The 72089-nt window shown below is 33.2% G+C and overlaps 1 protein-coding gene and 1 pseudogene across 3 annotated transcripts; one reads left to right on the top strand and one right to left on the bottom strand.

Annotated features, from left to right (window-relative positions):
- Positions 1–30909: 30909 nt before the first annotated feature.
- Positions 30910–31674, bottom strand: LOC120124907 (annotated as a pseudogene).
- A 2300-nt stretch (positions 31675–33974) lies between these two features.
- On the top strand, positions 33975–55663 carry LOC120125180 (protein ARABIDILLO 1-like). Of its 3 annotated transcripts, XM_039143674.1 has the most exons (13): positions 33975–33996; positions 34098–34141; positions 34641–36013; positions 36266–36424; positions 36500–36580; positions 36659–36790; positions 45717–45844; positions 46074–46161; positions 46899–46993; positions 47444–47507; positions 53633–53808; positions 54049–54246; positions 55528–55663. In XM_039143674.1, the coding sequence occupies exons 3-13, from the start codon at positions 34661–34663 to the stop codon at positions 55643–55645; spliced, it is 2592 nt and encodes an 863-aa protein (XP_038999605.1). In that variant the 5' UTR covers positions 33975–33996; positions 34098–34141; positions 34641–34660; the 3' UTR covers positions 55646–55663. The 3 variants fall into 3 exon arrangements, with proteins under 3 accessions (XP_038999605.1, XP_038999604.1, XP_038999606.1); XM_039143673.1 differs by lacking the exon at positions 33975–33996 and having other exon boundaries at positions 34013–34141; XM_039143675.1 differs by lacking the exons at positions 33975–33996; positions 34098–34141 and adding an exon at positions 34169–34316.
- The last annotated feature ends 16426 nt before the right edge of the window (positions 55664–72089 follow it).

Raw genomic sequence — 72089 nt, 5'->3', positions numbered from 1 at the left:
CATTTCAACCCCTAAACCCACGTCGACCATGACCCTTTGCCGTCGACAAAGCTCCACCTGATCTCACTTCTACCGACGATCAATACCCCTATAAAATCATGACCGATCAATGGTCAATTGATGTTTTGTACCCGTGAACCTTAGGATTAAAATCGTGATCCCACGCGATTCTAATGGTCAATCGATGATAACTACAATGGCATATGACTAAGAGGATGTCAATGATTACGTTAGCGACGATGTTCGTGGCTAAAAATGCAGAGGCAATGGGTTAGGGATTTAGGATTTTTTTTTTTGAATTTGGGTTTTTTGTAATTTAAGAGAAATTAGAGTTTTTTTTTAAATGATAATATTTTTAATTTTAAAAATTCAAAATTACTAGAATGTGACATGTGTCACTTAACAGAGAAAACTAATGGCAATTACGGTCCGGACACCTAAAGTGGTAACGTTTGTAATGTTAGACACCTAAATCTCTCAAAAAAAATAGTTTAGGCATCTATTCATAAAAAATGTATAATTTGTAAACTTATTTTATAATTAAGCCTTTTTAACTATAAAATAATTTGAGTATTGTAAACACACATTTTCGTATTAAATTAAATTTGAATTATTGAGTTATCTTTTAGCTATAAATAAATAAATACATTTAAGGGTTTTATATATAGGGTTTAGTAAGTATTACATTGTATTAATATATATATGAGTAAGTTTAGAATGGTTGTAAGTGATAGAATTCAACGAACAAGCATGAATAGTAACTATCAAAGATATAAAGCTACGAACATCAAAGGATATAGGGATTTTGACTAGAGGATGAAATTCCTTGACTTTAGAAGATAATACTCTGATTTTATTACTGTATCTCTTTAAAGCCCATCACATTTACATATTTATATGGCCTGATTAAGGCTAACCAACCCAACTAATCTGAACCCTATTGCTAACCACCACAGCAACCTACCAGCCTGGTTTAATAGCTTACGTGTATACTCTATCATTCTCCTCGTTTTCCTTTTTCACCCTTTCAAGACATCTGTCAAGATTCACAACTCCAAGTCTGTCTCGCATATGAGGAAACACTGCAGAAGGCAAGGGTTTGGTGAGCAGATCAGCGACTTGTTCAGAAGAAGGAAGAAAATTGACAAGAAGCTTTCCTGCAAGAACTTTTTCTCGAACAAAGTGCATATCAATCTCTACATGCTTAATTCGAGTATGATGTGTAGGATTAACAGACATAGACACGGTGGAAGTGTTATCACACCACACAATACGTTTCCTGTGTACAATAATGCCAATTTCAGCTAGCAGCTGCTCAACCCAGATCAACTCAGCAACAGAATTAGCAAAACTCATGTATTTGGCCTCTGAGGTGGATCGAGAAACTACGGACTGTCTCTTAGAACACCATGTAATTAAATTTCCACCCAAATAAACACAATAACCAGTTTTAGACCTGCGATCATCAACAGAAGCAGCTCAGTCTACGTCTGTATAACAAACAAGAGAGAAACCATTTGAAAAGTCTGTTTCCTCTTGGATCTGCTACTTCTCTTCAAGGACTTACACTTCTCAGAATATAACGGAACTCTAAATTGGAACAAATATTTGAAGTAGAAGATGTAACGGAAGTGAAAAACTAAGGAGATAAAGTTTGATAAATTGGAATGGATAAAACTTGAAGGACTGCCATGCCTCATTGACTTTTGTCCCAAGGGATATCATTTCGAATTTCCGGGTTTGGGGGATTTGAAAATAAAATATTATCCTAAGATGACTACTGGTTTCTTCGTTGATTCAAAGCAATTTGTTCATTCCAAATCAGAGGTATACACCCTACAATCCTTCATCCTATTTAACTCCATTTTTTTATATAATAAATGGCATAATATGGAAACTCTTAACTTATATAACATAAGGTTGATGTGGAAGGTAACAAGCTGCTCATAAGCAAACTAAAAATGGGGAGGACAAATATCAGCATTTATGTAAATGGCTACAGATATGTTTTCTCTTGTGCCTTCACGAAAATGACATGAGACATCAATATTTTTGTTGTACATTTCACTTTTCATAATGGTTTATCAAGGTAACGGAAGGGTCTGCCTCAAAGACGACTCCACATAACATTCGTAACAAGTACATATGTTGGAAAAGAGGCTGGTTTCGGACACTACGACATTATCTGGAAGAATAGATGATTTCAGGGCAATTTGCAAAGGCATGTTTACTCATAAATCAGAATGTTGAGGCTGTCAATTAAACACAGGTAAAAAAAGTGTGGCAATTTCTTTCTTAAAATCTTTACTTTGTTTTCATATATCATATAAACAAATTAGGTGTTCTGTTGCGTGTGCTTATCTTTTGCATTAAAAACAGGTGGGTTGATAACGGCGTTTTTTTACTGGTGAAGAAGCTTGCTTTATGGAGGTGTGAAGCAAGAGGATGTCCCTTTCTTCCAATTGGTAATTTAGCTAATTAAAGTTATGTTGCAGCTTTTATTGTGTGTTTTATGTGCAATAAGTACAACAAGAAGATTATTTTCTTTCCAAACACATGGAATTTCAGAAATTCTGATCATCAGAAGATGAGTTTTGGTAGCATAAATCTTCTCGAGATTCTGCTAGAAAAAAAATGCCATGTATCAGCAGGTTTGTGCCAAACTTTTGTTGTTTTGAAAACAATCTTTTGTGCTCTTTCCTTGCAAGCTGTGTGCAGCTAATAAATGCATATTTGAAAATAATAGAAAAGGAAATTGAATATCATCATCATAGAGAAACTTGATACGTGGCTTGTTTCAACCAAGTTATGCTTTAATCCTCCTTCCAGAATGAGGCAAACGTAAAATTTTATGTTAAGGAAATTTCTATAATTTTAAGAAAATTTGAACTTATATAATTCTAGAGGGATGAAAACAAATTATCGATAATTTTTTTTTAAATATATGATAATTTAAAATTTTTAAGAGGGAGAGCAGCATTCATCATTGCCTTTAGAATCTAATTCCTGCAAAACACATTCATGTTTAAAACAAGAAACAATTACTCAAGTCCGTTAGAACCATGTTACAACTAGTGGTGTTTAAATTTGTAATCTCTTATAACAATAACGATTCCTTTAACTATTAAGTTAAGTTGGTTCGTGAATATATATATATGTGTGCGCCATTACTTGGCGTCAATTAAATGCCAAAGCCTATACTTTTAATTGTTGGTGACTTGGCGAAAGCCCCTAGGGACGTTAAAAGCTGATATTACTTATAAAACTGACTAAAATCGGTAGAGTCAAAACTGTGTGTGACCTAAGCGGTAGTGATTCGAAATTGACTCGAGTCTAAATTGGTGTTTAGTTGAATCTGAGTTGAACCTGAAAATTATAGATTTAGACCCGACCTGTACTCGATTTGAGAATGACCTGAACTCGAATTGAATCGATAATATGATAATCGAACCCGGCATGTATCCGACTTAAATGAACTCGGACCCGAGATTAACCTGGTAAATAACTGATATTACCCAACTTGTTATCAACCTGACCTGTTATGAACATGACCTATAATTGACTCAACTTGTAAATGATCCGACTTTTTATTGAACAGACACAATATTTACCTGACTTATAAGTTACAATTGATGAAGTTATGAGATTTTGAATTTATAATAAACTATGATAATTAATATTATTATATTTTAATAGATAAAATAATTTATTAGTTATGATAATTAAATTAATAAATTTACTTTTTATATTACTTATAATTCTTATATTATAAATCTTAATAATAATAAATTATTTAATTTCATTAAATAATTTATTTATTGAGCATGATTTTATTAGATTATAAAAAATTAATTTAAATATTTATAAGTTTAATTTATTTTGTATGTAATAATTAATTAATAATTTAAATATAATTTAACTTAAAATTTTAAAATATATATAAAAGATGAATTTATTTGGGATTGAAAATTTAAAACTTTAAAAGAAAGATTATTTTTTTGAGGGAAAATTGATTAAAAGAAATATTGTTTTTTTTAGGAAAAATGATTTGTTTTTGAAATTTAGAAGTGGTAATTGGTGGGATTTGTAATACCCAAAAAGTTAGATAATGACCAAAATGCAAATTTTGAAAGTTTGATGGTCAAAGTACAAAATCGGGAAAAGTTTAAGGAATTAAGTGGTATTTTCCCAAAAATAAGTTTATTCCATAAATAGATTTATTTAGTGACCAAATTATAAATTTGGTAAAGTTTGGTGACCAAAGTATAAACTTTGAAAAGTTCAGGGACCAAAATATAATTTTAAAAAGTTACATATGGGTCACGAAAATAAGTAAATAAAAATATTATTTTCGAATTTTTAAAATGTTGGGAAATAATATTTAATGGTTTAATTTCATGTTCAATTTGGACTGTTTGATTAAAGTGATTGAATTGTAATTGTTGGAAATTGCAAGGGCAAAACGGTAAAGTGGAAAACTAATTTGTTCATCTTTGACTATTGAAAGATGATAAGGCTGATATTTATCTGATTTTGAAGATGATAAGGATATGTATATTGGTTTAATGGTGATTATGAAGTTTTATTAAGGGTAAATTGGTATTTTCCAAGTTAATGAATTAAATATTATTTTAAAAGATGATAATCATGATATCAATCTAAAATATTATGCTAAATGTTCATATTCTCCAGCAGCAAGAACGTGAGTTCTTTCAAGGTAAGGAAAAAAAATTATTTTCAATTTTTGAGCTAATTCATTTGGAATTGGAGTTATGTCGTGAAATAGGAAAGTGATCTAAGCGAAAAATGCTATCATTTGGCATGTAACATCCTCAATACTGGGTTAGTGATCAAATTTTAAAGTTTTAGAATTTGGTGACTAGAGTAGAACCATGGATTAGTTTAATGATTTATTTGGAAATAAATCATAAAAGTTGTTAGTAATTATAAGATGAATTGAAGAGCAAAAGGGTCATTTGACAAGGAAGATTTTTATTTTCCTTATAAGATAAGGAAATCACGTGGGAAGAGAGAAAAGGTTCCAGAGTTCTCTTCTCTTCTTCCTTCTTCATACGTGAAGGCTTGACTCAAAGGTGAGTTTCTTTGTTTGTTGATTAATTATTGATTTTAAGGTAGGGATATGATCATTTTATAATAATCAACTTAAGGAAAGCTTAATTTGTTCTAAAACAACAAGATGAAAGATATAGAAAATATTAAAGAAAATGAGTTTTTAGATGAATTTCTGGAAAAGAGTTAATAAGTGAAATTTGAGAAGGAATTTGACTTGTCATCACTAAGAATAAGAGATATATGAAGTTAGAAATGATTAATAACAAAGTTGAAAGTTTAGTAAGATTCTTAAATTTCAAGAATCATGATGAGATATGGAGGATAAAGATGGTTTACATGGATATAAGTTGGTTTAAGTAATGGTAGTTGAATTTAATGACATAACAGGGGCTTAAAAATAGAAGAATTGAATAAAGAATTGATGATTTTCGGGCTTAAAATGCAAATTTTGGGCAAGGTGTATCGATGCACATTCAATGTGCATCGATGCACTCTTTAAAGAAGAAACATCGAATGCAATTAGTGCATCGATGCATAAGGAGTGCATCGATGCAACCACTTAAAATACAAACATCGAATGGGATTTATGCACCGATGCATAGATAGTGCATCGATGCACCCGTCAAGGGATGCATCGATACATGGTGTAGTGCATCGATGCATACCTTCATTAAAAGATGAAAATAGTTTTTCTTTTAGCCTAAGAAGTGATAGTTTAGAAGATATCAATTGGATACTGATATGTATCAATATACGATTATATAGATATCGAGCACGAACAAGTTCCAGAATGATTATCAAGTTAAGATTCGATCGAAAGCAAAGTTTGGATAGGTCGTCAGAGTAAGATGCGCAAGAAAGAGAAAGAGCTTGGTAGTGTTATCGGTGATTAGGTGAGTACATGATAGTAAGTATATGTTATGTTAGGGAATTTAGACTTGCGATGAGTCTGATTCCGATATTAAATTACATGAGTACAAAGATACAAGCATGTTGTATAGGATGTTTATGAGTAGATGGATATACATATATGCATTTAGAAGTTAACTGCATCTGTATATATGATTTATATGAATGTATATTGTGTGATAAATTTGATAGCCATGATTTATGTGATAATAAGATGTAGGATTCTGTGATGATAATAGATATGAATATAAGTTTATATGAAATAATATCATGTGATATGAAGGTGGTATATGAATATAAATAATTAATTAACATGATATACATGACCATGTGAAAGCAAGAATATGTATATGTGAACATGTGTTATGAGATAAGAATCATAACTATGAGCTATATGAAAAAGAATACAAGTAAAAGTGAAAAGTTATGTGATAACTGAATATGAATTACATGGAAATATGTTATGTGAAAATGAACTATGTGCCTACGTGAATATGTAAAAAGATGAATAATATTGCCCATGTTATATAATAAGAGAGCTATATGTATAGTTGGCATGCAAAGAGTCGAGGGTCTACGTGGTCCTTCGGGACATAGTGGTCCTTCGGGACATAGTGGTCCTTCGGGACATAGTGGTCCTTCGGGATATAAAGGTCCTTCGGGAAACAGTGGTCCTTCGGGACATAGTGGTCTTACGGGACAAATTCTATGCGCCCCTAGTGGGATTTATACGAGCTGTGGTGACAGCATTGTGCATAACCTATATGGACTAACATACCTTAAGTTCTTAGTAGTGTGCATGGGCTAACCAAAAAGGATAACAGTAAAATGTGAGTTGTAATGAGAAATGTGTTACATGTTTTATATGAGGATATATGTGAATGTGTGTATGTGTTACAAGAAAGAATGTGTGTTGTGGGTTATGGCATTTGTTATGTGATGTACATGAATATATGTTAATATATATATATGAATGAATATCAATGACTCATATAATGATGTAAGAACATGTTATAAGATATAGAATATGAAAATAAGAGATCATATGAATAAGAGATAGAAATGATAATCATATAAGAGTATGAGGAAATATAAATGATGACATGCATGTGTGTATGTAATTGTTACATGAAAAAGTATGTATACAAGTATGACGTTGTATTACATGATATGTACATGCATTTGATAATTTATATATGGATTTATATGTCTCGCTAAGTCTATGACTTAGCGTGTGAGTGTTTCACACGTAGGTTCCGGAAATCAGGAAGAGAAGCTAAGAGGAGCAAGACATGTTAGTTTCTCCTTATTAAGGTCAGATCAGAACATAAATGAATAACATGTATTTTTTCGTATATAATCTAGTTGGCATGTAGTTAAAAGATTTGTATTAGATACGCTCTGATCAATTTTGTAAAACCATATGTTTTATACCATAGAAAGTAAATGGTTTTACTAGAAATATCAAACTGAATCTTGTGTATTAGTAAAAGTAAATGTTTTGAGAAGTCAATGTGACACCTCAGACTCGTATCCGGGTTGGGTACGGGTTGGGGTGTTACATTTAATGGTATCAGAGCTAAGGTTTAGTCAATTCTAGGCTTAAACCGAAGTCAAATGAGGTTTAAAAATGTGTACATGCAAACTAAAAGTGAAAAATTCTGATCTGATAGTGTAAAGAGTATGTTGTCTTGCTAATATAATAAAATTTGTATGATATAGTAGGAATTGATTATAGAAATTGTCAAAGTAAAGTAAATCGATAGATGACAAATGTGATGGTGATATCAATTCACCTGCCGTGGCTAGGAAGGATGAAGAGCAGAAACCTCAGAAGGTGTCTTATAAGATTAAAGGTTGATTTCAAAAAGTTGAAATCATATTAGAATAGTGACAGAAGATCTTTATTGTTTTGAATCGGAAAAACTATATGGATTAGTTTTGTTAATATGTGGATAAGATAGAATATGGTGAATAAGTGTCACCATAAGAACGTTAAAAGATCAAATGATGTAGTGAGAATTGGTAGAAGAACTCAAGAATAAGTGTATCAGTGACAAGAGTATAAGATATAGAAAGCCAACGTTTATGAGTTGAAACAAAGAATAGTGTTGTACATAAGAAAAAGTGTGGATATGACAAGAGATTGCATTTTAGAAGGAAAAAATTAGCGTTGGCTAACAAGAATATGTGATGGGAATGTACTGGAAGTATAAGATTGTAAGATATTGTCAGGATATGATAACCAAATATGAAATGGATCTGGATACAATTGTATATTTGAGTAAAGCTAGGGATTGATAAGAAGAGTTTGAGAATGTGTATATCGATAATTAGTTTATAAGACAAAGGAAGTCATAATGTTGAGTTGAACAACGGAAATTTCAGGATGTATGAGAATAGAGGTGAAATTGACAAGTTAAGTAAACGAATTTTGAGATAATTTCGATTGGAAATGACGTATATGATTGGTTGACTAGGGCTTGTGCCCTAGATTGAACAGATGGTATTGACTAGATATCAGAGTAAAAGTGATAGAGTTATAAGATTGGAGAAAAAGATAAAGTTGAGTCAATAAATCACGATGTGAATCTGAATATAGTTGTATATTCTGATCAGATAGCTATGATGTAGAAATAGAGATAAGTATTTGCATGGAACCTTAAGGAAGGAAAATACAAGTATAAGAAATGATAAAGAATGAAGTTCTGTATAAGAAATGTGTTATCAAAGTCATGAGGATGCAATGAAGATTGGTATATAGAGATGAGTATAGATGATAAGACAAGAGTATGTGAACATGAAAGGAAAGATATGATTTGTGTATAAGGAATAAATAAAGGAAAATGGAATAAAGAAATGAAAGAGATTAAATTAAAGGATCAGATACGATAAAGGTTATATAGAAGTGTAGATGATAATTTTGATATAGAAGTAAGAAAAGTGTGTAAGGTGATGTGAAAAGATTCTTTAAAGTGTATGTTGAATCGTATTTAAAGAAGATTTAAGGTTGTGTTCTTGGTTAAATGATGATGAAAAACAAATTTGGTTATTATAAGGTAGTTAGAGATGGATTTATAATGTTGAGTGATGAAAATGAATGTTATTGTCTATATAATGAGTGACATTATATGGATTTTAGAAATGTCAAAGAAAAATGCAGAATCGAAAGAGATAAAAGACATAAATGGATTGAGGTTATGGGTTACTATGTATATGATAATTGACAGTAGATAAATGTATAAAGGAAATCGATAATTGAAGAAATAAAGGAAGGAAAGATTAAGTAAAGGAAGTAGCAAGAGAACTTTAGAATATATGTTCTTATTGATATGTTCAGTGAAAATTCGAGGACAAATTTTATTTAAAGGAGATGAGATTTGTAACATACTCAATACTAGGTTAGTGATCAAATTGTAAAGTTTCAGAATTTGGTGACTAGAGTAGAACCATGGATTAGTTTAATGATTTATTTGGAAATAAATCATAAAATAAGTTAGTAATTATAAGATGAATTGAAGGGCAAAAGGGTCATTTGACAAGGAATATTTTTATTTTCCTTATAAGATAAGGAAATCACGTGGGAAGAGAGAAAAGGTTCCAGAATTCTCTTATCTTCTTCCTTCTTCATACGTGAAGGCTTGACTCAAAGGTGAGTTTCTTTGTTTGTTGATTAATTATTGATTTTAAGGTAGGGTTATGATCATTAGATGATAATTAAGCTTAAGGAAAGCTTAATTTGTTCTAAAACAACAAGATGAAAGATATAGAAGAGATTAAATAAAATGAGTTTTTAGATGAATTTCTGGAAAAGAGTTAATAAGTGAAATTTGAGAAGGAATTTGACTTGCCATCACTAAGAATAAGAGATATATGAAGTTAGAAATGATTAACAACAAAGTTGAAAGTTTAGTAAGATTCTTAAATTTTAAGAATCATGATGAGATATGGAAGATAAAGATGGTTTACATGGATATAAGTTGGTTTAAGTAATGGTAGTTGAATTTAATGACATAATAGGGGCTTAAAATAGAAGAATTGATGATTTTCGGGCTTAAAATGCAAATTTTGGGCAAGGTGTATCGATGCACATTCAATGTGCATCGATGCACTCTTTAAAGAAGAAACATCGAATGCAATTAGTGCATCGATGCATAAGGAGTGCATCGATGCAACCACTTAAAATACAAACATCGAATGGGATTTATGCACCGATGCATAGATAGTGCATCGATGCACCCGTCAATGGATACATCGATACATGGTGTAGTGCATCGATGCATACCTTCATTAAAAGATGAAAATAGTTTTTCTTTTAGCCTAAGAAGTGATAGTTTAGAAGATATCAATTGGATACTGATATGTTTCAATGTACGATTATATAAATATCGAGCACGAACAAGTTCCGGAATGATTATCAAGTTAAGATTCGATCGAAAGCAAAGTTTGGATAGGTCGTCAGAGTAAGATGCGCAAGAAAGAGAAAGAGCTCGGTAGTGTTATCGGTGATCAAGTGAGTACATGATAGTAAGTATATGTTATGTTAGGGAATTTAGACTTGCGATGAGTCTGATTCCGATATTAGATTACATGAGTACAAAGATAAAAGCATGTTGCATAGGATGTTTATGAGTAGATGGATATACATATATGCATTTAGAATTTAACTGCATCTGTATATATGATTTATATGAATGTATATTGTGTGATAAATTTGATAGCCATGATTTATGTGATAATAAGATGTAGGATTCTGTGATGATAATATATATGAATATAAGTTTATATGAAATAATATCATGTGATGTGAAGGTGGTATATGAATATAAATGATTAATTAACATGAGATACATGACCATGTGAAAGCAAGAATATGTATATGTGAACATGTGTTATGAGATAAGAATCATAACTATGAGCTATGTGAAAAAGAATACAAGTAAAAGTGAAAAGTTATATGATAAGTGAATGTGAATTACATGGAAATATGTTATGTGAAAGTGAACAATGTGCCTATGTGGATATGTAAAAAGATGAATAATATTGCCCATGTTATATAATAAGAGAGCTATTGGTATAGTTGGCATTTCAAGAGTCGAGGGTCTACGTGGTCCTTCGGGACATAGTGGTCTTTCGGGACATAGTGGTCTTACGGGACAAATTCTACGCGCCCCTAGTGGGATTTATACGAGCTGTGGTGACAATATTGTACACAACCTATATGTACTAACATACCTTAAGTTCTCAGTAGTGTGCATGGGCTAACCAAAAAGGATAACAGTAAAAATGTGAGTTGTAATGAGAAATGTGTTACATGTTTTATATGAGGATATATGTGAATGTGTGTATGTGTTACAAGAAAGAATGTGTGTTATGGGTTATGGCATTTATTATGTGATGTACATGAATATATGTTAATATATATATATATATATATGAATGAATATCAATGACTCATATGATGATGTAAGAACATGTTATAAGATATAGAATATGAAAATAAGAGATCATATGAATAAGAGATAGAAAGGATAATCATATAAGAGTATGAGGAAATATAAATGATGACATGCATGTGTGTATGTAATTGTTACATGAAACAGTATGTATACAAGTATGACGTCGTATTACATGATATGTACATGCATTTGATAATTTATATATGGATTTATATGTCTCGCTAAGTCTATGACTTAGCGTGTGAGTGTTTCACACGTAGGTTCCGGAAAGCAAGAAGATAAGCTAAGAGGAGCAAGACAGGTTAGTTTCTCCTTACTAAGGTCAGATCAGAACATAAATGAATAACATGTATTTTGTCGTATATAATCTAGTTGGCATGTAGTTAAAAGATTTGTATTAGATACGCTCTGATCAGTTTTGTAAAACTATATGTTTTATACCATAGAAAGTAAATGGTTTTATTAGAAATATCAAATTGAATCTTGGGTATTAGTAAAAGTAAATGTTTGAGAAGTCAATGTGACACCTCAGACTCGTATCCGAGTTGGGTACGGGTTGGGGTGTTACATTTAATGGTATCAGAGCTAAGGTTTAGCCGATTCTAGGCTTAAACTGAAGTCAAATGAGGTTTAAAAATGTGTACATGCCAACTAAAAGTGAAAAATTCTGATCTGATAGTGTAAGGAGTATGATGTCTTGCTAATAGAATAAGATTTGCATGATATAGTAGGAATTGATTATAGAAATTGTCAAAGTAAAGTAAATCGATAGCTGACAAATGTGATGGTGATAGCAATTCACCTGCCCTGGCCAGGCAGGATGAAGAGCAGAATCCTCAGAAGGTGTCTTATAAGATTAAAGGTTGATTTCAGAAAGTTGAAATCATATTAGAATAGTGACAGAAGATCTTTATTGTTTTGAATCGAAAAAGCTATATGGATTAGTTTTGTTAGTATGTGGATAAGATAGAATATGGTGATTAAGTGTCGCCATAAGAACGTTAAAAGATCAAATGATGTAGTGAGAATTGGTAGAAGAACTCAAGAATAAGTGCATCAGTGACAAGAGTATAAGATATAGAAAGCCATAGTTTATGAGTTGAAACAAAGAGTAGTGTTGTACATAAGAAAAAGTGTGGATATGATAAGAGATTGCATTTTAGAAGGAAAAAGTTAGCGTTGGCTAACAAGAATATGTGATGGGAATGTACTGGAAGTATAAGATTGTAAGATATTGTCAGGATATGATAACCAAATATGAAATGGATCTGGATACAATTGTATATTTGAGTAAAGCTGAGGATTGATAAGAAGAGTTTGAGAATGTGTATATCGATAATTATTTTATAAGACAAAGGAAGTCATAATGTTGAGTTGAACAACGGAAATTTCAGGATGTATGAGAATAGAGGTGAAATTGACAAGTTAAGTAAACGAATTTTAAGATAATTTCGATTGGAAATGATGTATATGATTGGTTGACTAGGGCTTGTGCCCTAGATTGAATAGATGGTATTGACTAGATATCAGAGTAAAAGTTATAGAGTTATAAGATTGGAGGAAAAGATAAAGTTGAGTCAATCAATCACGATGTGAATCTGAATATAGTTGTATATTCTGATCAGATAGCTATGATGTAGAAACGGAGATAAGTATTTGCATGGAACCTTAAGGAAGGAAAATACAAGTATAAGAAATGATAAAGAATTAAGTTATGTATAAGAAATGTGTTATCAAAGTTATGAGGATGCAATGAAGATTGGTATATAGAGATGAGTATAGATGATAAGACAAGAGTATGTGAACATGAAAGGAAAGATATGATTTGTGTATAAGGAATAAATAAAGGAAAAATGGAATAAAGAAATGAAAGGGATTGAATTAAAGGATCAGATACGATAAAGGTTATATAGAAGTGTAGATGATAATTTTGATATAGAAGTAAGAAAAGTGTGTAAGGTGATGTGAAAAGATTCTTTAAAGTGTATGTTGAATCGTATTTAAAGAAGATTTAAGGTTGTGTTCTTGGTTAAATGATGATTGAAAACAAATTTGGTTATTATAAGGTAGTTAGAGATGGATTTATGATGTTGAGTGATGAAAATGAATGTTACTGTCTATATAATGAGTGACATTATATGGATTTTAGAAATGTCAAAGGAAAATACAGAATTGAAGGAGATAAAAGATATAAATGGATTGAGGTTATGGGTTACTGTGTATATGATAAGTGACAGTAGATAAATGTATAAAGGAAATCGACAATTGAAGAAATAAAGGAAAGAAAGATTAAGTAAAGGAAGTAGCATGAGAACATTAGAAGATATGTTCTTATTAATATGTTCAGTGAAAATTTGAGGACAAATTTTCTTTAAAGGATGGGAGATTTGCAACATCCTCAATACCGGGTTAGTGATCAAATTGTAAAGTTTTAGAATTTGGTGACTAGAGTAGAACCATGGATTAGTTCAATGATTTATTTAGAAATAAATCATAAAGTAGTTAGTAATTATAAGATGAATTGAAGGGAAAAAGGGTCATTTGATAAGGAAGATTTTTATTTTCCTTATAAGATAAGAAAATCACTTGGGAAGAGAGAAAAGGTTCCAGAGTTCTCTTCTCTTCTTCATTCTTCATACGTGAAGGCTTGACTCAAAGGTGAGTTTCTTTGTTTGTTGATTAATTATTGATTTTAAGGTAGGGTTATGATCATTAGATGATAATTAAGCTTAAGGAAAGCTTAATTTGTTCTAAATCAACAAGATGAAAGATATAGAAGAGATTAAAGATAATGAGTTTTTAGATGAATTTCTGGAAAAGAGTTAATAAGTGAAATTTGAGAAGGAATTTGACTTGTCATCACTAAGAATAAGAGATATATGAACTTAGAAATGATTAATAACAAAGTTGAAAGTTTAGTAAGATTATTAAATTTTAAGAATCATGATGAGACATGGAAGATAAAGATGGTTTACATGGATATAAGTTGGTTTAAGTAATGGTAGTTGAATTTAATGACATAATAGGGGCTTAAAATAGAAGAATTGAATGAAGAATTGATGATTTTCGGTCTTAAAACGCAAATTATGGGCAAGGTGTATCGATACACATTCAATGTGCATCAATGCACTCTTTAAAGAAGAAACATCGAATGCAATTAATGCATCGATGCATAAGGAGTGCATCGATGCAACCACTTAAAATACAAACATCGAATGGGATTTATGCACCGATGCATAGATAGTGCATCGGTGCAGCCGTCAAAGGATGCATCGATACATGGTGTAGTGCATCGATGCATACCTTCATTAAAAGATGAAAATATAGATATCGAGTACGAACAATTTCCGAAATGATTATCAAGTTAAGATTCGATCGAAAGTAAAGTTTGGATAGGTCGTCAGAGTAAGATGCGTAAGAAAGAGAAAGAGCTTGGTAGTGTTATCGATGATCAGGTGAGTACATGATAGTAAGTATATGTTATGTTAGGGAATTTAGACTTGCGATGAGTCTAATTCTGATATAAGATTACATGAGTACAAAGATACAATCATGTTGCATAGTATGTTTATGAGTAGATGGATATACATATATACATCTAGAAGTTAATTGCATCTGTATATATGATTTATATGAATATATATTGTGTGATAAATTTGATATCCAAGATTTATGTGATAATAAGATGTAGGATTTTGTGATGATAATAAATATGAATATAAGTTTATATGAAATAATATCATGTGATATGAAGGTGGTATATGAATATAAATGATTAATTAACATGAGATACATGACCTTGTGAAAGCAGGAATATGTATATGTGAACATGTGTTATGAGATAAGAATCATAACTATGAGCTATGTGAAAAAGAATACAAGTAAAAGTGAAAAGTTATGTGATAAGTGAATGCGAATTACATGGAAATATGTTATGTGAAAGTGAACTATGTGCCTACGTGAATATGTAAAAAGATGAATAATATTGCCCATGTTATATAATAAGAGAGCTATAGGTATAGTTGGCATGCCAAGAGTCGAGGGTCTACGTGGTCCTTCGGGATATAGTGGTCCTTCGGGATATAGTGGTCCTTCGGGACATAGTGGTCCTTCGGGACACAGTGGTCCTTTGGGACATTGTGGTCTTACGGGACAAATTCTATGCGCCCCTAGTGGGATTTATACAAGTTGTGGTGATAGCAAAGTGCACAACCTCTATGTACTCACATACCTTAAGTTCTCAGTAGTGTGCATGGGCTAACCAAAATGGATAACAATAAAATTTGAGTTGTAATGAGAAATGTGTTACATGTTTTATATGAGGATATATGTGAATGTGTGTATGTGTTACAAGAAAGAATGTGTGTTATGGGTTATGGCATTTGTTATGTGATGTACATGAATATATGTTAATATATATATATATGAATGAATATCAATGACTAATATGATGATGTAAGAACATGTTATAAGATATAGAATATGAAAATAAGAGATCATATGAATAAGAGATAGAAATGATAATCATATAAGAGTATGAGGAAATATAAATGATGACATGCATGTGTGTATGTAATTGTTACATGAAAAAGTATGTATACAAGTATGACGTTGTATTACATGATATGTACATGCATTTGATAATTTATATATGGATTTATATGTCTCGCTAAGTCTATGACTTAGCATGTGAGTGTTTCACACGTAGGTTCCGGAAAGCAGGAAGAGAAGCTAAAAGGAGCAAGACAGGTTAGTTTCTCCTTACTGAAGGTCAGATCAGAACATAAATGAATAACAAGTATTTTGTCATATAAAATCTAGTTGGCATGTAGTTAAAAGATTTGTATTAGATACGCTCTAATTAATTTTGTAAAACCATATGTTTTATATCATAGAAAGTAAATGGTTTTATTAGAAATATCAAACAAATCTTGGGTATTAGTAAAAGTAAATGTTTTAAGAAGTCAATGTGACACCTCAGACTCGTATCCGGGTTGGGTACGGGTTGGGGGGTGTTACATGGTACCAATATTGCTTTCTAATCTTGCTGGATTTCAAAGATCCCAAATCTAAGGGTTTGTGTTCATATAAGGGATCATGAAATTGATGATTAATCTTGATGATTTAGAGGTTGTAGATTCATTTTCAAGCTTGATTGATGGTTATAACATGTTCAATCTTCCTAGAAATAATTTTATAAAATTCAGTCAAAAGAGGAAATTGTAGAACTTTGTGTTATGATGAGAGTTGATTAAGGATTTGATTGTATAGATGTTATAAGGTTGATTGAAAGTTGATTTCATGCTTGAATCGAATCAAAATCGAGCAAAATCATGAAAAACCTAGTTTTTGATCTTTAAACCATTAGGCTTTGGTCTTAAAGGATGAGAAAAAATATGAAAAATTATATAAGGTCTGTAAATGATGTAGAAAGTATTCTACAAGCCTTATAAAAATTTGGGGACCATTTTGTAATTTTTGAAAAGTTAGTGGACCATTTCATAATTTTGAAAAAAGTTGGGAATGGTTATATAATTGTTTAATAGTTGATGTACTACACTGGAAAATGTTGTTTTGGAATTGAAATGAGTGTTTAGATGTGAAATATGACTATTTTAGAAGTTTGAAAAAGATTGGTGAATTAAGTACATCATTTGTATAGTTGGGGTACTTAAATGTAATTATGCCTTTTTCAAAGCATTTGAATGATAAGAATTTCAATGCTGGAATTTTTGATATTAAGAATCTAAGTGATAAAATAGTGAAGGACCATTTTGTGTAATTGGAAAAGTTGGTGCCAATGTTAAAAGGAATTATTAAGTGTTAAATATTTGGTAGAAAATGAGTTCCATGTATATGGAGTTGTTATGGGATGTGTTTATGTTAGTACAATACTAACATATGTATCATTATGAATTTGTGATTTATACAGATTGTGATTGATTTGTGATCGAAGCAAGTCAAATAGAAAATGGTTTATTTGGACAATAGTGGGGCACATATTTTGGATTATATAAAGTGTCAAGGTGAGTGCAATACATGCATGACATTGTACACAGATGTTTTATACATCATTAGGAAGACTTGTGATAAGTCGACCTTGTTTATATCAGCATGATATTATGTCATTGTTTTTAATTGACAAGACACTGATATGTCACAGTATGAAATTATAATGCATTGATCATGGATAATGTGATATTTTACCATGAATGTTTTCGGGTATGAACTACCCAATGTTAAATTATGATAATATACTTTGCCATGGATGGATCAAAAAAAATAGACTATATGCCTAAGTAAGTCATTGAGGGATAGGGTATAGTTGGCATGCCATAGAGTATAGAAGCTGCAGGTTTATAATACACTTCGGTGTATATAGTGGGCACGACCTTATGTGTAATACACTTTGGTATATATGGTGGGTACGACCTTATGTGTAATACACTTCGGTGTATATGGTGGGCACGACCTTATGTGTAGCACTACGGTTCAAATATTACTTGAATACCCAAGGTCCTCAGGGTTTTATACTAGGCTATTGTCTATGGTTTATAGATCATTGGTTAATAAATTGTAAGTATGCAAATAAGCTTATGAGCTTATGGAATAAATGGCAAGTATATTGGTAAGAATTTTTATATTCAGTTATAATATTTTGATCATGGTAAAATATTGGATATAATGGTAACATGATTTTATGACATTTTGATTTTGACATTGAAATTCATGCATGAATTGTATTGCACTGTTTAATTGTTATTAATTGCCTCACTAAGTATATACTTAGCGTGTGATGATTTTCACGCGTAGGTAAAAAGCTAGTAGTAGAGTAAAAAGTTTAAAGCGACATCAAGCATCAAGGAGTATATTTCAATATCAGTAAGACATCCTATGTTGTAATGTTGACTTTGTTAGTGACATGTACTTATTAATGTCCTATTTGCTTTCTTGAACTATTTTGAAAAATGATTTGTTATGATTAAACTAAATTGTTCTACTCCGTTTCAATATGGATAGTATAAATCCTTATTAATATATGTTTTAAATAGCATGTGATAAAATGATATGATATGGTAATTTTATAATATTATTTACCATTTTAATAAAATAAATTTTAAATCACTTTTGAACAGGAAAATATTTTACTTAAATTCAGGTGACATCTATAATCTGTATATGTATAATTATACGGGTTATGGGTGTTACAGGATTTGTTTTAGAGAAAATAACTTGAGTGACCGAAAATGCCTTATAATATATGATTTTAACCAATTTTTTTTTGGGTTTGCAAAAATAACCAACAAATTCGCAACTCAATTTCGAATTCGCAACACGAAAGCCAAATTAACAACACAGTTTTTGAATTCGCAACAAGAATTTACATTTCGTAACACGAATTTCCCAAATTCGCAACTCAGTTTTCAAATTCGCAACTTGAACTCAAAAATTCACAACTCAAATTTACCAATTTCGCAACTCAATTTTGACCCACAGATCACTCCAGGAAAGACCTGTTTTCCAGGTCCGTGCTTCGGACGCCGACGACGAATGGGGGCCCAGATAAGGAGGAGCCGGTTGTGATAGAGAGTCCTGGAATGGTAATGGCAGAAGAAGAGAAGAAGTCTGACCAAGTGGTGGAAATCCAGAGCTTGATGAAAGCTTTGGTGGATTCATTTTATGGGACTGATCGTGGATTGAAACCTAGTAGTGAGACCAGGGCTGAGATTGTTGAGCTTATAACTCAGCTCGAGGCGAAGAACCCTACTCCAGCACCCACCGATGGGTTCCCTCTGCTCAACGGCAATTGGATTCTCGTGTTAGTTCGTTGCCTCTGCCCACCGGTCTAAACAAGAATTTACATTTCGCAACTCGAATTTGAACATTCGCAACTCAAATTCGCTAATTTCGCAACTCAATTTTGACCCAAAGATCACTCCAGGAAAGACATATTTTCCAGGTCTGTGCTTCGGACGTCGATAACGAATGGGGCCCAGACAAGGAGGAGTCGGTTGTGATAGAGAGTCCTGGAGTGGCCGTGGCAGAAGAAGAGAAGAATCCTGACCAAGTGGTGGAAATCCAGAGCTTGAAGAAAGCTTTGGTGGATTCGTTTTATGGGACTGATCGTGGATTGAAAGCTAGCAGTAAGACCAGGGCTGAGATTGTTGAGCTTATAACTCAGCTTGAGGCGAAGAACCCCACTCCAGCACCAATTGAGGCGTTGCCTCTACTCAATGGCAAATGGATTCTCGCATAAGTTCGTTGCCTCTACCCACCGGTCTAAACAAGAATTTACATTTCGCAACTCGAATTCGAAAATTGAGTTACGAAATTGGAGTTGCAAAATCTGAATTCGAGTTGCGAATTTGAAAACTGAGTTGCGAATTTGTTGCGAATTCGAAATCTGTGTTGCGAATTTGGCTTTCGTGTTGCGAATTCGTTGGTTATTTTTGCAAACCCAAAAAAAGTTGGTTAAAATCATATATTATAAGGCATTTTTGGTCACTCAAGTTATTTTCTTTTTGTTTTAGTGTCCAATAAAATGTTTTAGCTTAATTAGGGTCACGCTCCTCCAACAATTAATGATTTTCTATTTTGTTATTTGGTTTTTGATTTCTTTCACTTCAGTCATAGTTTAATTGTAATTCTCTTATTGAATTTTCAATTCAATGAAATTTAGTCATGTATACATTTTAATTATAGTCATTAAATTTGTACATATATCATACATATACATATATATTTTTTCAATTTAGTCCTTAAAATTATATTTGTATCTAAAATTGACTCATACTTATTTATATTTTTATAATTTACTTCAAACTCAACAAATCAAATAATAAACTTCATTTCAAACTCTATAATAAATTTTATCATAATCTCCAAACCCTTTGAACTTTTTTCACCATCTTTTTAAATGGATTCAATTTTGTCCATTTTTATATTAATTTCAACTTAACATTTTATAATTATTTTATTTGATCCCTCATCCTTGTGTGTTGTTTAATTTGTTTAAATTATTGTTTGTAATTTCATGTTTATTCAATTTAGTCTTTAAAATTATATTTTTATTAAAATTGACGCATAATTATTTATATTTTTATTTACTCCAAATCATAAACAATTAAAAATTAAAATTTGTCGTTCATGAAAGAAAAAAAATAATTAACCCAAAAAATGACCCGACCTGAACTCAATCCGTACCCAGTAAGATCCGACCTGAATATTTTCTGTCAATGATGTGATCTGATCTAAACAAGATCCGACTGAAGTCCATCCTAACTTGAATTAAACTGGTATTTAACTGCTTCAGACCTGAACCGTTTTGTCCTAAATTGACATTGATCCAAACTGAAATTAACCCGATCCAAACTCGAACTGAATCTGATGTCAAATCAACCTGAAAATGACTCAAACTGATTTGACCCGAACCCGACCTGATCCAAGTCGAGCCATCAAATTGACTTGATATGACTTGTATCCCATTTTATTGAATAATCGGGTAAAAAAATAGAAAGAACACAAGAATTTTAACGAGGTTCAGTAATGTGCTTACGTCCTTGGTGCCTTAGGCGTTCGCTTCTCTTACTCCGCTCCATCCTCTGTCCTCTTTACCGGTATATTTATGAGCCATACCTAACACATTTGACCTGACTTGACATGATCCGACTGAAACTTGAACGATGACATGATTTCACATCTCTACCTCAAACATCTTCTCGAAGCCATAAATGTATGTACATAAAGAAACCCACACACTGAATTACGTTGAATGTTATTATGGTTGAAAGTCTCAGGTTCAGTTACATCTATAGAGTATATATATATTATCAATAGTTAAGAAAGATTTTGAAAGATATTACCTTATGATCACTTTCGATTATTAAAAAAAAAATAACTTCAAAATTCAAACCAGTTAATATTAAAGTAATTCTACCTTTACCTTAAAAATAAAATGGCTATCAACTCAAGAATTAAAAGTTAACATATTCAAATAATTAATTATCCAAATTTTCAATAAAAGTTTTAGTATATAATAATAATACATGCAAATAGAATAACTGAAATTCAAGTTTATGATATAAAATATTCATCCGTAATTTATTAACCATTTAAAATAACTAAATAATAATCAGTAAAATCACTTAATATTGTAATAAATAACAAAAATAGAGAATTTTCGTACAAAAACCATTATGTTAGTTATAAGGGTAAATTACAAATTTGGCAACTGAGCTTTACTCTTTCTCCTATTTCACTCATTATACTTTAAATGTTTTTAATTTTCTCGCTAAACTTAATAAGTTGAGTTTTTTGGGTTACTCAATTGTTTCCTCACTAATGATGTTATGACGTGGCTTTTTTGTTGTTAATATAGGAGTGATAAAAAAAATTCAATGCATAAAGTCCAGTGATTAAATTTTAAAAAAATTAAAAGTATAGTGAGTGAAATAAGAGATAAAGTACAATTCAATGATTAAATTTGTAATTTATCCATTTAAAAAACCTTGTCATGACATTGTTAGTGACGAAATGACTAAGTGACAAAAAAAGCTCAATATATTATAAGTTTAGTGATAAAAATTTAAAAAAAAATTAAACTACAGTGAATGAAATAGAAGAGAATAAAATTCAATTATCAAATTTGTACATTACCCTAGTTACAATTATAACTGTGGCTTATCATAAATATAATTCGTAATGTATATAACTCTTTTTTGCAAAGTAAACCTCACCGTAGTAGAAAAATGAAGGGTAAACTATACGGGTGACCGCTCAACTATAATAAAAAATCATTTTGACCATCAATGTTTTGATTTGATCAATCAGACCACCAAACTATTTAAATGCGTTAATCAAGCCACTAGTAGTTAATTTTCAATGGAGATGGTGATGTGTCAGTTAATAAAATTGGCATATTTATACATTTGGTCCTCAGTACTTATATATTTTATAACTTTAGTCATAATTTAATTCAATTAAAATAAATTTAATCTCTAATTAGATGGTCACACGTGTCAATATCTGATTAGAGGATTTTTTTAATTTTTATTTATTTAATTCACTGATTTTTTTCATCCAATAAGATGGTGACACATGTCGCCGCCCATGTTAAAAGAGAGAAATAAAGGGAACACAAAATGCGTTGGAATGATTTTGGACCTGGGACAACCCTCTTACTAAGCCAATAGTTGAACCACTTAACTAAGTCACCCATTTAGTTTTATTTTACAACCGTTTTTATATACCTTGTTTCAGTTAATAACAAAAACAAAAAACAAAAAACTTGCATCAATGGGATTCGAACTTGAGGTTGATTACATAGTTAAAACCACCATAACCACTAAGCAAAATAACATACTTGAAAAACATTTGAATATGTTTAATAATATATTCGAAAATTTTATATTATATATTATTCCATTAAATTATAATTTATTATATATATATATATATTAATAAATATATATAATAATAAATTACATACTCAAAGAAATTAAGAGACATATTAATAAATAATATATAAAAAATTACGATTATATTAACAAAATTTTAATTAATATGTTTAATATAATATTATATACATTTATTATAATTATATATATAATAATAATAATAATAAATTATAATTCAATAGAATAATATATAATAAATCTACGTATATATTAAACATATTAAAATTTTGTGGGCTTACTAATTGGGATGTCACAGTTTTGTCCTCTTTTTTTCATTCTTTACAATTGTCACCACCTTATTACATAAAAATTAGTGGATTAAATAAATAAAAATTAAAAACAATCCTCTAATCAGATATTGATACATGTCGCTATCTAATCGGAGATTAAATTTATTTTAATTGAACTAAATTATGATTAAATTTATAGAATATATAAATACTGAGGACCAAATATATAAATATGCCAATTTTATTAACTGAAATGTCACCACCTCCATTAAAAATTAACGGCCAGAAGCTTGATTGACTGTAACATCCCAAAACTAGAGCAAGTGACTAAAATGCAAGTTTTAAAAATTTGAAGTCTGATTTTAAAAGATTTGAAATATTTTTTTTGGGATTGATCAGTAAATAATTGATGGAATAAGGGGTATAATGGTCATTTGACAAAGAAAGATTTTTATTTTCCCTTATAAAAGAAGTAGACACGTGGAGAGGAGAAGAAAAATAAGAAGATTCTGGAGATGCTTGGCTTTCTTCTTCCTTTCTTCCCGTGGCTCCATTGGTAAGGTAAGATTATGTCAAGTGATTGTTTCCTTTCAATTTGAAGTTGGGTTTAATTCTTGAGATGATAATTAAGCTTAAGGAAAGCTTAATTTGTCTTAAAACTATAAGATGAAGGAGTTAAGAGAGATTAAATATTAGAAGTTTTTAAATGAAATTTTGGAAAAGAGTTAATAAGTAGAATTTGAAGTTAATTTTGACTTGTCAATAGTTGAATTAAGAGATTTGGAGTGATAGAATTGGATTTAAAACATATAAAAATTTGGTATGGTTCTTAAGTTTCATTTGGGGGATAAGATTTCGAGGATAAAGATGTGAAAATGAGAATAAATGAGTTTAAGCATGAGTATGTAAGTTAAGAATAAGAAAGGAGATGATATATGAAGCAATTAAGTTGGAAAGACTGAATTTTCGTGCATAAATTGGAATTATGGGCTAATGTGCATCGGTACACATTCAACATGTATCGATGCAACAAGGGTAAATTCCAGAAATTATTCAGTGTGCATCGATGCACACAGGAAGGCATCGATGCATGAAAATTTCGAAGCGACTTTGTGCATCGATGCACCCATAGTGCATCGATGCACCCTTAAAGGAAAAAGTGAATTATAGTTCAATAAATTAGTTTAAGTTATTAGCATCGAATTATAAGGTTTAGGCTTCTAATAATCGTCTTGGAAATTATGATTATATAGATATCGAGCACGAACAAGTTCCAGGACGACTATCAAGTTAAGATTCGTTTGAAAGAAATGAATCATAAAATGGGATTGGAACTTAGTGAGGCCAAGGTGAGTGCACATTATTTAGTATATGATGTTTAATAGGAAAAAAGACTTGCGACAAGTCTATTCCAAAAGTAAAATGTTTGAATTCCTAGATAGAAGTATGTATTTGTTATGGTTCATATGTGTGCATGAGTCGATGTGGTAACATGTTATTGTATATGTTGCATGATTTGTGTAAATACATATTAGTGTGATAAGTTATGTGAAATAGTGAAAATGATCTATATGATTATCTAAGAATATGAAATCTTATGAAAAGTGATATGAAGTACGTGAAAAATAAGCTATGTGATTACAAGGATATGTTGATATGTGAAAGTGAATAATATGTTTATGTGAAAATGAGAATTATATGAGCACATGTATATATGATTATGAATGAAGGAATAGAAAAAAAGTATATGTGATCATATGAATGTGATAAGAGGCTATGTGCCTATGTGATAAGAATATGTGAAATATAAATATATGCCCATGTTATATGTTATGAGATCTAGAGATATAGTTGGCATGCCAAGAGTCGAGGGATTATCAGTGGTCCTTCGGGACATAGTGGTCCTTTGGGACATAGTGGTCCTTCGAGACACAGTGGTCCTTCGAGACATAGTGGTCTTATGGGACAAATTCTACGTGCCCCTAGTGGGAATTTTACGAGCTGTGGTGACAGCATAGTACACAACCTCTATGTACTCACGTATCTTTAGCTCTCAGAAATGTTTATGGGCTAAACAAAGATATAACAATAAACATATTACATGTGAAGAATATGCTTTTTTGATATATGATTATATTTGTATTGTTTGGTTTATGAGTCATATATTTTGGTGGAAAATTTTAGGACAAGAAGATATGATTAACTTATATAAATGTTAATAATTTGGATAGTGAAATAAGATTAATGAAGTAAATGATGAGTGATATGTATCTGTGTACATTTAATTATACGAAATGTTATATTGTTTTGTGTGATAGCATGGTATGATATGTTCATGCATGGTTAAAAAGTTAGAGTTTCTCTTATAAGTTTAATGCCTCACTGAGTCATAGACTTAGCGTGTGAATATTTCACACGTAGGTTTGAGAAGCGAGAATGGAAGTAGTGAGGAGCAAGACAGGTCAGTATCTTCTTTACAAGGATCAGATCATAAACATATTGAACATATGTATTTTGTTTATAGAGTTAGTTGGCATATTGTTACAAGATTTTTTAATTGAATATACTCTGATCATTTTAAAGAAACAATTTGATTGTAGTTATTAAGGTAAAGTATCCATTTTCTTAAATGATGAATTTACGATTTTACAGAATTATAAAAAATAGAGTTTTGGAAAGCTGATGTGATACCTTAGACTCAGATCCGGGTCGGATACGGGTTGGGGGTATTACATTTAATGGTATCAGAGCTAAAGTTTGGCCGATTCTAAGCTTAAACCGAGAGTAAAAGAGTTTTAAAATTTTGTACATGCCAACATAGAGTGAAAATTTCTGATCTGATAGTGTAAGGAGTATGTTGTCTTGCTAATAGAATTAGACTGCTAAGTTATAATAGAAGTATGATGATTTCGAAATGAAGTGAGAGGTAAACCAGATTGTGATAGCAATTCATCTGCCCTGGTCAGGTAGGATGAAGAGCGGACACATCAGGAAGTGCCTCGTAAGATCAAATGATGATTTCAGAAAGTTGAAATCATATCAAAATAGTGATAGAAGGTATTCATTGTTTTGAATTGGAAAACTGATATGGAGTAATTTTGTTATTTTGTGGATAAGATAGAATATGGTGAACAAGTGTCACTATAAGAGTGTTAAAAGATCAAATGATGCAATCAGAATTGGTTGAAGAATTCAAGAATAAGTTTATTAGTGACAAGAGTATAAGATATATATATATATATATATATATATATATCTAAAGTCAGAGCTTGTGAGTTTGAAACGAAGGGATAGTATTGTGGATAAGCAATAGTGTGAATATGATAAGGATTTTCAATTAAGATGGAAAGAGTTAGCGCTGACTAACCAGAGTATGTGATGAAAATGTACTGGAATTAGAAGATGATGTTAGGGTAAGTTAACCAAGTATGATGCAGATTTGGATATGGTGGTGTATTCTGAGTATGGAAATGTAAGGTAGTAAAGGAGATAAGGACTCGTATGATTGAGGGAAACATAAGTACAAGATATGATAAAGAATGATGTTCTGTACAAGTAAAGTTGACTATCAAAATCATGGAAATGTGATAAGGAGTGATAGTTAAGGATAAATATATGTGATAGAAAAGAGCAAATGAGTAGTACTGTGTATGAGTTTACAAAGTTGAGTAAGATATCGCTGAGAAATATGTGATAAAGATCGGTAATCAGAGATGAGTATAAGTGATAGGAAAAAGAATATGTAAACATGAAAGGAAAGATACGATTTCTGTATAAGGAGATTTTGAATGAATAAAGAAATAATGAAATAAAGAATGAAAAGGATTGAGTTTAAAAGATCAGATATAATAAAGGTTATATGGAAATGTAGATGATAAGTTTAATATAGAAGTAAGAAAAGTGTGCAAGGTGATGTGAAAAGATTGTTTGATTATGTAAAATATATGTTTAATCACATTTGAAGAAGTGTTAAGGTTGTGTTTTTGGTCAAATGATGATGGAATAAGAGTTTGAGTTATTGTTATAAGGTAATTAGAGATAGAATTATGATGTGGAGTGATGAGAATATATGTTATTGTTTATATAATGAGTGACATTATATGAAATTTTAGAAAGGTCAAAGAAAGATGTAGAATCAAAGGAGAGAAAAGACAAAAAATTAATTGGGTTCTTTGGAAGTTGAAGGCAAAACAATTATTATAAATTTCGAAAAGATAAAGTAAAGAAAGCAATATGAGAACATTAGAAGATATGTTCTTATCAATGCGTGCAATGAAAATTCGAGGACGAATTTTCTTAAAAGGAGGGGAGATTTGTAACATCCCAAAACTAGAGCAAGTGACTAAAATGGAAGTTTTGAAAATTTAAAGTCTGATTTTGAAAGATTTGAAATATTTTTTTAGATTGATCAGTAAATAATTGATGGAATAAGGGGTATAATGGTCATTTGATAAAGAAAGATTTTTATTTTCCCTTATAAAAGAAGTAGACACGTGGAGAGAAGAAGAAAAATAAAAAGACTCTAGAGATGCTTGGCTTTCTTCTTCATTTCTTCCCGTGGCTCCATTGGTAAGGTAAGATTATGTCAAGTGATTGTTTTCTTTCAATTTGAAGTTAGGTTTAATTCTTGAGATGATAATTAAGCTTAAGGAAAGCTTAATTTGTCTTAAAACCATAAGATGAAGGAGTTAAGAGAGATTAAAGATTAGAAGTTTTTAAATGAAATTTTGGAAAAGAGTTAATAAGTAGAATTTGAAGTTAAATTTGACTTGTCAATAGTTGAATTAAGAGATTTGGAGTGATAGAATTTGATTTAGAACATATAGAAAATTTTATATGATTCTTGAATTTCATTTGGAAGATAAGATTTCAAGGATAAAGATGTGATAAATGAGAATAAATGAGTTTAAGCATGAGTATGTAAGTTAAGAATAAGAAAGGGGATGATATATGAAGCAATTAAGCTGGAAAGAGTGAATTTTCGTGCATAAATTGGAATTCTGGGCTAATGTCCATCGATACACATTCAACATGTCCAATGCATCAAGGGTAAATTCTAGAAATTATTCAGTGTGCATCGATGCACACAGGAAGGCATTGTTGCATGGAAATTTCGAAGCTACTTTGTGCATCGATGTACCCATAGTTGCATCGATACACCCCTAAAGGAAAAAGTGAATTATAGTTCAATAAATTAGTTTAAGTTATTAGCATCAAATTATAAGGTTTAGGCTTCTAATAATCGTCTTGGAAATTATGATTATATAGATATCGATCACGAACAAGTTCTGGGACGACTATCAAGTTAAGATTCGATCGAAAGAAAGGAATCATAAAATGGGATTGGAACTTAGTGAGGCCAAGGTGAGTGCACATAATTTAGTAAATGATGTTTAATAGGAAATAAGACTTGCGACAAGTCTATTTCCAATAGTAAAATGCATGAATTCCTAGATAGAAGTATGCATTTATTATGGTTCATATGTGTGCATGAGTTGATGTGGTGACATGTTATTGTATATATTGCATGATTCGTGTAAATATATATTAGTGTGATAAGTTATGTGAAATAGTGAAAATGATCTATATGATTATCTAAGAATATGAAATCTTATGAAAAGTGATATGAATTACGTGAAAAATAAGCTATGTGATTACAAGGATATGTGATATGTGAAAGTGAATACTATGTTTATTTGAAAATGAGAAATTATATGAGCACATGTATATGTGATTATGAATGACAGTTATATGAGAAAAAAAGTATATGTGATTATATGAAATGTGATAAGAAGCTATGTGCCTATGTGATAAGAATATTTGAAATGATATAAAGATAATGCCCATGTTATATGTTATGAGATCTAGAGATATAGTTGGCATGCCAAGAGTCGAGGGATTATCAATGGTCCTTTGGGACATAGTGGTCCTTCGGGACACAGTGGTCCTTCGGGACATAGTGGTCCTACGGGACAAATTCTACGTGCCCCTAGTGAAAATTTTATGAGCTGTGGTGACAACATAGTGCACAACCTCTATGTACTCACGTATCTTTAGCTCTCAGAATGTTCATGGGCTAAACAAAGATATAACAATAAATACATTACATGTGAAGAATATGCTTTTGTGATATATGATGATATTTGTATTGTTTGGTTTATGAGTCATATATGTTGGTGGAAAAGATTAGGACAAGAAGATATGATTAACTTATATAAATGCTAATAATTTGGATAGTGAAATAAGATTAACGAAGTAAATGATGAGTGATCTGTATCTGTGTACATTTAATTATACGAAATATTATATTGTTTTGTGTGATAGCATGGTATGATATGTTCATGCATGGTTAAAAAGTTAGAGTTTCTCTTATAAGTTTAATGCCTCACTAAGTCATAGACTTAGCGTGTGAATGTTTCACATGTAGGTTTGAGAAACGAGAATGGAAGTAGCGAGGAGCAAGACAGGTCAGTATCTTCTTTACAAGGATCAGATCAGAAACATATTGAACATATGTATTTTGTTTATAGAGTTAGTTGGCATGTAGTTACAAGATTTTTGAATTGAATATGTTCTGATCGTTTTAAAGAAACAATTTGATTGTAGTTATTAAGGTAAAGTATCCATTTTCTTTCTTAAATGATGAATTTAAGATTTTATGGAATTGTAAAGAACAGAGTTTTGGAAAGCTGATGTGACACCTCATACTCAGATCTGGGTCAGATACGGGTTGGGGGGTGTTATATTGACGTATTTAAATAATTGTGTGGCCTGATTGATCAAATCAAAACGTCGATGGTCAAAATGATTTTTACCATAATTGAGTGGTAACCTGTATAGCTTACCCAAAAATGAATTGCAACTGTTTGGTACAATCCCATATCTTTCGAGTTGTTATCTCTTAGAAGTAAATGTATGAAACAAATGATTTAACCTTCAAGTTTTATTACTTAATAAACATTTAGTAATTTTTTAATATTTTAGGATAGTTATAATATAGTATTTATTTAGAACTTTTGTTAATTATTGGCAACGTGTCCATACTCTCAAACACAAGTGCTTGAATCCAAAACTTTTGAGAACATCACTCCCCTAAACCACGGAGGTTACTTGATAGGTTCAAAAAAATACTAATTAGTATTAAAATTTATTTTTGGTTACATTTATATTATTAATATAATGGTAAACTAATCAAATACCGACTTAACTATAAGCTTAGTGTCGATATGACCATCATACTTTTAATTTTCATAACATAACCACATAACAATTTAAGTAGTTTCAATGCACACACTTTCCATTACAAAAGCTGATGTGGATGATTTGTTGTTAATCAATAGCACCCACATCGGCTATGTTGTTTGTTTTTAACAGTAGGTGGTTACATTGAAACCACTTAAATAGTAATGTGATCATATTATCAAAATTAAAAGTGTGGTGGTCATATCGACACCAATCCCATAGTTAAGGGGTTATTTGAGTAATTTTCCTTTAATATAATTTAGGAATAAAATTCCATTTTACTTTTTTTCCCTTCTCGATCCCAATTTTGCTAATTTCAGGCAAACGTCGTCTAAAATTATAAGAACACAATTATCTCCTTCCTTCAACCACTGTTGTACTATGTTGCACGGATACGGATATGGGGACGGATACGGGGACGGGGATGGAAAATGACAATTTTTAAAATTACAGGGCACGGGGACGGCAAGGGTACGACATATAAAATAATTTTAAAATTATAAATATATATAAAAAATTATAAATAAAGTTAAATAAAAATATCAACTTGGCATGCTCCTTGACCAATTCATTTCGCTCAATAAACAGTTCCAATTCGGCAATTTGCAATTTCCTCCATCTCGCCTCTAAAGTTGCCTTCCTTTCACTGTCAACCATATCTAAACTATGCTTTAGAAGTTCCTCTTCTAAGCCAGACACACAGAACCTCTTATCAAACAAATTACTAACCGAACTCTTAGGCACCTTATCGACCTCCATCAGCACCCCAATATCTACTTTCTTATCAGGTGAAGAATGAAACTCTGCTTTCAATGCAACCACTGCCTTGTTATTTGCCTTGGCTTTCCCATTGGATTTAGCAGCTGAAGACTTAACTTTCCCACTAATCCCCTCTTTTCCCCATATCTTTTTCGACAGTTCAAATGCATTATGTTCATGGGCTTTAGAGAAACTTCGATCCTCACCCTTTTTACCTTTGCTGGCATTGTTCTCAAACTTTTTCTTTAACCTTCTAATCTTATCCATCAACTGTGCTTTCGTAACATCAGTAATTCAGTATGAATCGATTTCTTAACAAAATCATAAAATGCATTCATATCAACACAAGGATCAGCCTCTTTTTTAGCAGAGTAATCCAACATACCTTTCAACAGTCTCGGATATGGGTTTCTTCGCGTTCATGTCTTCCATGGGTTTCGTCGCAAGAGGCTTGACATTCGGCGTAGCCGTGTCGGATTCGGATTCCGACTCAGTCCCGGATTCCTCAGATTCTTCATTCCCAGCGACGGCTATCGCAGGATCAAGATTCCTGGGAGGTGGGCTCTTTTGGATCAATGGAGTAGACTAGGTTTGGGGTTCTTCATCCTCTTCTTCTTCCTCGGCTGAAGATCCCACTTCTTCGTCCTCGGAGGTTGTCTCCTCATCCAAAATTACCTTTGGGTACGTCCCCGAAACATCCCGGATAAGCTTTGACTGTCTCCCATTTCGGTCAGCCGTACCCTGCCACCGTGGCACGTCCCCGGTACGTCCCTCAGTCGTCCCCGTACCCGAAACGTATCGGGTACTTGAAACGGGTCTCCTTTGCCGTCCTCGTGCTTCTTAGCTGTTGTAGCCTTGTTGCTCTTTAAGAAATGGTATTCAAGCCTAAAACATCTGCAAAATTTCCTTGAATTTCTTATACTTCATTTATGTGAAACGTTTTCCGTTGCAACCTCATCAAACAAGTTTCCTTCCCTGCCTCTCCTAGTAACCTCTTTTACGAGTGTGGACTTGACCAACACAGCCAACCCAATTGGTATGGGCATCAACATGCATCTTGGACAGTGTATTTGCATTTCCCAAGTGTGTTCCAAAGCTTGCTGCTTCCATCACGTGAAGCCCAAACGATCCGACCACTGTCAATTGCTGTGGTGGACGAAGCGACAAGCGGAGGTTCCAGGGTTCGTCCCAGAGTTGAAGCTCACCGTCCCAGGAACCGGAGAGGGCGAACTACGTATCGGAAGAGATGATCTTGGACCAAGTGGGAGTGACCAGTGAGACAGCGGCGAGCCACGCTGTAGGTCTCTCCGTCTTTGGTGATGTGTTGGAAGCCATCGTCATTGGTAGTAGTGAGGAATAGAGAAATATTTTTTTTAAGATTAGATACGTACATGTTAACCATACAAAAATTTTAATGATGTGGATACGAATAAAATTTTAGAATGTACATGAATAAAATATTAGGTAGATACCATTATTAAAATATATGACTGATTGAATAAAATTCAAAATTTTAAGGTGTGCACACTAAGCGGCAGTTTGCACGGGAAGTGAATTTAGAGGAATTAAAATGAAATAAAAATTTAAATTTTTAAAAAAGTAGTTGAATAAACTATTATAATAGCTAAGTGAATAAAAACATAATTTACTCCTTTTTAACAAGTTAATAATTTATTACAAATAAGTAAAATGTGTATAAAAATATTTTAATGAATAATTTAATATAAAATACATAATTTAAAAGATAATAATAAATAGATTTAAGTGATATATAAATCAACATAACCTTGGGTAATCCCTGGAAAAGGATAAGAGCTTGGTTGGTTTTTTTTTACCACTATAATAATCGCCATCATAAGACTAACAAACTGAATTTGGTTTTAATAACAATGTCAACAATTGTTAGTAAAAAAGAATAATATAAAATAAATACGTTAGCATCGACTAAAAATTGATAAATAAATAAAATAATAATAATGATGTTATTTTATCTTAAAGAATAATTTTATCAGAATTATACCAATTCTGAAGGTAAATATGGCTTTCAAATTAATAAAGTAAAACTTGATATTCTCCGATCTCGTTAAGCTCAGCAACTCCCTATAAACTTAACCTGTATTTTTCTCCCCAAAGAGAAAGCTCATTTAACCTTTAACACACAAAACTATGATGTATCGATACATGTTATATTATTGCAATTTTTTTAAATTATCATATATCAATATATGTTATATTATTACAATTTTTTTAAATTATCATATATCGATACATGTTTATAAAATATTGATATTTTATAGATACTATTATTGTAATTTTTTTAAATTCTTAAAGTATCGATAATTTAATGCATATACTTAGAAAAGTATCGATACCAATTTCAATAATTCAAACATTTCTATTGATTTTGTCAAATTAAAACCGATTTTGTCAAATTTCGACTTTTTATATTGTTACGTATCGATACTGCTTTGCAAGATATCGATACCTACCAACAAGCTAAATTTATCGGTTACCAAAATTTCTAATATTTCTTCATGATTTCCACCTAAAATATTATTATTACACAATATTTTCAGTAGCGCTAATCCAACTTTATTAAATATCTTATTATATTTTCGATAACGCTGTATATTAATCTTATATTAACCCATCTTTCGTGAGATAACTCCATGATGTACTGAATCGAGAAGGGAGAATAATGGGAGCACACAACATGGGCTTCTCGATTGACTTCCATTCGTCCAAGAGAAAAGCGCTAGACAACGTATATCATACCGATATCACAGGAAAATATTATATTACAATACTATTGTGATTATCGTATGGAAAAAAAGAAGGGATTCTATAGAGTAGTAACGGAGTCAAAATGTAAGTGATGTTTATCTTTGTTGGCTGTAATTAACTGCTGCTTTTACTTTTTAACTGCCATGGTTTTACTGAGCCTTTATATATGTTCAGCTTCTATTCAGTTTTAAAGAATCTTCCTCCGCACCAATCTTCTGCTGCCTTGAAGGTACATTTACTGCTTTTTTATGTTCAAAATTCAATTCTCTTTCCCTTTTTGTTCTGGGGTTATTGAGTTCTTGGAGAATTTGACTTTCCTGGTGTCTGGGGATCGAGGAGATGACTCTTTTCATTGAAGGTTGATTTTTGAGGTCTTTTTATTAATGGGGTTCAATAGCTTTGAGGTGGGTGGAAAATGAAACTTGTTTGATTGGATTTTTTTTACTGAAAGTCAAGATTGATCATTATGTTCATTGCTTATTTCTTTAAAAATTGGATTATTTTGTTATAGTCTATAACTTGAAAATTGAGGTTCTTCTTTACTGGGTTTTTAGTTTTTGAAAGAAAAGAAGAAGCATGTTTAGTTAAAATTTTGCTTGGTTTCTTCAATTGGAGTTCAAGCTTCCCCCTCCCCCCAGAATTTGTGATTTTATTGAGTGATCATTGAGTCATTGAGATTTTCTAACCGGATTGACTAAGAATCATTATTTCTTTTTCTTCATTTGCAGTGCTGAAGAACTCGTAGGATATGAATCGAAGAGTGAGGCAGAAACGTGAATATTGTCGGGGAAAAGATCAGACAAACATTAGTTCGAAGACCCCTAAGTGTGGATGTTTGAGTTCAGCTACTATTTCTGGAGTTGATTGGACAACCTTGCCTGATGATACAGTTATTCAACTCTTCTCTTATTTACACTATCGAGACCGAGCTAGCTTGGCATCAACTTGTCAAACATTTAGGCTTTTAGGTTCTTCGCCCTGTTTATGGGGGTCGCTGGACCTCCGCTCTCACAAATTTGACACTGCAGCTGCTGTCTCACTCTCCCCACGATGCAAGAATCTCCAGAGACTTAAATTTCATGCAGCTGGGTCAACAGATGCAATAGTTAGTCTTCAAGCAAGGAAACTTCGAGAAATTAGTGGTGATCTCTGTCGAGACATTACAGATGCTGCACTTTCAGTGATAGCTGCAAGACATGAGATGCTTGAGAGTGTCCATCTTGGTCCAGATGCTTGTGAGAGAATCAGCTGTGATGCAATAAAAGCACTTGCATATTGCTGCCCAAGGTTGCAGAGGCTTTGGATGTCAGGTGTTAAGGACATTAATGGAGATGCTATTAATGCTTTGGCTAAGCATTGTAGGCAGTTAAAGGATGTTGGGTTTGTGGAATCAGACAACATTGATGAAGTGGCTCTTGGAAACTTGAATTCGGTTAAATTTTTATCAGTTGCAGGGACTAGAAACTTGAAATGGGGATCTGTAGCACACGTTTGGAGTAGATTGCCTAGCTTGATATGTTTAGATGTTTCTAGAACTGACATAAATCTAAGTGCTGTTACCGGATTTCTGTCATCGTCCCAAAATTTGAAAGTATTGTCCGCCTTGAATTGCCCTGTTTTTGAGGGTGAAGTTGACAGTATCTCGATGTATAATCATAAAGGCAAAATATTGCTTACTTTTCTGAGTGACATGTTCAAGGGAGTGACATCATTATTTGCCGACAGTTCTAAAAATGTTACTGATGTGTTTCAGTACTGGAGGAGATTAGTGAATAGAGATAAAAACGTGGATGAAATTGTTGTTTGGATTGAATGTGTCTTTTCGCAATCACTTTTGCGTATCGCTGAAAACAATCTGAAGGAGTTTGATGATTTCTGGCTTTCACAAGGGGCAGCCGTATTACTCAGTTTGTTGCAAAGTTCACAGGAGGAAGTTCAAGAAAGAGCAGCTACGGCTGTTGCAACCTTCGTAGTCATTGATGATGAAAATGCAACTGTTGATTGCAAAAGAGCTGAGGCAATTTTACGGGGAGATGGAATAAGGGTGCTTTTGAACCTTGCAAGATCTTGTCAAGAGGGGCTTCAGTCTGAAGCAGCTAAAGTATGAATTACCTCTTTTTCTGTGAATATACTAAATATGATCCTATTCGTTTAAAAGAATCTTTACCGTTTCATGAACTATAAGCAACGTTAGAAGTCACTACAAGGTGTAGTCTACAACTGAACTTAGATATTAAACTTTTCATAAATTCTGTTTTAGAAGTTATGCTTTAGTATAATTCGTCACTTTGGAATTTGTTGTATGAGTTTTGATTGGATAATGGACTTGTAACATTTTGATGTTGTGATTCAGGCCATAGCAAACTTGTCCATAGATTCAAAAGTTGCAAAAGCCGTTGCTGGAAGTGGAGGAATCAATATTCTTGCCAACTTAGCAAAATCGATGAACAGATTGGTAGCTGAAGAAGCTGCTGGGGGTTTGTGGAATCTTTCTGTTGGGGATGACCATAAGGTTGTGAAAACGGAAAGAATTTTATTGGTGGTTATCTTCAAAATTTTCATATCTATTCAACTCTTCCTTTTTCAGGGTGCCATTGCAAAGGCCGGTGGTATAAAAGCTTTAGTTGATCTTATATTCAAATGGCCTTCCAGCAGTGAAGGGCTCCTCGTATGCATCTTTAACTGTTCATTCCTGCACATATTTGTATTATTGTTGGAGCTAAAATATCAGCTTTGCTAAATGAAGGAACGTGCAACTGGAGCACTGGCAAACTTGGGAGCTGATGAGAAATGCAGCTTGGAGGTGGCTGTAGCAGGTGGAATCCATGCTTTGGTGATGCTTGCTCGCAATTGCAAATTTGATGGAGTGCAAGAGCAGGTATTCTGGTTTTACGTTCTTTTGTACATTGAGAATGGAAAAAAATCATCTTTTCCAGATGGGTGATGGATTTTTTAAATAACATTATCAGTGATAAGTTAATTTTTTTAGGATAATTGTTACTAGATATTTTAGAATTCCTTAGAAGACTATGGATCTGCATTTTTATAACTAGGAGGAGATTAAAGAATTGGCCAATACTATTAATGTCTTCCTGTGAGTTGTAGGATTGTTTAGGATTACCTAGTATTTTAAGTTAATTCTAATTCTAATCTTAACTATTAACATGTTGTATTAGAATAAAATACTATAAGTTAGTCTAGTTCTAGTAGGAAACCTACTCCATAAATTGTATATAAATAGGCTTGTATTCCCCAGATTGATTATACAATTGAGAAGAATTATCTCTTCCATATCTCTCGGGTCTCTCGGTTATATACATGGTATCAGTTGCCAGCGGCTATCCTCGTTCGTTTGCTTCCGCTGTTGATCGTTAGTCCTCCTCACAGTCTTATTCGTTGACGCCACTTCTCCAGTTGTCGTTCTCAACAGCCTTCAAAGTCCGTTTTTGGCAGTCCATTGCTTCCTCTGTCATTGTTTGTTGCGACTCTTAGGGTTTGGATGAAACTAGTTCTCACCCTAGCTCTTGATTCAATAAGTTCTCCATCCAGCCGACGTCAACCATGACTACTGCTTCTTCCTCGGATGGCATCTCGGAGGTCCTCTCTTCCTCGCCTCATCCGGTTCTCGTCGAGACCACCTCTGCATCTATAACTTGTCACTGGTTGAATGGTGACAATTACATCCCTTGGTCCCAATCGATTCGTCTCTATATCATTGGCTAGCGCAAACAACACTTCCTCTTGGTGTCAACACCAATACTTGCTACTGATGATCCCAAATATTTGAATTGGCTTAGTGAAAATACCATGGTTATGTCATGGCTCATCAACTCTATGACTCCAGAGGTGGGCGAAAACTTTCTGCTCTATGAGACAACTACTAGAATTTGGAGAGTTGCCAAGGCTACTTATTCTAATCTGGAAAATTCGACTGTACTATTCGGGATTGAATGTCAGCTCACTAATCTCAAAAAGGAAAGTATGTCTGTGACCCAATACTTCACTCTCCTGTCGAGGTTGTGGCAACAACTGGATCTATTCGAATTTGATGAATGGAGATGTGTGGATGATGCTCGATTGTTTAAACGAATCGTGGAAAAGTATCGAATATTTCAATTTTTGTCAGGGTTGCATCAGGATCTTAATGAAGTTTAGGAAGAATTTTAGGGCTTAAACCTCTTCATTCGGTTTGGGAGGATGTTTTTGAAGTTAGACGTGGAGAGAGTTAGTGCAACATTATGCTACCTGATTCTGTGTCCACTAAAGGACCTGCACTACTCACTCACTCTTAAAATAACCTTTGACCTAAGAAGGGCGACCTTTATGTGATTACTGTAAGAAGGTTGGTCATGTGAGGGACACTTGTTGGAGACTACACAGCAAACCGAATGATGGAAAATCTTCAAAGAAGCATCAACAGCGTGATGCTCAAGGTAATTATGCCTTGTCCATGGATTGGAGGGAAGTTCGTTTAGTACGAAACAAATAGAAAAATTCCAGAAGCTCTTTGGCCAACTACATCCTCCTTTACCGACATCTTCCTCTCTTGCAGGTAACATCTCTCGTGCTACTTTGGCTCACAAATCTGACACTCCTATATGGATTGTAGATTCTAGAACAAGTGATCATATGACATGTGATCTTCGTCTCTTTCAATCCTTCAATGGAAACTCATCTATTTCTTAGATTCGAACAACAGATGGTTCCCTTTCGCGTGTTGCCAGATATGGGTTCGTTTGGATTAATCCAGACATTCTACTACCACACGTTCTTTATGTTTCCAATCTTGCCTGTAATCTTATTTCCATAAGTAAGTTATCTACCGATTTAAACTGTACTACGATATTTAACTCCGATATGTTTGAATTTTAGGATTCGAGTTCGGGGAAGGTGATTGGAGTGCTAATCTTTGTGGGGGCCTTTACCTCTTTCCGGTAACCTTACCTATCACATTACATATCCCTCCAAGTCTTGCATCACAAACCTCCTTGTTAGATACCTCCACCGATGTTATGTTATTAAATTTTCGCTTAGGACACCCAAGTTTCTTTTATCTTGCAAAGTTGTTGCCTCCTTTATTTATCAATAAAAGTCCAAAATCATTTTCTTCTGATATTTGTCATATTGCAAAACAAACAAAAAGCATTTATCCAGCTTCGCCATACAAATCATCTGTAACACCCGTACCCAACCCGGATATAAATCCGAGGTATCACATTGACTTTTCAAATCATTGACTCTTAAAAAGTAGTGGAGAATTTAGATTTTTATTTGTATTAAAATGGTGGAACCCTTGAATTAAAATAAATAATGAAAAAGCACATTCACATTTAAATAAAATACTTAATAATTTACATAATTACAAAAAGTGTATGCTTACAAAATATATATCAGAGCATTACAATTTAAAGCTTGTAATGCATGCCAACAATTTACAAGTAACAAGAAACCTACGCTTTAATTTGTTCTGATCTGATCTTTTGCAGTAGTAAATTGTCCTCGCCTATCTTTAATCTTCTGCTTTCTTCAAACCTACGTGTGAAACAATCATACGCTAAGTCGTTGACTCAATGTGGCAAGTACGAGTCAAATAAATCTTTGTAATTTTTTATAATTTAATAGAAACATTTCATAAGGGATTCAAATTGCTTTTCATAACAAGAATGTATACTTTTACACATTGTTCGGTTTATACAACTTTGTTTTCAATAGCCCAATGCATAGTACTGAGAACTCTAGGTATTTGAGTACATTGAGGTTGTGTATTAATGCTGTCATCACAACTCACATAATTTGCACCGAAGTGCCACATATTTGTCCTGAAGGACCACATAGTTTTGTCCCGAAAGACCACATAGTTTTGTCTCGAAGGACCACATAGAACCTTCGACTCTTGGCATGTCAACTATACCTCTAATTCCTCATACATATACCTTGGCTTTTAACCACATAATTATTTATCATTTTATTATTTAGAGTGCATCTTGTTCACATAGGCACTTTCACATCGAGCATTTTCGTATACGCATATTCACATATCACATTTTCATAAATCATGTACATATAAACATCAAAACATAGCTTAAGTAGTATAACATGAATAAAACATTGTAAAAATATAACATAAAAAAATAGAAAGGTTTTCGATCGAAAACTCTGAGGTTGGCTTATCGCAAGCCGCCCTCAAATCTAATATAAATCAAATGAGTTGCACTCACCTTTGCCACACTGAAGTCCTAAACGATATCTTTTTATCTTTCACTAAATCACTTCGGCAAATCCCTTTGATCGATACGCTTTTGATCCAAATCTACACATAGATATATCCAATATCAATACCACTTAACATTAATGTATAACCAAATTAACATTTACAAAGACGAAACTAAAACTCTCTCTTTAAATTTCCAAGGCATTAGTATCGGTACCCCTCCTATAGTACCGATACTTCTCCTCTATGGTATCGATACCCCATCAGTACCGATACCATTTTGGCATTATGGAATCTCAAACTTAATAATATTATCGATACCTTACTCTTGGTATCGATATCCCACTTCAGTATCGATACTAATTCAATTAGTTCCGATACTGTTTATTGAATTCAACCTTTTTCATTCGATTTAACACTATAGTATCGGTACTGTTCTTCCAGTACCGATACCTCTTGCCCAGATTTCATTTAGTTCACTTCGAATTTTTCCAAATTCGTCTAAACTTCCTACTCTGAGCTCCATTCAACTCCTCAAACTCATTAACACTTATCCTAATCAACATATTTCCAATAATCCTCTTATGACATCCAAATTTTTCTATGGAATTCTTAAAACTAAAAATCATGTCATTTATTCAAACATGTTTCTAAATCCTTTCTAAATATTCTAACTCCTTAATTAGACACTTGACAAGTCAAATTTATCAATAGAAATTTAAAAACTAAGCCATATCAACAATTCCCTTAAAGACCCATTTTATATATTCATCATTAATTCACTCATCTTTTAGTTTTAATCCACCTAAAGTTTTGCTTAAGCTTATATATCACCTAAGAATTCATAACCAAACCAAAATTTGAAGAACCAACCAACTTGAAAGTAACTCACCTTTGCAAATGAAGCTCACGGGAAGAGAAGGAGAAGAAACCAAGCTTCCAGAGATATCTTTTTTATCAAATTACCCACATGTTAAATATCTCATTAAAAATGAATTTTAAATTCATTTCCAGCCAAAAGACCTCTTTGCCCTTTCAATCTTCCATCTTTGCTAATAAGCCCTAAACAAAATTTTCCAAAATTAATCATTGAACTTTTCAACTTATTCCAATTTAACCACTAAATTTTAATTTCTTACATTTTTATCACTGACCCGATGTTTAGGGTGTTACATCATCCAAACCATTTGTAATGATTCACAGTGACATTTGGGGACCATCCCGAGTAGAAACTTTAAATGGATTCCGGTAGTTTATCTCTTTCATCAATGATCTTACTCGAACCACTTAGACATACCTCATGAAAGCTAAGTTTGAGGCTAGCGATACTTTAAACTATTCCATAAGATGGTTGAAACTTAATTTCAGAGTTGTATCCAAATATTTCATTTTGACAATGGCATTGAGTATTTTGCCAAAATTTTGAGTTCTTTCTTTCAGGAAAAAGGGATTATTCATATAAATGCATTTGTTAAACCTCCCTAACAAAATGGGGTAGCTGAGAGAAAAACTGGCATCTTCTTGAGGTCACTTGTTCTATTTTGTTCTCTACGGACATTCGTCATTCTTTTTGGGATGCTCTTTTAACCGCTACATACTTAATTAATCGACTACCTAACAAACCCTTGCGCTTTCAGTTTCCACTAGAGGTGTTCCTTCAACATTTTCCCAAATTTAAACATATGGCTTTCTCTTTACCACTTTGAGTCTGGTTGTACTGGTTTTGCACATAATAATGTTCCTTCTCGATCCAAGTTAGATCTTCGAGCATTTTGGTATGCGTTCCTTGGTTACTCGTCCACTCAAAAGGGTTTTCGATGTTATTGTCCTCAAACTAAGAAATTTTTTGTTACAATGTATGTCACATTCTTTGAGAAAACTCATTTTTTCCGTAAAACTGTAATTCAGGGGGAGTCGTATAGTGAATTTTAGTTACTTCATACATCTTATGTGAACCAACCAACGACATCGAATCAACCACATTTGAACCAACTAGCCATGCCACCAAACCAACTATCCTTGGACCGAAAACCATGCTCCTTTTTTACTAGCCAGCATCGCCGAACTCGACAAAACCAAAAAATTTACCAAGTCCATCCCACCTAGACCGACCAACAGCACCAAACTAGCCCACTTCGCCTCAAATAGAACATACCAAATTGTTTTTTTTACAAGAGAAGAAAAAAATTAGTGCGTGGGCCTACTTCTGAACCTCAACTCGAGTTTCCCACACATCATGAATACTCTCATGAACCATAACAAAGCCCGAATTCCTCGGGAGATGAAGAAGGTAACTCGAGGCCCTCTAATGAGTTAAATGCCTTGATTGATAACAGTGATTTGCCGATTGCTCAGAGGAAGAGAATTAGGAGATGCACAAACCATGTAATTCATAGATTTGTTGGATATGAAAAACTAATGCATTGTTTCAAGAATTTTACAGCCAATGTAGACAATATTATCATTCCAAATAGGGTGGAAGAAGCATTGAAGGACCCTAAGTGGAAAAAAGCTGTTGAGGAAGAACTAATCGCACTCAAAAACAACAACACGTGGGTCATGTTTGATCTCTCGAAAGACAAGAAACCTGTCGGCTGTAAATGGGTGTTCACGGTGAAATATAAAGTGAATGGCAGTATTGAACGATACAAGGCTAGACTAGTGGCGAAAGGGTTTACTCAGTCCCAAGGAGTTGATTATCAAGAAACGTTTATCCCTGTAGCAAAATTGAACACTGTGATGGTGCTACTATTGTTGGTAGTCAATGAGGACTGGGTGCTTCATCAACTAGACATCAAGAATGTCTTTTTAAACGAAAACTTAGAGATGGAAGTGTATATGCGAATCCCACCAGGTGTGAAGAGTGGTATAGGAAAAGCGTGTTGACTACTAAAGTTTTTATATGGACTCGAACAATCTCCAAGAGTGTGGTTTGAAAGATTCACGAAGGTAATTATTCAGGATGGATACAAGCAAAGTTAGTCGAATCGTACCTTGTTCGTCAAAACAACTTTAAACAAGAAGACTATTTTGATAGTCTATGTAGATGATATCATCATAACTGGTGATGACTCTGTGGAGATAGAAAGATTGAAGAAGTTACTAGCAAGGGAATTTGGGACGAAAGACTTGATAAATTTGCGATATTTCTTAGGCATGAAGGTTGCAAGGTCGAAAGAAGAGATAGTAATCAATCAAAGAAAGTACACTCTAGATATACTATCATAGACAAGAATAATGAGATGCAAGCCAGCCGAAACACCCATGGATGCAAATCTTAAGTTAAGAAGAGAAGAATTGGGAAGTTCGGTAAAAAAGAACAGTGCCAAAGGCTAGTAGGCAAACTCATCTACTTATCACTTACCAGGCCTGATATAGCCTTTTTTGTCAGTATTGTGAGTCAATATATGAACGATCCAAGAGAACATATGGAGACTGTGAAATGTCCTGAGATACTTGAAAATGACACCGGACATGGATTGATTTTCAAGAAGAGTAAAGATAGAATAGTGAAAATCTTCTCTGATTCGAGTTGGGCAGGAGAATTAACTGATATAAGATCTACAACCGGTTATTGTTCGTTTGTTTAGGGAAATCTTGTCACTTGGAGAAGTAAAAAGCGAGTTTTGGTCTCTCAAAGTAGTGCATAAGCATAGTATAAAGCAATGACACTCGGTATTTGTGAGGGAATTTGGTTACAAAGACTGTTAACTGAGTTGGGTTTATGTAAAAACAAGTATCTTGAACTTCAAAGTGACATTAAATCGACAATAAGTATTGCGAAGAATTTAGTTCATCATGATCAAACAAAGCATGTGGAGATTGATAGACATTTCATTTCAGAAAAGGTGAATGGTGGACTAGTAAGACTCAATTATGTTCCTACCTAGGGGTAAACAAAATTCGACTTGACTCGAAAAATCGATTTTTTTTTCAATTTTGAATTATTCGAGTCGAGGTATTTGAGTTTAACTCAAATTAACAAATTGGTTTTCGAGTTCGAGTTGAGTTGAAATTTTGAAATATCGAGTTACTGGAAAAATAAAAAATCTGACTAAGTATTTTGACAGTTTTACGATTTAGTCTCTGATTTCATTATTCTTTCAATTCCTCCTTCATTAAGTCCATTTTTGACCAAATTTTAACCACATGTTCCTAAAACATCATAGAATACATATGTACTTTCAATTCATCTTTTTTATAATAATTTTTTATTTTTCAATTTAGTCCCTTAATTTTTCATAATTTCTTTATTTTTCAATTCATCCTTTATTTTAAGTCTGTTTTTTTACCAAATTTGAACCACATGCTCATATATCACAATAGAATACCTATGTAACTTCAATTTCTACTTTTTTACTAAAAATGTACTCTATGTTTTTTTATTTAGTTCCTTAACTTTGCATTTTATTCAATTTGGTCTTTTGACTACAGTTGTTTGTCAATTCTTTCTTCCATCAATTCATTGACTCCTTTGTACTCTCATCAATATTTTACCCTCAAAATACTTTATTTGAAATATAATATTATGAATATATTTTATAATTTTAGATTTATTTATATATTACATAAATTATAATGTGAAAATAATATAATATATATATATATATATATATATCTTATATGGTTAGAGAAAGTCAAAAAATTGAAACAAATTCTTGCCATAATACTATAAATAATTATAACAAAATTAGTATAGAAACTCGAATAATTCGATTCGACTCGAGAAAATTTCAAGTTAAGTTCAAGTTGTAAAGTACAACTCATCAATTCGAATAACTCAAAATTTTTTTGACTCGACTCGATCGATGCTCACCCTATTCCTACCAAAAACCAATGGGCGGATATCCTCACCAAGGCGCGTCCCAAAACCACCTTTGATGAGATCGTATCCAAGCTGGGTCTTTTCAGCATTTACTCCCCAGCTTGAGGGGGAGTGTGAGTTGTACGATTGTATAGGATTACCTAGTATTTTAAGTTAATTCTAATTCTAATCCTAACTATTAGCATGTTGTATTAGAATAAAATACTATACGGTAGTCTAGTTCTAGTAGGAAACTTACTCCATAAATTGTATATAAATAGACTTGTATTTCCCAGATTATTTATGCAATTCAGAAAAATTATCTCTTCCATATCTCTCGGGTTTCTCGGTTATCTACACTTCCATTCTAGGCTGATATAATGCCAAGTAAACTAAGACACTAAACAGCGAGTACCTTTGCATTTACCATGAAAATGCATCTAATACTTCCACTCAGAATGCCTAAAGATTATAGCTCCTTCTACTGTATGATTATGCAGCGTGGAATGGGGTAATGCAATATTTAGCTGGATCCCTTATCAAGTTTCTTATTTTAGACTTGAAAATTTGTTATATTTCAATTTTAAGTTGGCGTGCCATCCCTGGTCAATAATATGCCTGCAAATAGAATGTCTTTTTAAGGTGAAGACTTCTCCCTTAACTTCATTCAGTTGCCTCCCAACCATTCTTGAGTATCAGCTTAATTATGTATTTCTATGCAAACTAATGTTTTAAAAGATAGATTTTAATTTTTCTTGCTAAATAGAACTTTCTTCTCCTCTTGGCTAGGCTGCTCGTGCCTTGGCTAATTTGGCTGCTCACGGGGATAGCAACAGCAATAATGCTGCTATTGGACAAGAGGAAGGTGCGCTGGAAGCCCTGGTGCAACTTACCTTTTCTCAAAATGAAGGTGTTAGGTAATCTACTTTGCTTCATTTCGCCTGCGGCAATCCTAACCACCTCTGAGTGAAACTCAAGTAAATGTCAATGCATCTTGCATGCTTTAAACATTTATTACTGTCGACTATGCACTTGGAATTTTACCTTAAATACTCATGTAAGTAATTGCATGTACTAAGCTATGCTCGACTCATAAATCCATCTTTCCAAATGCCATTTCATTTATTCATACCTACTCACAAGCAGGCAGGAAGCTGCTGGTGCTTTGTGGAATTTGTCATTTGATGACAAAAATCGAGAAGCAATTGCGGCAGCTGGTGGTGTTGAGGCACTGGTATGATGAATTGCTTGTCAAAACTTTGATCATTTCATATTTGCAAATTTCAAGTAAACTATTATTCTATTTTGTTTGACATATGATGCATCAATTATTAAATTATCTCAAGTATTCCGTTGCCTGCTAAAAGCTATTAAATGGTTTTGACCATGCAAATTTCTGGTTTGCAGTTAATTACTTTTATTCTAACAATATGAATGTTGACAAGATTGTCAATTTGCCTTTCTTTTCTCCTCTTTATATTTTCTTATGAATTATTGTAGAATTTATGACTTGAATCAATTAAAATAGACTCAATATGCATGATTTCAAACATAAAAAATAAGGTAATAATTAATATGCAGAGCAGCAGTTCAAGAGACTCATATTATAATTATCGTTCTTTTCTTTATAATGGATGTGGCATCATTGCTGCATTATCTATGGCGATACTAGGTATTTTTGTTTGATATTGAGAAGCTTCATAGGCGTGTTTGATGATAAAAAATGGAAGGAAATGCAGGCGCTAAAGATAATTTTGTTTGATATCGAGAAGCTTTTAGGTTAATGTTCTCTGCCTTGATGATTCTATTCGCAACACCATCTATAAAAACTCCAAATATTAATAAAATTTATGATTCCACTTCTTGAACTGATAACCCTCACCTAGGTTGTGGTTTTGCACAAATATATGTATTTTTCGGCTATCAGCTCTTGCAGGTTGTTGAAACTTTTATTTTGGTTTGCATCATAAGGTTGCCCTCGCTCAATCTAGCTCGAGTGCTTCCCGAAGTCTTCAAGAAAGAGCTGCAGGTGCCATTTGGGGATTGTCGGTATCAGAAAGTAACAGGTATTTGAGGAAACTTCTTGACTGTAATTGTTTAATGTTTCAACTTACGTGATAATATTTGCTGAACAAGTTCTTAGGTGAAAGTTCCCCTTTGCTTTGGTGATGTATACTTGTAAAATGATTTTTTCTTGTAAACCAAATGCGAGTAACCTAGACCTTGTTCATGCTATTTACTTTAGAGTTTGAAGGATTTACTACATGTGTGTAAACCTTAAAACTATAGACGTAATTCATCTTCGGAGTTCCATGTCTTGACAAAATGTTTGATCTACGATTATTTAGGCCTCAGTTTATGTCAAACTGAAAGAATCAATCTTTTTTCTTTTCGATTTATTTTTTTGGTTATAGATAGCCTTTTCAATATACATTATAGCAGTGTATATTAATTTTTCTTGAAGGATGTATCTTAGCAATTTATGATTCTAATTGCTGTATTTTCTGTTAATGCAGCATTGCTATCGGAAGACAAGGTGGTATTGCTCCACTTATTGTCTTAGCACGTTCAGATATTGAAGTAAGCTTCTCACTCTTTGCTTGCTTAGATTATTCATTATTTTCGAAATTAGTTTAAGATTTTTCTAGCATTAACTGTGGTTTTATGAATATTCTCTATGTTACTGTTAGTGCAATTGCTTTTGGCCCTGAGAATTTAAAGTTGATGTAAATTGACAGGTTAGATTAATTTTACCGTTTGGTTGGCTAGGAATGTCATTCCCGGTAATCTTACATTACTAGTAGTAGATTTTTTTGGGTATATTACCGGGAATGTCATTACCTCCCTTTCCTTAGGTATTGTTAGATTACCGGCGTTTTGGAGTAAAATGCCCTTAAAATTTTTTTCTTTCAAAAATATCCTTATTTTGTCATTGAATAATAAAAATTCTACGAAGGTTAAATTAAAAATTTATCCTTAAACTATTTTAGATTTACAAAAAAATCTATAATTAAAATTTTATATGGAGTTCAAGGGCTAAAATAAAATTTTACCCTTTTATTAAACCTTTTTATATATTTTCAATTTTGTAAAAAAAATATATAAATTTTATGAATTTAAATTTTTTAAAAAATATATATAAATATTTTCCAACTTATTAAAAAACAAATATATAATAAGGACAATTTGGTCAAATATTGTAGAATTATTTGGAGTTTAGTTTGAATGCATATCTGTCTGCATGTTAGAGGGCCGAAATTAAGGAAATCTAGAATCAAACAGATCAATATTCAGTTCCATATATTAAGGGATTCTGGTAGCTTGTTACCATATCCTTATATATTTATTTCCTGTTTATTTCTTTCTGTTTTAGATAAGATTTGATCCTATTCTAGGTAAGTTGTATATATCCCTAGAAATTAGGTGTTTCAGCATGTATATATTTAGGGGATGTGTAACCTGTTTGATTATTGAAAAAGAAATAAAAAAAAGGTATTCCTCTAATTTCTACATGGTGTCAGAGCATTCTCTGAACCCTAAATCCCTCATATAACCAAATACGGGTAGCCATGGCCTCCAGTAACAGTAGTGGAGATAGCAATCCCATGCCCATTACAGGACACAAACTGAATGGGAACAACTATCTCCAATGGTCCCACTCTGTTATGATGTTCATATGCGGAAGAGGAAAGGATGATTATCTCAAAGGAGTGGCTGCCAAGCCAAGCCAGGATGATGAGAAGTTCAAAATCTGGAATTCCGAGAATAATATGGTCATGTCATGGCTCATCAATTCTATGACAAATGAAATCGGAGAGAACTTTCTACTCTACAGAACAGCAAGGGAAATCTGGGAGGCTGCAAAAGGAAACGTATTCCAACAATGAGAATACACCTGAGTTGTTTGAAGTGGAGAGTGTTCTCCATGACTTCCGTCAAGGAGATTTAACAGTAACCCAGTACTTCAATACACTCAATCGCTATTGGCAACAGCTGGACTTGTTCGAGGAGCACAATTGGAGCTGCCTAGATGATGGAATCAGGTATAGACAGATCATTGAACGGAAGAGAATATATAAGTTTCTGATTGGATTAAATAAAAATCTAGATGAAGTAAGAGGAAGAATCTTGGGATCCAAACCTCTACTTAATATCCGGGAGGCTTTTTCTGAAGTCCGGAGAGAGGAGAGTCGAAAGAAAATCATGATGGGCTCTCAAGAACCAATGACAAGTCTTGAGAGCTCAGCCCTTGCTGTTAGAGGGAACTCCTACAACAACAATGACACCAAACCAAAGAAAGGACGCCCTTGGTGTGATCACTGCCGCCGACCTGGTCACACCAGGGACACTTGCTGGAAAATTCATGGTAAGCCTGCAGATTGGAAGTCTTCTCGGTCAGCCAACGACAAAGAGGGGCGAGGCAATTTTGCCTCAATGGATGACAAACCTTCACCTGAACTCACTCCATTCAGCAAGGAACAATTAGAGGTTCTACAGAATCTGTTCAACCAGTCTTTGCATGCCCAAACCTCCACTGTGGTTGGTACTGGGTCCTTAGCCCAAAAAGGTAATTTTTTAAGCGCTCTCAGTGTTAAAAAAGAGACGTCAAATCCATGGATTATAGATTCTGGAGCTTCAGACCATATGACTGGAAATGAGGACCTATTTTCTACTTACAGTCCATGTGATAAACACTTAACGGTCAGAATAGCCGATGGTTCACTCTCAAAAGTGGTTGGTACAGGTTCTATTAAAGTATCAGAGAATATTACACTTGAATCAGTCCTTCTTGTGCCAAATTTGAATTGCAATTTACTGTCCATTAGTAAACTTACTCGAGACCTGAATTGTGTGACTAAATTTGGTTCAACCATGTGTGAATTTCAGGTCTTGGACTCGGGGAAGACGATTGGCAGTGCTAAAATGTGCTCGGGACTCTATCTTCTCGAGGTTACAAATCCTCCTCAAGGCACAACTTATCAGTCCGATTGTCTAGTGTCTGGTAATCCTACTTCTTTTTCTGTCAGTTCTAATAATGATAGTGCAATCATGTTATGGCACTAGATTAGGCCATCCGAATTTCTTGTATCTTGAGAAGCTGTTTCCTTCTCTATTTCATAATAAAAATCCAAATGAGTTCAAGTGTGAAATTTGTCAATTCTCTAAACATGTCCGTAATTCTTATCCCAACCAATCTTACAAAGAATCCCATCATTTTTCAATGATTCACAGTGATGTTTGGGGCCATCTAAACTAAAAATGTGACTGGTTCCCATTGGTTCATTACATTTATTGATGATCACACTCGGCTTACATGGGTCTTTCTCATGAAAGAAAAATCAGAGGCAGGTCAGATTTTCAAAAACTTCAACACCATGATACAAACTCAATTCCAAGCCAAAATCCAAATTCTGAAAACTGACAATGCCAAAGAATACTTCAAATTCATACTCAATGATTATCTCTTGAGTCATGGCATCATTCATCAAAGCTCATGTGTCAATACCCCTCAGCAAAATGGAATTGCTGAAAGGAAAAATCGGCACCTTCTAGATGTTGCAAGATCTCTTATGTTTTCTACTCATGTACCGAAACATTTCTGGGGTGAAGCTATTCTCACTGCAGCATACCTCATAAACCGGATGCCATCTATGATTCTCAACTTTCAAAGTCCTTGTCAAACCTTACTTCAGTTTTTCCCAAATTCACGTCTCATCAACACTATTCCCTTCAAGGTTTTCGGGTGTTCAGCCTTTGTTCATGTCCATCAACATAAAAGGGATAAATTTGATCCTAGAGCACTTAAGTGTATCTTCCTTGGGTACTCTCCAACTCAAAGGGGTATAAGTGCTACTCACCGGTCACTAAACAGTACTACCACTCCATGGATGTTACATTTTTTGAGCACCAGCCCTACTACCCCAAATCTGATATTCAGGGGAGACCAATTTTACCCAGGAATATCAAATTTGGGATATTGATGAATCAGTTCAGCTCTCCAAATTCTAACTCTATTTCTCCTCAACAACATCTCTCCCTAGAATCTTCATACCAAAATCTGGACATTAGTAAATCAACAACTAATAAAGAGTTGATTACCTATTCACGGAGGAGAAAGAACCAAAAGGAGATGGAACCTTCAGCACCTCTGCAGCAAAACCAAGAATCTGATCCTAGTCCAAGATCTTGTGAAGATCCAGCACCTCTGCAGCAAACCAAGAATCTGATCCTGGTCCAAGATCTTGTGAAGATCCTTTAGGTAATCCTAATCCTGAGCCCTCACAGAGTAAACTAACTGGTGATGACAGTGACTATCCTATTGCCGTGAGGAAAGGGGTTAGAACTTGCACAAAACATCCTATATACACCTTTATATCATATGAAGGCCTGTCACCAAAATTCAAGTCGTTTGTTGCCAACCTCGACAGCACTCAGGTCCCAAATAACATACAAGAAGCTCTTGGATCTCCTGAGTGGAAAGCTGCTGTGCTTGAAGAAATAAATGCACTGGAAAAGAATGACACTTGGGAAATATCAAAATTACCATCGGGAAAAAGGCCAGTAGGATGCAAATGGATATTCTCAATCAAGTACAATGAAGATGGAAGTGTTAATCGTTTCAAGGCACGGCTAGTGGCAAAGGGATTCACTCAATCATATGGAATCGACTATGAAGAAACATTTGCCCCAGTAGCCAAGTTAAACACAGTTCGGGTTCTCCTATCACTAGCTGCAAATCTTGATTGGCCCCTTCACCAACTAGATGTCAAGAATGCTTTTCTAAATGGGGACTTAGCTGAGGAAGTTTACATGGAAATCCCTCCAGGATTTGAGACACCGAAAACTGACAACAAAGTTTGCAAACTTAAAAGATCATTATACGGGCTCAAGCAATCACCAAGAGCTTGGTTTGAGAAATTTACCAAGGTAATAAAAAATCATGGCTATTCTCAATGTCAATCAGATCACACCTTGTTTGTCAAACACTCATTTGCAGGAAAACTGGCTATCCTCATTGTATATGTGGATGACATTATCCTAACAGGAGATTGTGAGGAAGAAATCAACACTACCAAAGGTCTTCTAGCTAAGGAATTTGAAATCAAGGACCTTGGACAGCTCAAATACTTCCTAGGCATGGAAATTGCAAGGTCAAGAAAAGGAATCTGTGTTTCCCAAAGAAAATACGCACTGGATCTTTTAAAAGAAACTGGGATGCTTGGATGTAAGCCAGCGGACACACCTATGGATTCAACAACAAAATTAGGCACTAAAGAAAATTGTGCACCGGTGGATAAAGGCAGATACCAAAGGCTAGTAGGTAAACTTATCTACCTTTCTCACACACGACCAGACATTGGTTTTTCAGTCAGCATGGTAAGTCAGTTTATGAACAATCCAAATGAAGAACATATGGAGGCGGTGTATAGAATCCTAAGGTATCTGAAGCTAACACCAGGGAAAGGATTATTTTTTGAGAAGAATCAAAGAAGAGACATAGAGGTGTTCAGTGATGCAGATTGGGCAGGATCAATACAAGACCGAAGATCAACTTCAGGGTATTGTGCTTATGTGTGGGGAAATCTAGTCACATGGAGAAGTAAGAAGCAATCAGTGGTGTCAAGGAGCAGTGCAGAAGCTGAATTTCGGGCAATGGCCCATGGTATTTGTGAGGGAATATGGCTAAGAAGGGTACTAGAGGAATTAAGAATTTCTAGTGGAGAACCTATGAAGATGTTCTGTGATAACCAATCAGCATTGCCAAGAATCCAGTCTATCATGACAGAACTAAGCATGTGGAGATTGATCGGCACTTCATAAAGGAGAAGATAGAGGAAGGGATGATCAAAATGCTATATGTACCCACATGTCTTCAAACAGCCGACATTCTTACTAAGGCTCTACCAAGAAAGACTTTTGATGATCTAAGTTCCAAGCTGGGGTTAATTAACATTTAGCATCCAGCTTGATGGGGAGTGTAGAATTATTTGGAGTTTAGTTTGAATGCATATCTGTCTGCATGTTAGAGGGCCGAAATTAAGGAAATCTAGAGTCAAACAGATCAATATTCAGTTCCATATATTAAGGGATTCTGGTAGCTTGTTACCATACCCTTATATATTTATTTCCTGTTTATTTCTTTCTGTTTTAGATAAGATTTGATCCTATTCTAGGTAAGTTGTATATATCCCTAGAAATTAGGTGTTTCAGCATGTATATATTTAGGGGATGTGTAACCTGTTTGATTATTGAAAAAGAAATAAAAAAAAGGTATTCCTCTAATTTCTACAAATATATATTTCAATAATCTTTTATTCCTTTAACCAAACACGGTAATCTTACATTCCTGCTAAACCAACCAAACACAAAATACAACATTCCCAGTAATCCTATTCCCTGGTAATCTTTTATTCCCACTGGTAATCTTACATTCCGTGAACCAAACGCAAGAGTTTGGCCAATAAGGGGTATTTGTACAATACCAAGGATTATGGACCCTATAAATATGTAATGTCCTATGACTATTTTTCTCAAACAATCAAATATACAAAAAGCCTTTTGGCAATTGTTTGAACGTTGATCCCCTCGAAATGATCAAATTTTACTTTTTCTTGTTAGTTTTCCGAATTCCCTTTCGATAGAACCCTAGGTTCTTATCAATATTCTAACCATAAACTAAGGTTTAGTATATGATTGGTTTTCAGGATGTCCACGAGACTGCTGCTGGAGCACTCTGGAATTTGGCCTTTTATCGTGAAAATGCTCTCCATATAGTACAAGATGGTGGAGTTAAACCTCTCATTCATCTATGCTCTTCATCAATATCAAAAATGGCTCGTTTTATGGCTGCATTAGCCTTAGTTTACATATTCGATGGCAGGTATGTCAAACTACTTTTTGCTAGTTGGCAATTTGGATTCTCAGTTTCAATGATTGGGAGCCTCAAATATATAGATAAAAAGATCCTATTTTCTACAAGTTCTCATGGATGGACAACCAGACAGCGTCTAAAATGAAGCAAAAATAATATTTAAGCTTTGGTAAAAAGTGGTATTGACTGGTAGGAGAATGCTTCAAAAATTTACTTTTGAGATCTAATTTTTGGCTTAACTATTTACAGGATAGACGCATCTGAAAGTTCAAAGACTCTGAACATGGATGGGGTTGGGAGGATCGCCTTAAAGCATGTTGAAGGCTTTGTAAACTCATTGTACGATCCACAATCCTTTCATACTGCAGCTTCATCATTGGTCCCCACTCCTTTGGCACAGATAGCAGAAGCCATAAGAATACAAGAAGCAGGACATCTAAGATGCAGGTTTTAATGTCTTGGCCTTAGCATTTGGCATTCAACTGGTAAATTTGAATGAGTTTATGGTAGTAAATTACATATTGTATTAATCTATTTACTACCATATAGTAAATTACTTATTGTAGACAACATGATACTTACATGCACTGGTCACTATCCATGGCATCTGTCATCACATTCATCTCTCCCTTTTTTTTCTCTCTCAATAGTCAACTAGATCCAACCCCATAGGAAGAGCAGTGGATATCACTAGGAAATTTCTGAAGGGAGGCTAGCCTATGGACTTTATAAATTACCCTAAGGCGTTAGACTTTGTTGATGTGAGGCTTATGTTGCCCCTTGTGCATTCTTGAAACACCGATGTTTGTACCAGTAACTAATAAGACCAAACTGGACTTTGTTGTAAATGTTAATGCTTGCACTTGATTAGTAAGTGACTCAAACACCATTCCAGCCTTTCTGTAGGTGAGATCAACTGTTTTGAACGTTGTTCTGTCATTTTTGTATGAAATTCAGTATGTCTACTCAGAACATTTTGTAGGAAATGCCTTTACAAGTCTGTGTGGAGGAAATCAAATCAGGCTTTAAATTATTGGCTTGAGAAAACAAATTGATGGGTAAAAAGTATATGACGATGAAAATGCTGCCAATCTTACACCAAGGTTGTATTGATCCTCAATGGCATGCTGCAGTATGCTTGCAAATACCAAAGAACACTTTGAGGAGTTCCTGCCTGTTTTGTTTTGATTAGGGTGTTAGGGTCGGATACAGATATGTAACCGACATAGGTGTATCCTTTTTTTTTTCAGATTTTCCATGTATGTGGAGATTTCGTGAAGGGTCATATCCTCTACTGATGTCTATGTCAGAAAAGGGTGCTATTGCATAAAAAGTTTGCCATTGTCGTTCAAAATGCAGGTGCAAAATGTAATGCAAAATTTTTGCATATATTTCTGACATAGACATCAGTAGCACCCTTTTCATAGCAGGTGTATCCTTTCATACTGCAAAATTTGGTGAGGCTAGAATGGTTCAATTGTTGAAGCTTTGTAAATTTTAGCATCCATTTTCACATGCATCTTTATAAATACAAGTAAGATTTTCCATTTGCATAAAAAGTTTGTTAGGTGCTATGTTATATGTTTTCTGCAAGATAGTTACTTTACTTACCTCCCCTATCTCTGGAAACGAAATTTTCAGAAGTTTCATGTTCATAGCTTACCTTCTTGATTCATCTGTGTATTCTAAAAATGTTCTGTTTATTTTTTTTTTTATGTTTCGCTCCAGTGGAGCCGAAATTGACAGATTTCTCAGAATGTTAAGGGACCCTTCTTCTATGCTAAAGTCCTGTTCTGCATTTGCTCTTTCGCAGGAAAGTACCTATTCTCTTTATCTTATCAATTAAAAAATATATATTTGTTTTATTCTCATTTTACAATACATTTTGCAGTTTACGTTGCCTGGAGGACGGCATACAATGCACCATTCTAGCCTCCTTCAAAATGCAGGTGCACCGAGAGTCTTACGTGGTGTCGCTGCTGCATCCACAACCCCTATTCAGGCCAAAATATATGCAAAAATCGTGCTTCGGAACCTTGAGCGCCACCATGAACTCTCAAGTTAGTTGTGAGGATAGTTTCTTCTTAGACTCTCCCATGGAGATTGTCAATCCTCGTGAAAAGCACAATCTACTTTGAATTGAAGCAGACTCTCTCGTTGTCTTTCCTGAACCAAAACCGCTCCCTTTTGGCTCAAAAGTTTACACCTTGCCTTGTCTGGCCTCGTGGATTACTTGTGGTAAGGAAATGAAAGAGGGTATGCATGCTCATGAAGATCATTAAACTGATGTTTGTGAGGTTTAGCTGAATAGAAAGGATTTTTTTTCTTTTTTGTTTATTTTTCCTATCATCACCAAAAAAAAAAAATAATAAGGGAAGGGGAAAATAAGAATAATCCTATTACAAGAGATCAATCCTTTTACCATATATACGCATAGTTTGCGGTGATTTTTCATTAGTATCTGATCGAGCAATCGGTTTTGTTTTTCTAGTTTGCTTCATTATGGTGGTAATATAGATTATGCAAATATTGGGGTCATTTCCGGTTTAATAAATTCGGATTATTAAATTTCTTAATCAAATTGAATTTATAGAATTCAGAACATAACATGTGACCCACATATCCCATTTCATTTTAGTAGGAAAAACTTTGAAGCAATAACATGGTAGATGATGATTCTCTCAAGATATATACTCTACTAATAGAATAGAATTTCGTATTTCGAGATATCATTATCTTGATCAATACAAAACAACTTAGATGTTTTCATACCAACTTTTAAAATAAAATAATAAGTATGGTGATCACACAATAAAATAAACACTAAATTTTTGTGGGAATTATTTTTTAAAATCCCAAGAGTAGAAAAAAAAAGTATTTTTAATAACATCAAAAATTAAATAATACAATAGGATTTTCATAATCGACTTAACTTTAAACTCTGATTCTTGGTATATATTTATAGGAATTGTTACTTGATTACATTGATTACAAAGAAAACGTGTTTAGTAGAAATCTACTCAAACTGATGGTCCGTTTGGTTCTAGAAAATATTTTCTCTTTTTGTTTTCAGAAAATAGTTTTCATTTCAACTTTTTGAAAATTAGAAAACATGTTTAGTTCATATAAATGAAAACTTTAATTCAAAACTAAAATATTAAAAATGTATGTTGTATTTAATTCTTTTAAAATAAAAATAAACAAATAGCTATTAAACAATTAAATTAAACTATATTATTAAAAAAACATTACATAAATTTAACATGTGAATTATGTAAATATAAAACAATAAAATTTGTTGAGTTAATCGATTGACTGAATCGGCCAAGAGGGGGGTGAATTGGCAATAAAAATTTTTGTGGAAGCTTTTGCAGAAAATTGAAAGAAATTGCACAGCGATTTAGAGTGGTTTGACTTTATCAACCAAAGTTTACGTCCACTACCTTAGCTATCCACACTAAGGATTTTCCAACAAATTCACTAATTTGTTCTTTCTTTTGAGGCCAAAGAGATAACCTTACAACTCCCTCAAGAATATACCCCAATTCTTGAGAACACTCTTTTCTCAAAGAGAAATACAAATTTGCAAACTTACAAGAAAAACCTCACAAGGCAAATATGTTTGCACAATTCTAGAACAGAGAAAGAACACTCAATAATAAATACAATTGAGCACAATAAGTGTTCTTGAAAGCAAAATGAATATTGAATGAAAAATAGGCTTGAAATGCTCAAACTTGAGGTTTGATGCTTTCCCTTTGATTCTCTCTTGATTCTAATTGCTTGATGTTTCTTGTTGTTGATCAATGGCTTCTAAGCTTGCTTAAATACACCTTGAATCACTTCTGAACGTTGGGGATAATTAGAGAAAATAATATAGCCGTTTTAGTGTGAAAACAATTAACAAATTATCTCCTATCTAATTTGCATCCTCCATAATCTGCATCAGAAAAAGCATATCTGCTAAAATTATTTTAAACACTCAGTGAAGATAGGTTGGTCAAACCTAATTCTCTCCTAAGTGTCCAAAATCGTTCCTTGTCTAAAGGTTTTGTAAAGATATCTGCTAATTGGCACAAAGTATCAACAAATTCTAGAACTACATCTTCCTTAGTGACATGGTCTCTAATGAAGTGATGTCTTATTTCAATGTGCTTAGTTCTAGAGTGTTGGATGGGATTTTTAGTGAGACAAATAACACTAGTATTGTCACACTTGATAGGAATGGTACCTACTTCAATTCCATAATCAAAAAGTTGTTGTTTCATCCATAAAACTTGTGCACATCAACTACCAGCTGAAATGTATTCGGCTTCAGTGATAGATAATGCAACACAATTTTGTTTCTTTAAAAATCAAGAAATTAGCATATTTCCAAGGAATTGGCAAGTACCGGAGGTGCTTTTCCTATCTAATTTGCATCCTCCATAATCTGCATCAGAAAAAGCATGCAAGCTAAAGCTAGAGTCTCTAGGATAACAAAGTCCTAAACTATGAGTGTCCTGAAGGTATCTAAAGATTCTCTTAACAGCTAGTAAATGTGATTCCTTAGGACATGATTGAAATCTAGCACATAAGCAAACACTAAACATAATGTCCGGTCTACTTGTAGTTAGATAAAGTAGAGATCCAATCATTGACCTATATAATTTAACATCTACACATTTACCTCCTTCATCTAAGTTAAGCTTTGTTGAAGAGCTCATTGGAGTGTCATGAGGTTTCCCATTTTCCAGTCCAAACTTCTTGAGCATATATTTGACGTACTTAGCTTGATTGATGAAGATGCCATCTTTTCTTTGCTTGATTTGGAGTCCCAAGAAAAATGAGAGCTCCCCCATCATGCTCATCTCAAACTCACTTTGCATTAGCTTAGAAAATTCTTGGCAAAGAACATCATTAGTAGAACCAAATATTATATCATCAACATAAATTTGAACTACTAATAAATCTTTACCTTTATGCTTCAAAAACAATGTAGTGTCAACCTTCTCTTTTGAAAAACCTTTTTCAATTAAAAAATTTGACAATCTTTCATACCAAGCTCTAGGAGCTTGCTTTAAACCATAAAGAGCTTTTGTCAATTTTAAAACATGATCCGGAAAATTTGAATCTTCAAAACCTGGAGGTTGTTCCACATACACTTCTTCATTTATAAAACCATTTAAAAATGCACTTTTAACATCCATTTGATATAATTTAAATTCATTGAAACATGCAAATGCTAATAACATTCTAATTGCTTCCATCCTAGCTACGGGAGCGTATGTTTCATCATAGTCTATGCCCTCTTCTTGAGTATACCCTTGAGCAACAAGTCTAGCCTTGTTTCTCACTATATTACCACTCTCATCAAGCTTATTCCTAAATACCCATCTAATACCTACAGTAGATTTATTACTAGGCCTTTCAACTAATGTCCATACTTTACTTCTCTCAAATTGATTTAACTCTTCTTGCATAGCCATAATCCAATGTTCATCATTTAATGCTTCTTTAATATTCTTAGGCTCTATGCATGAGATAAATGCAACATAATTACAAATATTTCTAAGAGAAGATCGAGTTGTTACCCCTTTGGATGGATCACCTATAATTTCACCATTATTGACATAGTTGTACTCTCTTGGATAAGATACTTCCCTTTCTTCAATGGTTGGATCCTCAAGAGGATCATGAGTTTCCTTATTTTTCGTTTCTTCCTTTGATGATGGTTCTCTAACGTCATGTCTAACGTCATTTGTATTTACAACACCTACATCATCATCTACACAAGAATCCTTCCTCGGAAGGGGATTATCATCGAAAACAACATGTATAGACTCTTCTACAACTAAAGTTCTTTTATTAAATACACGATAGGCTTTAGAATTTAAGGAATAACTCAGAAAAATTCCTTCATCACTTTTAGCATCAAATTTGCCAAGGTTTTCTTTACCGTTGTTTAAAACAAAACATTTACATCCAAAAGGATGAAAATAACTAATGTTAGGCTTTTTTATTTTTGAAAATTTCATATGGAGTTTTCTTTAAAATTGGCCTAATCAATACTCGATTTACAACATAACAAGCGGTATTTGTGGCTTTCGCCCAAAAATATTTTGGCAAATTATTTTCACAAAGCATGGTTCTAGCCATTTCTTCTAAAGTTCAATTTTTCCTCTCAACAACTCCATTTTGTTGAGGGGTTCTAGGTGCTGAAAAATTATGGCTAATACCGTTAGAGTTACAAAATTCAGTAAATCTAAGATTTTCAAATTCAGTTCCATGATCACTCCTAACACTAGTTATAGAGTAACCTTTTTCATTTTGGATTACTTTTGAAAACGTGATGAATTGTTCGAATGCTTCATCTTTAGTACTTAAAAATAGAACCCAAGTATATCTAGAATAGTCATCTACCAAGACAAATGCATATTGTTTTCCACCCAAGCTAGTAGTTCTAGTTGGCCCAAAAAGATCTAAATGGATCAATTGTAAAACTCTACTAGTTGATACATCATTAATGGATTTAAAAGAAACTCGCTTTTGTTTTCCTTTAGCACAAGCATCACAGATTTTATCATTATCAAATTTAAGCTTAGGCAACCCTCTTACTAGGTCTCCTTGAATTAACCGTTGCAAAACACTCATACTAGCATGTTCTAGTCTCCTATGCCATAACCAACTATCATGTTCATCCTTAGCAACTAGGCATAAATTAGTCATATCAAAAGAATCTAAATGCACCATGTATATGTTTCCTATTCTATGACCAACAAGCATAATCCGATTAGATGCAATGTCAATGACTTTACAACCATTAATTTCAAATAAGACATTGAATCCTTTATCGCATAATTGACTAATACTCAATAGATTATCCTTTAATCCATTCACATATAAAAAATTTTAATTTGTATGGAAGAGGTATTACCTATTGTACCAATACTTTCAATGTGACCTTTTGAATTGTCTCCAAAAGTTACTTCTCCTTCATTTTTGGCGTTAAGCTCAATGAACCGGCTTTTGTCTCCGGTCATGTGTCTTGAGCATCCACTATCAAGGTACCATGAATTTGAATTTATTTCCCGTGCCTTGTAGCAATGCTCCTTTCCCTACAAAACATAGATTAATTTTTTATTTTTGGTACCCAAATTCTTTTGGGTCCATATTCATTAGTTTCCAAAATCCTAGTCCCCTTAGGTATCCATTTGTGTAGGATATTTTTATCTTTAGTAGTAATGAGTTCTTTAGGAACCCACATACTTCTAACGATTTTTCCATTAGAGGTTCTTTGGGGACCTTTATGATTGTAGTTTCTAAAACTTTTTCTAACAAAGTTGGATTTTGAATTTCCACCTTTTTCAAAATGTTTTGTTCCAACTTTATCAAAAGAAGTTTTAAGATCATCAATTTTCTTTTGATGATCATCATTGATCTTTGAAAGTAAATTTTGCAAATCTAAATTTTTCTTTTCAAACTCTTCTAGTTTGATTTGCAAATCTTTGATTTTACTTTCAAGATCATTGTTGGTTTTGGATATGAGTTTGTTTTCATTTTTCAATTTTGAAACATCATTTTTATATTTTAAAAATAATTTCTCATAATCCGAAGCCAACCCATTATATTCCTCTAATAACTCATCATAGGATAAATCATCAAAATCAGATGAGTTAGAGGTTACCTTAGAATCTTCCCCAAATGCCATCAAGCACAAGTTAGCTACTTTTTGTTCCTCTTCATCGGAACTTTCTTCATCGCTCCATGTAGCCACATGAGCCTTGTGCTTATTCTTTGATTGACCATTTTTCTTCAATTGTGGGCAATAATATTTGACATGCCCTGGCTTTTTGCATTCGTAGCAAATGATTGGGTCCTTCTCTTTCGGTTCATTTTTGAGGCCTTCATTTCGTTTGAATTTTCTTCCTCGATAAGGTCTCATCATTTTTCTGAACCGTTTGGCAAACAATGCCATTTCCTCGTCATCGTCATTCGAATCACTCTCGTCTTTTGTGGATTTGAGAGCAACTCCAATGTTTTTCTTCTTCTCCTTCTCCTTTGGTGTCTTGTCAATCTTGTCAAGGTCCACCTCATATTCGAGCATCATTTCATGAGTGAGGAGTGACCCAATTAGCTCTTTAAGAGTTAAGGACGTTAAGTCCTTAGACTCGATGATTGCCGTCTTCTTTGATTGCCACGATTTTGGGAGGGAGTAGACTAACTTCCTCACAAGCTTTTCATTTGAAATGATCTCTCCATATGATTTGAGACCATTGACAATCGTTGAAAATCTATCCATCATAGCTTTGATATCTTCATTTGGTTTCATCCTGAAATTTTCATAGCTATGCGTTAGAATACTAATTTTAGATTTCTTTACCTCATCGGTACCTTCATGAGTGACTTGAAGTTTGTCCCATATTTCTTTGGCAGTTGTACACGATGAAACTCTTCCGTATTCATCTGGTCCAAGAGCACAAAAAATGATATGTATGGCTTTGAAGTTGAGCTGGAACATTCTTGTCACTCCTTCACTCCACAACCTTGGATGAGTGAGAGGTTTGATGTATCCTTCTTCTACAACATTCCATGCTCCCATGTCACTTGCTTGAATGAAGTACATCATTCTATTCTTCCAATAGGCATAGTTAGCTCCATTGAAGAAAGGAGGCTTGTTGACGGGCATCGAATCGAGACCGGAGTCGAAGTTTGAAGCGGAGGCCATTGATGACTTTGATGATCGATATAACACTTCCCGAATCGACTCAAGAGGCGATTAAACCTTCAAATGAGTTAGGCTCTGATGCCAATTGTTGAGTTAATAGATTGACTGAATCGGCCAAGAGGGGGGTGAATTGGCAATAAAAATTTTTGTGGAAGCTTTTGTAGAAAATTGAAAGAAATTGCACAGCGATTTAGAGTGGTTCGACTTTATCAACCAAAGTCTACGTCCACTATCTTAGCTATCCACACTAAGGATTTTCCAACAAATTCACTAATTTGTTCTTTCTTTTGAGGCCAAAGAGATAACCTTACAACTCCCTCAAGAATATACCCCAATTCTTGAGAACACTCTTTTCTCAAAGAGAAATACAAATTTGCAAACTTACAAGAAAAACCTCACAAGGCAAATATGTTTGCACAATTCTAGAACAGAGAAATAACACTCAAGAATAAATACAATTGAGCACAATAAGTGTTCTTGAAAGCAAAATGAATATTGAATGAAAAATACGCTTGAAATGCTCAAACTTGAGGTTTGATGCTTTCCCTTTGATTCTCTCTTGATTCTAATTGCTTGATGTTTCTTGTTGTTGATCAATGGCTTTTAAGCTTGCTTAAATACACCTTGAATCACTTCTGAACGTTGGGGATGATTAGAGAAAATAATATAGTCGTTTTAGTGTGAAAACAATTAATAAAACAGTTTGGAGCGTGGGGGGAATCGGTACCCCCTATGGGGAATCGGTTCCCTAAGTATAAAATTCAAATATTTTGACCGTTATACAAGGGGGAATCGGTACCCCCTAGGGGGGAATCGGTTCCCTCCGAGCATACTGAAATTCTCGGAGCCAAACCATTCAGGGGGGAATCGGTATCCCCTTGGGGGGGAATCGGTTCCCTTTGAGCAATCTGGAATTTTTGGCTTTGAAATGGCTCGAAATACTTTGTAAAATTATTTTGAAATTGTTTTAAGATTAAAACTTAATTTTACACTTTGAGTAAGGATTAAAAATGATCTTTGAAAGATTTGGAGTAATGTTTTGATATTCGAATAATTCTATCGAATATACTTAGAAAATCATTTGGAAAATCTTAAAATTCATTTAACTTAATTTGTTATATCGAAATATCAAAATGTTTTCAACAAAATTGATAAGCAATTTCATAACACAATTTATTTTAGTTTATAATAAAAATATAATGTTAATGCATATTGAACATCAATTAAATTTAAAAATACATAAAATTTTGTTTTAAGCAATAACACAAAAAAAGGTCATTAACATAAAAAATATGTTTAGTGATAATTGAGACCCTCAAACTTTTGGGAAAAAATAATAAGTGTAGTCTCTAAATGTTTTTTGCACCAAATATGATTATTAAATTTAAGAAAAAAAAATTAATCTAACCCTTTAAATAGAGGAATCAAACGTTGATAGTCCTGACACTTACATGGTAATCTACAATTTTGATGTGACAGTTCACGATATTGTTGTGGTAGTACTCAATAGACTATGATGTGATAAATAAACTAAATTGATTATTAGAAAGTTTGAGGACTTATTTCATTTTAAAAAAATAAAAATTTATTTAGATTAAAAATATAAAAGAGATAAAAAAAATTATTAAGATACTCAATACAATAAATATAAAAATACTACAAAATTAAATTATTAAAAAATTATTTTAAGGACTACATTGAGATTAAAAAAGATTTAGGGACCATATTGGTTTTTTTATTATAAAAGTTTGAAGGTTTCAAATATTATTAACCCAAAAATTTATTTTTAGAATGATTTAAACTTGTGTAAGTTAAGTTAAAAAAATCTAGATATCATGTTTCCTTATTTTTCAAATTTTCAAAACAATTTTAATGAAAATACTGAAAACATTTTTTATGTTTTCATAATTTCACTTATTTTTGTTTTTATTTTTCAAAAATCATTTTCTAATTTTACAACTAAACAGCTTTTTTCAATGTTTTATATTTTCTAAGAAAATGAAAATGAAAATAACCAATATTTTATAAAACCAAACGAACCTGTTTTCTACTTTTAATCAACATAAAATAAAATATGTTTATTACTTTCAATCAAATTAGATTTCCTACTCTCTATTTTTTTTTAATTTTACGTCTTCATTAATATGAGTTGGATCAAATTCAAGATGAATCTAGAGTGCACGTCGCACACCGAAACAACTACTAATATGACACACCGATGGACACCACTAATTAAATTATCCTTATTAAATAAATATGAAAAAATATAATGACCTTTATTATTATTTAATTTAAATTTTAGTAGGAATATAATTAAATTATATTTTTATAATTATTTTAGAAAAATTTATTTATTTAGTATTGAAGCACTTAACTTATTTAAGTTAGCAAAATCTTTTCAGTAGTAACCATAAAAACAATCGTTGACAACTCTATTTATCGCTAAAAAATTGAGTTCTTCGACATACATTGTCGCCGCCAAGGGGAAACTGGGAAAAATAGGAAGGGAGAGATTGGTTGTGCATGCTTTATGGACGGTGTAACACACCAAAAAATCCCCAATTTAAAACCCTTAAGAAATTTTGACCTAAAATTCCTAAATTGAAACCAGTAATCAAGCTGTAAATTTGTAAGGATTGAAGCCGTAGTTTCAAAACCCTAGAAAATATTATGACATACCTTCAAATTAGTACAATTTTATTTGATATCAAACTCTCTCATCCCCATTTATAACTCTGCGCAGCCCTCCCCTTTTATTTTTAAAACCCTAGCAGCAATCCCATCTACCTTTAAGCCACCACCGCTCACTCCTCTATTGCCTTTCACGCCATCTGACCGGTCAGGTAAGCTTGTCGGCCGTCTCCTTTATCTCCGTTCCTGTTGCCGTTGACCCGAAGTCGCGTTCGCTCGAAACTAGCAAGCTTTGCTCGCGAATGTGCCGTCGTCGCGGCCTGCTTTGACTGTCCGTGGCCATGGCGTGGCCGGAAGTGACGTGGGGAAAGTCTATCTGGTCGAAAATTCACTAGGCAGACCCTCGTTAGCCTTATTTTCTTTATATACTTTCGTCATTTGGCAGCTAAAAGGCCTTGGTGGCCGGCCGTTTAAGGCCACGGCGAGCATGGCCGTGAGTTTGCTGCCCCTTGGAGCTGCCTTCGGTACACCCTCGTCGCCGGCAGTCCCACTTTTCTTTACTGGTAGCATCGGTAATCGAGCGAAACTCCACTGCCGGTTCACTGATTCGAACCAAGAAAAAATTATTTTTGTCACCATAAAAATTATTATTTAAGTTATGAAGTTCTTCATTGGAATCTGAAATTATGCATAGTGATTTTTGCAAGAAGTTCTGATCCGGGAATTGAGTTACCGCCTTCACCACCGTTACCTGCTAACATTGAACCGACTGGAGTTGCTTGAGTTACCTGGGAGTGTGAATTTATTATTTAGTTTGTTAGCCTTGTTGGGAAGTTTAGAGTAATTTATTAATTGTTAAATATTGTTGTAGGCACTGATTCGGATCAACTGGCCGACCGTGGAAAGTGTTATCACCGTCCTTAGCTATTTATCGAGGTGTGTCTCTATCGGTGCTACATATGTTTGATTTGTATGCTTTGGAAACTAATCATGTGATACCTCTTAATCGAATCGAATTTCGGATTTTACGTCATTTTGCATGTCATGTTGGGACGTATTCTGATAAGGGAAGTTCAATGCATTCACTCGATGGGGTAAGTGTTACTTTTTAGATTCAATGTTCTCTTTCTTTGTGGTAGACCCCATTCTCATGGTGTGTTTGATTATAGGTAGTGCGATTTTGAGAAACCCACTCTTTTGGTGTGACATGAGTACAGACGGATGCATGAGCATTTGCATACATCTAAATAATTGATTATCACTTATTGATTCATGTAGAATCAATAGAAAAAAATAGTCTCATAGTGTTGTATTCATCCATGGAAAAATGTTATATATACACAAGCTATTATATCTAAACTACGTAATTAAATATATTACAATTAGTGGAATATATACTTTCCTAACAGTTAGCCTAATAATTTGTAACACTCCCCTTCAAATGGATCATAGATATTAATCATGCCCAAATTGTTATATAGATAATCGATATGGATACCATTAAGACCCTTTGTGAAAATATTTTTCTAGTTGTTTTACAACCTTCACATATCCAATAATGACCACACCTTAAAGTATCTTCATGAATGAAATGACAATCAATCTCAATATGTTTAGATCGTTCATGGAAGATAAGGTTGGAAGCAATACGAAGTGCATCTTGATTATCACACCATAGTTCTACTGATATTGGGACTTTGATTCCTACTTCATTGAGGAGTTGATATACCCATATAATTTCACATACGAACTTGACCATTGTTCTGTATTCAACTTCAACACTAGATCGTTATACCACATTCCATTTCTTACTCTTCTATGAAACCAAATTACCACCAGCAAACACACAATATCCCGAGATAGATCTTTTATCTTCCTTGCATTCTGCCTAATATGAGTCTGAAAAACATTCGATCTTAGTATGGCCATGATTGTTATATAAATTTCCATGTTCAGGAGCACTTTTCAAATAATGCAAAACTTGTTCTACTGTTTTCTAATGATCAATAGTTGGAGATGACATATACTAGCTAAAAACATTTATCAGATACTCAATGTCAAGACGTGTTACCATAAGATAGTTTAGTTTTCTAATAATTCACATGTACCTCTTAGGATCATCAAAAGATTCTCCTTTGGTTAATTGTAGATTAAGAACCATTGGAGTGCTACAAGATTCTCTTATAATAGATCAATCACATATTTTCTTTGGGATAAAAAGATTCCTCTTTAACTCCTGTTCACCCCAACTCCTAATAAATACTTTAACATCCTCAAATCTTTGGTGTTAAACTGAGTGTGAAGAAAGGACTTCAGATATGAAATTCCACTAGCGTAAATTTCAGTGATAACAATATCTTCTACATAAACCACTAAGACGATAATGCCTCTATCAGACTTTCTAAAGAAAACAAAATGGTTTGACTCATTTTTTTGCATCCCGAACTTCTTAATAGCTCGGCTAAATTTCCCAAACCAAGCTCGAGGACTTTGTTTCAAGCTGTATATAGATTTCTTTAGAAGACATACTTTCCCATACTCCCTCTAAGCAACAAAACCAGGTGGTTGCTCCATATACACCTCTTGAAGATCACCATGAAGAAAGGCATTCATGATGCAAAGGATAATCAAAATTAGCTATAAGAGAGATAAATAGTCAAACAAACGTCATTTTAGTAATTGGAGAAAATGTATCATATTAATCCACTTCATAGGTCTGAGCAAAGCCTTTGGCAACAAGACGAGTTTTCAATCGATTAACAGAGCCATCAACATTAAACTTGATAGTAAAGACCCATTTGCACCCAATAGCTTGTTTACCAGTGGGAAAAGGTACCAAGGTCCACGTACCATTGCCATCTAGAGCAGTCATCTACTCAACCATAGTTCTATGCCATCTAAGATTAGCTAATGCCTCTCGAACAGTTTTAGGTATGGAAATAGTATTTAAGGATGTAAGAAAGGAACAAGAAGAAGACAAATGATTACAGGAAACAACAGATAAAATTGGGCATGTACATGTACGTTTACCTTTTCTAAGAGCAATAGGTAAGTCAAGGTCATTTGTGGCGATTGGATCTGATGACAAAGATATTTTCTCATTAGGACATGATTTTGGAACTTTTGTAACCGGGTTGGAGCTGACTAGTGGTGGAAGACAAGAGTAGGTATGTTTAATAGGAAGCTTAATAACTGAATGTTGAACCAATGTAGAAGATGATGACTCCAAATTTGACGAGAATATCCCAAAAACACATATTTCATAGACTGGGACTATAACAACGATACCCTTTTAATGCATATCCAGACTGGGACTATAACAACTTCGTAACCGGTTTTCGTCCGGGCACGAATTTTTTACTCGGCGGGAAAAATAATGTGAATAAATGATTTTTTAAAAATAATTTGGGAGTCCCCATCGGCCTTTTGGGTTAGGTAGGTTGAATACCTAAAAAATATCTTTTAAAAGAGTTCTTAAAAAAACATCAGTTAAAAGATAAATTGATCTGCGTTTTAACCAAAAATTTGTTCTTTTTAATAATAAAAATGGGTTCGTGGTCGATTACGTTTAGGGAAGGATTAGCACCCCTACAACGCCCAAAATTGGTACTTTTTAATTATAAATTGTCTCTATTATTAGAAATTTAAAAATTTAAAATATATTTAATTTATAATCCTATTATTTCAAAATTATAATTATAACAAAAATATTAATTTATATATATTTATAAATAAAATATTTTTTTATTTATAAATATCAGAAAAGGACTTCTAGGCGCCTTAAGACAGCTCTTTTCTTCGATATTAAAAAATAAATAAATAATTAAAACAATTAATATATAATTTATAAAATAGGATATTTATTTATTTAAAAATATCAGAAAATAGACATCCAGTTGTTTTAAGACTGTCATTTCTTAATATTGAAAAATAAATAAATATTAAAACAGGATTAAAATAAGTTAAAAGTAATTAAAAGATTTTAATAAATAAAATAAATATTATTTATTATATAAATATATATATTTATGGCTAAATAATAATAATAATAGTAATAATTAAAAGTAAACATATAATGAATAAAATTAAAACTATATATTTAAAATAAATAAAACTTGTAAAAAATAAATAAAAATCGAAATTAGTGACTAAATTATAGCTTAATAGAATTAAATACCTAATTCATAATTAATTATTTAAAAAAACAGTGGCTAAACATGCTATATTACCTATTTATTAATGTAGTGACTAAAATAAATATATATTGAATTCAATTATTAAATTAAAACAAATTAAAACATTCTGTTTGTGATTAAAATAATAATTACTAAACTATAAGGGACTAAATTCAATATTCACCCTAAATATATAATTATACTGGACATGACTGAAATAAAATAAAATAAACTTCGAAGACTAAATTATAATAGGCAAGAATTACTTTCAGTGACTAAATTGCAAGGAATACAAACTTGGAGTACTGCGGACGGGGTTTACCCTTTATTAAATTACAGAAACACCCTCCCCCAAAACGGCGTCGTTTGGGAGAAGGGTATTTAAACCCGAAACCAGCTGGCCCTACGGGCCATTCTCTCATTTCTTCCTTTCTCTTCTCTCTCAAAACTGAGAGAGAGCCAGAGTTCTTTTTGGCTTCTCTCTAAAATGAGAGAACACACTCCCGGTCAGCCACCGCTACCGGGCTCCGACCACCGTTAACGGTGGCCGGAAAATTCTAAAATACACCAAAATATAGATCGGGACGATCTAAAACCGATTCCGGTGTTCTTTTTCCCTAAAAAGCTCCCAATCGGAGTAAATCTACGAAAGTACCTTCGATTTTCGAAGGTTTTTGGTGACGCTTGGAGGCCAGTGGTGACTCCGATTGAGGTGTTGTCTTCCTCGGTAAGTTTCTCTCGCTCTTCTCTTTTTGTTTTGTTGTTTGCTTTGTGGTTTGTTGGTGTTTTGCTTCAATTTTTGGTCTTTTGCTCTCCGTCTTTGCTTGCTGTGGCCTCCTTATTTTTTTGCAGGATTTGGTGGCTTTTATAGCCACCACGGAGTTCTGTTTGGACCGGTCCTGAGAGGGAAACCTCGGTGAGTCACCAAAGCTAGGTTGATGACTCACCGTAGGGAAGGCTGTTGGTTGCCACCTGGCGTTCTGGAGTGTTCTTTGAGGCGGCGACGTGGCAGCAAGGCGTCGGCAGCAGCTGGTTGGACCATCTGGCTTGGGAAGTGTCGGCAGAGGCGGCTGTTGGGAGTTCTTGGAGGCGGCGGCAGCAGTGCTAGGGTTTAGAAACCTTAGCTGAAATCCTAAATGTTTAGGGTTTCATTTTAGTTTGGGCCAGTAATAAATGGGCCTTGTAAATAGGTTTAGGGTTTTGTAATATTTAATTTAATAATAATAATAATAATATAGAATAATAATAATAATAATATATTTATTTAATAATAATAATAATAATATTAATAAAAATAATAGAATGAAAAATTAGTGTCTACAACTGCCCCTCTTTGCTTATTCTTTTGTTAACAAAAATAGAGCAAAGACGAAAAAAACAATAATTTTTCATTTAACTTCTTTTGAGTAAGACTGAAATGTTGAAAACATTAATTCAGAGGTCTTATAAACATCATGCACTGAAGGGCTTACAGATGACCCTAAGGCTTTGAAAACATCAAAAAGCTCCCGAAGGCTTTTTGGAAACATCATGCACTGTAGGACTTACAGATGACCCTAAGGCTTTGAAAACATCAAAAAGCTCCCGAAGTTTTTTTAGAAACATCATGCACTGTAGGACTTACAGATAACCCTAAGGCTTTGAAAACATCAAAAAGCTCCCGAAGGCTTATTGGAAACATCATGCACTGTAGGACTTACAGATGACCCTAAGGCTTTGAAAACATCAAAAAGCTCCCGAAGGCTTTTTGGAAACATCATGCACTGTAGGACTTATAGATGACCCTAAGGCTTTGAAAACATCAAAAAGCTCCCGAAGGCTTTTTGGAAACATCATGCACTGTAGGACTTACAGATGACCCTAAGACTTTGAAAACATCAAAAAGCTCCCGAAGGCTTTTTGGAAACATCATGCACTGTAGGACTTACAGATGACCCTAAGGCTTTGAAAACATCAAAAAGCTCCCGAAGGCTTTTTGGAAACATCATGCACTGTAGGACTTACAGATGACCCTAAGGTTTTGAAAACATCAAAAAGCTCCCGAAGGCTTTTTGGAAACATCATGCACTGTAGGACTTACAGATGACCCTATGGCTTTGAAAACATCAAAAAGCTCCCGAAGGCTTTTTGGAAACATCATGCACTGTAGGACTTACAGATGTGGGAAATAGTTTACTAAGTAAAAAAAAACTAAGGAAATCGTTTTCTTACTTTTCAACAATTTCATTTTAGAAAAGATTGAATGAGAAACTATGGAAATCGTTTTCTCATTATTTTTCAAAATAACATGTTGATTGGGTAACATGACCCAATCTCAAGATAATGTTCATTCTTGTGGATTGCGTCCATCTATTCTTCATATGTTTGCGTGATTCCTGTATTTGCGGTTTTGAATATCTTCTTCTTGTAAGGTATTTTTTCCATGAATCTTCTTGTTCTTCTGAAGATCTGTAAAACTTCATGTTTGAATGCACTCAGATGTATCAATGTAATGCATTGTCTATTGTGTAAATGATATTCTTATGAATGCATGAATGTTGATGCAATCTTCATTTGACTTCAAAGTGGTGAACTTGGTATTCCTTCACTTCATCATTTATTACCAGGGTTACCTCTGGATATCAGTGTAGAAACTTATGCTATCAAGCTTGCATTTCTGCAGAATCATCTGATCAACTTGTATCTTGGCGTCTTCTTTGCATCATGAAAGTCTCAGAAGAAATGTTTCATTTGTGGAACTCTTGTTGTAGTCAAAATTATGACCCTGATGCCCTATT

The sequence above is a fragment of the Hibiscus syriacus genome, unplaced genomic scaffold, assembly GCF_006381635.1.
Source record: "Hibiscus syriacus cultivar Baekdansim isolate YM2019G1 unplaced genomic scaffold, ASM638163v2 tig00110429_pilon, whole genome shotgun sequence".
NCBI classification, from domain to species: domain Eukaryota; kingdom Viridiplantae; phylum Streptophyta; class Magnoliopsida; order Malvales; family Malvaceae; genus Hibiscus; species Hibiscus syriacus.
This window is presented reverse-complemented; position numbering and strand designations above follow the sequence as displayed.

Bases quoted from the DNA above. Each gene is read 5' to 3' on its own strand.
- LOC120125180 (XM_039143674.1), top strand. From the start codon at position 34,661: ATGAATCGAAGAGTGAGGCAGAAACGTGAATATTGTCGGGGAAAAGAT. The intron at 46,162-46,898 runs GTATGATGAATT...TTGCATCATAAG, and splicing joins CTGGTGGTGTTGAGGCACTG to GTTGCCCTCGCTCAATCTAG. The intron at 53,809-54,048 runs GTATGTCAAACT...AACTATTTACAG, and splicing joins GTTTACATATTCGATGGCAG to GATAGACGCATCTGAAAGTT.